Source organism: Hippocampus bargibanti, linkage group LG18, assembly GCF_051943395.1.
Source record: "Hippocampus bargibanti isolate YZ-2025 linkage group LG18, ASM5194339v1, whole genome shotgun sequence".
NCBI classification, from domain to species: Eukaryota; Metazoa; Chordata; class Actinopteri; order Syngnathiformes; family Syngnathidae; genus Hippocampus; species Hippocampus bargibanti.
In genome coordinates, this window is record NC_142751.1 from 5409059 (window position 1) to 5475008 (window position 65950).

Genomic DNA, 65950 nt, shown 5'->3' on the forward strand with positions numbered 1-65950 from the left:
GAACATACAAACATTCTGAACCGGCAAACTGAAATTAACCAGCAAACGGCTAACATGTCAAAGTAACAGTTAACCCTACTGCAACATTTTGGATTGTTAAAATGGATTGTCTGTCTGTCTGTCTGCCTCTGTCCGTCTGTCTGTCTCTGCCTGCCCGTCTGTCTCTGTCTGTCCGTCCATCCGCCCGCCTGTCCGTCCGCCTGCCTGCTCATTTGGTTGGTGTTTCATGTTTGTTCAATGTCTATTTTCCTCTTGTGTTGCACCAGCTTTACAGTGAACTACGACTTGGAGTTTATTTTTCGTAATAATATACATGGTCAATTGTGGCTTTTCATCCATTGCTGATGGATCTGGCTCATATCCACTGCGATAAATGGGATTCACAAGCAAGTAAATTGTGAGGGGTTGTGTGTCTCAGCTTGACTGTGGAGGTCCAGCGAGCTAAAGGACCGAACCCGGCAGAGGACCGAGATCCCATCTTTGAGCGCGGATCCACTACCACTTACTCCAGTTTTAGGGCATCCACCTACTGCAAGCCCTGGACTAGGGAAGGTTCGTTCAACAACACTGTCTCGCCAAGCCAAAAATGCATCTCATATCTTGCTTTTCCATGGCTCCTTTTTCTTGCAGAAACGGACATGTTCTTCCTGGCGATCAGCATGGTGGGGACGGACTTCTCCATGATAGGCCAGCTTTTTCACAACAGAACTCGAGCCGAGATACGGGTCTGTGAAGGAGAGCAAAGTTGTGATTATTTCTGGAGTTACTTAATAAGCAATGTGGTTTTATTGTTTTTGTGTGTGTGTGTGTGTGTGTGTGTGTGTGTGTGTGTGTGTGTGTGTTTGCACTCGTGCATGTGCATTTGTGTATGTGTGCACTTATACTTACAGAACAAATTTAAAAAAGAGGAGCGGCAGAACTCCTGGAGGATCGACAAAGCTTTCCGTTAGTATGCCATCTGTGGTGTTTTTTGACATAGCGCACATTCTATTTGAAAATCCCAAGTTGACTGACTGTCACTGTTTTCCTTGCAGGAGAGAGACGCAAGTTGGACATTGAGTATTTCTCGAAGCTGTTGGAGAAGATTCTAGAAGTGCAAGCCAATAGGAAGAAGCTCAAGTCGCTTGTGGTGAAGAACACCTTCAAAAAGCACAAGAAGAGCTCAAAGTGTGCCAAGAGTGAGTGCTTCCGAAGATTATGTCCAGTGAATACCTATTCTCTGTGATCTGGGATACTTTCCAGACCCAACTTTACTTGGTCAAAATATAGTCTGACCATATTTTAAAAAATAAATCTAGTGATGCATTTTAACCCCTTTTCTTATGGTTTAAACGCATTTAAACGTTTAAAAATGCACTTAAACTTATCCATCCACAGTTTAAACTCCCTTTGTTCCTGTTTTCACTCACAAGAAACTGGTGACTTGTACAACATTGCTTTGATGAAAAAAGAAATATTCTAAATAAGGCCCAAGTGATTTAAACATATTAACACAAAATTGATTAACCAAACCATTAAGATCATCTTGATGAAGTTTTGCGAACTTAATGCTAACAGATGTAAAATACCATAGGTGGGCGAGTAGAAATGAGCATATTAATTGTCGTATTAAAAGTTTAAACGGCTACTTTATGCCAAGTGGAAACTGTGGCTATACAGTTGGGCACCCTTCTCTGCCATTTTTTTAAAATCTTGGTTTAGCTTCATTTAGTGGCATTACACTGAAGGCATGCCTCTCTAAATTCAAACTTGCATTTGTTCTGTAAAATCCCATCATAACGCTTGCTTAAATTTTTGTAATATAACAGTAAAGACTGATTGCCTTACAGTTAATTATATGATGCATCAGAATTGCATCATGAATGATTCATGTTGACTTTTTACTCTTGGACATTTGGTTCTCCCCGATAGGAAAAGACAGCGTGGACGGGCAAGAAGAAGAAGAAGAGGATGAGTTTGATGTTTTCTTAAGCTCAGACACGGATGATGGCGAGAAAGAGAATGACAATATCTGCAAGGATGGAAAAGGCCCCGCCTCAAAGGCGAGGAAGAAACGCAAAGGGCAGAGCGTGGAGCACGACTCGGCTGCAGCACTGATGAAGCCCAAAAGCAAAGCAGGTGAGAAGAGCGGTGTAGAGGTTATTAGTGTGTCAGTGCAAGCTCTTTTCCGTTGATCCACACATTTTGTTTGATTGGTTGCTGTTGTCTCCTTAGATGATGTCTGCACACCAGAAGACACAGGGACATCCTTTCCTCAGGATCAACCCAATTCACAAGTGTAAGGAAGTGTAAAATATATTTTAATCTGACATCAAAACGTGCCACTTCTTCCGGGTGACAAAAGACTGAGTAGTTGTGAAAATGTGAGGTAAACGGAAGCAAAGGGAAATGGATAGCTGGCTGCAATTTACATTTCATCACGTAAAGACATTAAAATGTAGTTGAGTAGGCAATTACTGTATGTCTAAGGACATTTTAAAGGACAACCGACGTCACAGGACAAGTTGTGTCCATAATTTGTAAAATGGCTTCAAATGACTTCTACTGAGCGTATTTTAAAAAGATTCCACCGCATATAGCTATATTTTACGTTTTAAGACTCCCGCTGAATATTCAGGAAGTCTTGTTTTTGAGTTGATGACAAGTCCGTACGTGACGTCACTAAAGGAATGCCCCCTGACAGAAAAAAAGACGGATTGTAGCAGTCCTTCCATCACGTCAATGTATTTTGCTTTATTGTTTGGTCTGAAAACCTTGTGTTGCACCCAAAAGCTGCCAGAAGAGGGTGTCCAAGCTCCATATAAGGAATGTATCCGCCTGTGGAAATGGAGGTGGCCACAGGAGGTCGCCATTTTGTGCCTCTTTTCTGGTGATCGTTTCTCCCCAATGTTGCCTCAAAATGGCATGGAATAAATTCTGTAATCGATTGCAAACATGTATGCTTTCCTCTTCAGAACTATTTGAATCATATTTATAACTGGAGGTGTAACAAGAAAGCATATTCTCCGAACCTGAAGCCATTGTTTTGATTCTCAAGCAATGCAAGACGTCTTGGTGTGACGTCACAAACTGGGGGCGGGACTTTCTGAAAATGCCCAATTCGCACCTCAATTTTTTGTAGATTTTGGACACCTTAAGTCATTTGTATTGGCATTTTGCATTTGAATAAAAATATCATACTACATGTTTTGGGTATTTTAGATGCTATAAAACGGTTTTCTGATGTCAGTTAAGAAACAAAAAAGTGACGTTGGTTGTCCTTTAAATATATGGTGGTGCAATCCCAAATCCAATAATTTTTTTTAGTTGTCATTTCAATTCAGGTCAGGATTAGTCATTTGCTCAGTGCCCCTCAAAAAGTACATTGGTGCCTCATGTTTAAAACATGAAATGTTCAATTTAATCTCACATCTCCAATGAAATATATTCTTCAAAATGACCAGGTGCGAAAGTATGGAGACGGACAAATCATCCGAGCCCACATCAATTCAGCCCGCCAAGCTCTCGAGAGGCAGAGCAAGCAAACCAGTCCTGCCTCAGGGCCGAAAGTGCAGTAAGAAGCTTCCACCTGGTTCAACCACTGCGAAGGCTGATAACAATGCGTCTGCTACAGAAGATGTCAATGTGGCGAGTGAAGCCTCGAAAGAGCAGGTAATGCGACAAGAGCCTCCCAGAGTACCCGTTTCAACCAGCTTCCTCCAGATTTTGCTTTTCAGAAGTTGCTGCTAACTTCTTTGCAGATGAACAACACAACAACACCACCGAGACTAGTCAGTGAAGAAGAAAATGTTAGTGGTGATGGTAGTGAAGGTGATCTTTCTTCTGCTGAAGAGGATTTCTCTGCCAAACCACCAAAACCCACAAGGTACACTTCTCAAGCCGGCTCAATTCAGAAGCTGCACACTCGGGAGGTTGAATGTTTGTGGGCATTTTGGAAACCCTCATCCTTGCTTGTTCTTATGCCATGGTACAACTTTTTCATAGGTATGGGAGAGTTCCCAAGCCTCGCAGCGTCTTAAATTACCCACCCAAGGAAGAAAGTCCCACTAGTAAATCCGAGCGAAAGTGCACCTCCAAGAGGACCAGATCGACCATGGCACCGTCCGCTGCTCCAATGTCTAAAAAGTCCAAACTTATTACCCTGCGGGCATCGCAGTCTGAATCCAGTGAGGATGAGGAGGAGCAGGTCCAGCAGAGGGAGGATGGGGTTTTTGTGCCCGCCTGCCTACGCTCTCCCTCGATTGTCATCCCTCAGGTGGATGAGACAATGGAGGAGGTGCCAAACTTTTTTGATCACAAATAAGTTTAATCTTTACCTCATTTGCATTGTCTTTGCATGCTTTTCCATAATTCACCCCCCACCTTTTCTTTCTCCTGTCCCATGTAGCTTGATATCTTGGGAAACATGTCTACTGTGTTGGACATTTCCCAAGATACACTTTGCTCCGATTCCCTCTGTGTGGGAGATGCAAGTGAGACAGGGGCACCCGAACCGTCTGTGCATCAGTTGGACCTCCTCGTTGTAAGTGTCTCCTGATTAGTGTATCAGCAAAAATAAAAAAGGAGCACCATTTTTTTTCTTTCATTCTCAACATTGCCATCATCCATCTGTTTTTATTTTTATTTTTTATATATTTATGTATGTATGTATGTATGTATGTATGTATGTATGTATGTATGTATGTATGTATGTATGTATGTATGTATGTATGTATGTATGTATGCATGCACGCATGCATGCATGCATGCACGTATGTATTTTATTTTTGTAGTTTTCACTTAAGTCTTCTTGTGTGTGTGACAGAGAAATGGATTTGAACTTTGACACACCCTGATAAATGTCCCTTTTCTTTCAGGATGTTATTGACTTGCTGTCTTCTGAGCACACTGAAGGTATGTTGAGTTTTTTTTTCCACAGGATTTCAAAGAGAATGTTGGAATTAAACATTAAGTTGTTTCTCAGTTTCCGAGGTGGAAAGCTACAACGAGGCTGCTCAGACATTGCTGGCCATTGGCAACATGTCTCAACTCTCTCAGTCGGAGACCATGCCTGATCGGAAAACAGGTAGAAATACTTCACTTGTGCTAGTTCTGCTGCAAGCGGTCTAGCGTCACAATCAAATTGTGTCTAATTGCAGAGACAGACTCTGAGAGTGTGACTGAGACCAACAAATTATTGGAAGAAGAAATAGACAAATTCATCAACGAAAATGGTTCCAGCCAAATCTCAGACCATAGAGTCAGAGAGACGATTGAAGCTCCCACGACAACACTGTCACACCAGAGAACTGTTTCAGGTCCTGACTCGAATCCACCTGCCCATTCAAGCCCACCGATGAGCAGAAGTTCCTCATCCAAAGTGAAACCAAAACCTAACCTTACAACTGAATCAAGGACTGCACATGACAAATCTCATCCAGACAATTCCCCGTGCGGCAGTCCCGGTACCATACTTTCTAAAGACACAAACTGTATTGGAGGAGAGTTTGATCAGGCATCAAAAAAGCAAACTTGTGACTTTACAGAATCCCAATTTGAATCAGTCGCCACCGAAGCCAAGTTTACAGATGCTGAAAGTGGTCATAATTATGAGGCTACATCATATGTTGCAGTCACGGAACCACAAACTGATAAGTCAAACGCACTTTTGCCACGAGGAAGTGGAGATTATGACAGTACCAGGCATGGTATACTTAAATGTGAGAAACCGAGTGACGCTCAAGAGACCAGGTGTCGATTGCCGAAATTCAAACCAAAACCGAACCTTTCACAACTATCAAGACGTACACGTTGTATACCTCAGACTGCAGAAGAAACAAGCATGTGGTCAAATCTGGAATCTACCTCAAAAACAACAGATGAACTGACTTCTAATGAGGAGAAAGTGGTAAGTGTTGGACATGCAGCGGGTGACACAATGTCGACAGATGCTGATGTCGTTGAAAGAGGTCAAAATACCAAGGCAACTCCTCAACCCGAAGCCGAAATGTTGGTCCAGGAAGGCGGAGCATTTCACACTGCTATGTGGGAAGAATCAAAACGTCAGAAGACAAGAGAGGTCTTGTCTCTCCAGCAGACCAGGAATAGTCTTTTCACAACGATGAAACCAGAACTTTCACAAATAACAAGAACTGCACAATCCAAACCTCAAACCACAAAAGAAACTAGTCTGTCTGAAGTAGAACCACAGCCAGCTTGTCCCCTCGCTTCTGTGACAAGCACTCAGAGCAGCACGACGGCTTTGAATGCACCTTCAAGCATGAATGTAAGCTTGGTCATGATACATTTAGAAGAACTGACCTCTGGAGAGGATAATAAATTAGGTGATGGACTTGCTATGGGAGAAACGAAGTCCACAGATGATGGTCATACCGAGAAAGAAGAAGTGACAGAACTAGAGACTGAAGAGTCAAAGAATGCTTTGGAGCAAGAATCTAGAAATTACGACAAGAATCTAACACATGAACACCAGAAAGTGAGTGAAGTTGTTTTCGCTCAGCAGACCAGAAGGAGTCGATTCCCAAAGGTCCAACCAAACTTCCAGACATCAAGAAATGCACAGGGTAAACGCCAAACAGTAAAGGAATCGCCTTGCGAAAAAGCAACTGATATACAACCACAGCCAACTGGTCAAATCAACCCTTCTGCTTCAACTGTGACTGCAACCGCGAGTGATACTGGTGTGACACCTTCAGAGGAGCTGACTCCTAGTGAACAGAAAAAGTCAGGTTTTATCCCTGGAAACACAAAGCCGACAGATTTTGAAACAATTGAAAAAGGTCGTAATAATGAGACAAGCTCTCATGCAGGAGTCACAGACCCACTAGCCGAAACGTTAAATAAACCCGTGGACCAAAAAGATGGAGGTCATGGCAGTCGAAAATCTTCATCAAATCAGGGATACTCTGAGGCATCAAACCAGACTCAAGAAGCAATTCAAAGACGCCGACGCCTCCCCATGGTCAAACCTAACTTGAGGTCAACCACTAGAGCCACAAAGCTAACGTCGGAGTCAAAGGATGGACTGGACAAATTCTCCAATGTAACATCGGACCGTCAGTCAGTTTCAGCAAGTTCAGTGAGTCCACAGTGTGAAAACAGTGAGGTTGGCTCCACGGATACGTCCAAATTGTCCATTATTGAGGGTGCGAGCTGTGAAACTCCAGCAATGGGTGAGGAAACAGCCTGCAATGTTGCTCCTCAAGTGGAAAGGGGGATAGCGACTGGTATTTGTTTAAATCCCAAAACTGACCATCCCTCCTTAAACATCACACCACCGGATTCACTCTGTGAAACTTGTGACACCACTGAAGTCAAGGCTGAAACCCCCAAATGGTGAGCTTCATATTTTTACTGTTTTCAGTGGTCCCTCACCACCAAGTTGCGGCAAGCTCATTGAAAACATCAGAATCAGAAAGCCTTTAATACTGCCACAATGAGGAAATTTGCAATCTACAGCAGCAAAATTGATAGGAGGCAAAAAAAAACAACAAAGTGTTGCATGTCAAAAAAACCTACACTACTTCAGGTTTAACTATTGTTCTAGTCGCAACAATATTTTATTTTGAAAAGCGAGCATCGTTCTCTCTGTTCCATGTGAATGGACATGCGTAGAACATGCCGTTCCAGTTTTGCCCTACGAGCAATCTGTTTTTCATGGACGTCCCTGCTTATTTCAGTTATGAAGCATAAAATAAGCTATGGCTGTTGAACAATTAAAACTCGATACCAAGCAAGAAAGGGACAGAATTCCACTTAACAATGCTGAAACAATCAAGTGTCCTCAGGTCTCAAATGTTCATTAAATGCTAGAAGAAAAGGTGATGGAGCAGTGGTAAACAACCCTATCCCAGCTTTTATCAAACATGTTGAAGCCATAACATTTTGAGTTAATGATCATTTGCTAACAACAGTGACCAGTTTTCACGTTAAAAATCGGGGTTTAGTCATGTTTTAAATTAAATATAGGCTGAAAATGATTACCAAATAAATGCATTATTATTTTTTTAATTGAAGTTAAACACATTTCAATTTTATTAGAATTTGGTTTTATAATCATTATACATTTCAAAACTCTCAAGGACACTTTACAGTCACATTTAATGGACGAATGATTCCCATGCACACAGCCTGCTTTGACATGTGGCGAACAGCTCTTCAGTTGGCATTATGGTCAATTACTCAATAACTGAAATGGCCTTGACTCATTTCAGAAGAAGCTGCCAGTATATTGGCACAAAAAAGTGACTTCTACCCAATACAATACATATTGATTTATATAACAATGAATTGGAATTGATTTTGGCATTTTATGAATCATCCATTCCTAAAATCAAGATTGTTTCATTTCATTTGCTGCAGTAAAGTTCAGTGAACCTCTTCTGAAAACGGTAGTACATGACATTGCTCTCTTGTCCAATAATGTACTGTATATCAATACTATAATCTGGCTGAAAACATTTTTTAAGTATTGACAAAAAACTCAGATGGAACTCATATGGAATTCATATTTCTCCAATTGTATAAAGGTTAGATATTTTTAAAAGTTTGCATTCTAATGTAAATTCTTTCTTTATATTGAAAGCACCGAGGATATTTTGTTGCCCTCAACCTCTACAATGAAACAACGCAGGCCAGTGAAACCCCAGCCCAACGTTGGACGCGGAGGTCGCCAGTCCCGAAAAGTGGCGGCCAAAACGGGATCAGGTATGACACTCTCCGTCGGACAAACCTAACTTCCCATAGTACAGTATTGTTCTTCGAGATCACAAATTCTGGTTCTTGCCGAGAAGCCACCTCTGGTCCTCAAGAGCAAACAACTGTCCTGTTGACGCCAGTAGAGGGAGCCAATGAGCAAGTTAAAGCTATCTCTTATGCATCCTCAAGTGAACAACCCGAGTGCCCCATCCAGGTAGCATGTTCATTTCAGTCTGTTTTGCCTGTTTTTTCATCAACCATAACTTTCTATTATATTTTCTGTGGTTAAATGTGCATTTGAATCTGAAATGGAGCACTGTATAGCATGTGTAGGGGCCGTGATTCTTAATCCGGCGTATTAATCCTTCTCACTTAATGTTCATAGGATGACTCCTCCTCAGTCAGCAGAGCAAACCAAACTTCCGCACATCCCTCAATATTTCCTACCAGTAAGTCAGTAACTTTGTGCTACACTGGACATTGCAACATTAGTGGATTTAAAAAAAATGCGGATGCTATGACAGTTTATTGGCGGACCCTTAAAAATGTGATTTTTACAATATGAAATTATTTAATTAGGTTAAGAGAGAAAGTTAAGTTAAAGATTTACCACTTGCTGTTGACTGAAAATAGATCATATAATAATAATAATAATAATAATAATAATACGTCTGTGTAAGCTCTCAGTCATACAGGAGTGGTCCATCGATGAGAAGGTTTCTTCAGCCGTCATCTGTACAAATTTGTACAGATGACGGCTGAAGAAACCTTCTCATCAATAATAATAATAATAATAATACATTTCATTTATAAGCGCCTTTCAAAAATCAAGGTCACTTTACAGGTCATCATGGCTTGCTTGTTGTCTGTAATTGATCATGTGACCTTCGCAAGCTGAGCCCTGCAGCGCTATGGTGCCATTCTCAGTCGACAGGAAGTGACTTGACAAGGCTAAATAGTTGGCCCCTCAAATTAAAAAAAAACATTTGCATTTACTTCTTGATTCATATCCCACAAAATGTAGTATCCATCAGCTTAATTGTGTGTGCCGTCAGTCTGTCAAAAAAGGTGCAATCAATAAATTTTGTCTTGTAATTTAATCTATCTTTTTTTTAATTTCAACTAAAATTTCAAAAAAAAAAATCTAGATTCATTTGATTTCAAATCAATTACATGATTGGGGCAGAACAAAAGATAAAAGAAATTGTGGCATTAAAATGTACTTCATTGTTTTTTTTTTTTCAGTCAACTTGGACAGATGCACTACAGTACTTAGTCATTTACTTTCTGCTGTATTTGAGACGAGTCAAAGTCCTACCTGCAGCCTTTAGTTTCGACCACAAGGGGCAATATCACTGTTGTGGTTGTTTTTGAGTGCCCTCCTAGTGGCTCGCAATTGGTTCAGGGTGTCCCCCACCTACTAACAGCGTGGTTAGGTTAGACTACAGCAGAGCTCGGGAACCTTTTTGACTAAGAGAGCCATCAAAGTAAAATATTTAGATTTTTTTTTTCAGTGAGAGCCGCACACACACGCGCACGCACACACACACACACACACACACACACACACACACGCATGCACGTGATTTCAACAAAATATCAGAATGTGTTATTTAAAATAACTTTGTGATAATACTGACCATTAATATGAATAGTTTTACGTTCCTCATGATTGGTAAAAATCCAGCCAAACGATCGGAATGAAAGTCAACTTGCCGGGTCCATACTCGAAGCTACTGCTAGCTAGCCCGCACACTGCTCATTAGCTTGCACCCTTGCTTTCTGATGTCTCTCGCAGAAGTATATTGATGCTAACGTCAGCATGGGGCTTGTTAAAGTGCCAATGATATTCAACTGTTTAATTCATGGTATTGTTTACGTATTTGCAAATTAGAATCACGGCAGAAGCTTTTCTCTCCACAAAGGCGAATCCTTCGTTCATCAAAAGAGCCATATGTGGCTCGCGAGCCATAGGTTCCCGACCGCTGGGCTACCACAAGCATCACAACCCTAGTGAGGATAAAGCGGTCCGGACAATGAATGAATCACTGTTTGTAAATCTCCAAAGAATGATTAGAGATTTCTATTTTGGCTTTGAAAGGTCTGAGAAAGTGTTAAATTTACCTCGTTGATTGACATGAACTCATTCGCTTTCGACATTTTAAATCTGTCCTATCATGCAAAAGCCAGCCGCGTTTTCCCACAGTATTTATGATGACACAATTACTGAATAAAAGGACAGACTGGGCGACACCCAATTTTGAGTAGTTGTGTGGAGCTCGCTTTTGTTCTTTTGTGTTCTACAGTAATTGACGCGGAGAAATAATTATGTACTGAATGAATGTCAATGTAATGCGGTGTTCCAAGTTTGAAACTCGTTCTCTCACCTCAACGCTGTCAGTGTCGTCGGATGCTGAGGAGCCGTTCTTCATCCTGTCCTTGATGGAAGTCCCGCTGGACGAGTCTTCCCATCAGCCCCCTCGGGCAGATCTAACGGTCCAACACAGGTTAGAATATAGCCCAAATACACTGAGGGGATTATCCTGCTTGTTGTCTCACGGTACCTCTGCATCCCTGCAGCCTTCCTGCGGATAGTGCACTTGCAGCGACGGGCTGTTACGCACCTGCCGTTCTATCAGGAGAGATGGGTGTCGCTAAGGTGACAATGAAGCACTGACACTGAAAGATTTGGGAGTTTTTGTGGGACCGGGATTCTGTTATGCTATGCTATGTTAAGGGGCAGGGCAGGCATTCCAGAGGTCCTACTTTTTATATATAGACCATTAAAGGACAACCGACATCACTTTTTTGTTTTTTTAACTGACATCAGAAAAACGTTTTATAGCATCTAAAATACCCAAAACACGCAGGCTGATATTTTTAGTCAAATGCAAAACACCAATAAAAATGACTTAAAGTGTCCAAAATCTGCAAAAAAATTTGAGCTGCGAATTGGGCATTTTCAGAAAGTCCCGCCCCCAGTTCGTGACGTCACGCCAAGACATCTTGCATTGCTGGAGAATCAAAACAATGGCTTCAGATTCGGAGAATATGCTTTCTTGTTACCCATCCAGTTATGAATATGATTCAAATAGTTCTGAAGAGAAAAGCATACATGTTTTCAATCGATTAAAGAATTTATTTCATGCCATTTTGAGGCAACATTGGGGGGAACTGTCTCACCCAAAAAAAGAGGCACAAAATGCCGACCTCCTGTGGCGACCTCCGTTTCCACAGGCTGATAAATTCTTTATATGGAGCTTGGACGCCTTCTTCTGGCGGCTTTTGGGTGCAACACGAGGTTGTCAGACCAAACAAGTGCAGCAAAATGCATTGACGTGATGGAAGGACTGCTACAATGTGTCTTTTTCCGGTCAGGGGCGTTCCTTTAGTGACGTCACGTACGGACTCGTCACCAACTAGACTAGACAACAAGACTTCCTGAATATTCAGCGCGAGTCTTAAAACGTAAAATATAGCTATATGCGGTGCAATCTTATTAAAATACGCTCAGTAGAAGTCATTTGAAGCCATTTTACAAATTATGGACACAACTTGTCCGGAGACGTCGGTTGTCCTCTTTAAGAAGAGAGTTTTCCATAATATGTGTCCTTTTTTTTAACCCTCAGAGTGCACTCACGGCACATCCAGTCCTACCAGTGCTACCAGCTGGAAGTGAAGATACAACTGCTTCAACTATTTTAAGATCCCCCCAAAGGTGATGAAATGCATCAATGACCTCATGTCGGCTTACATTTCGATTTAAGACTTCAGTATTTCAATATTTTTTTATTTTATCATTAGCGGGGTTTGATAACTGTTGAACATTTTGAACAACCACCAGTAGTAGTAGTAGTAGTTTGAAACAATTTATAACAATAATTGTCATTCATGTAATTTCCAGTATTTCAGGCACACCCAAAAGCCTTCATTGTCTTCAAAAGATGATCCTGCGCCTAATACGCTGTTCGCCTTTTATGTGCAGTAATACTGAGCCACAACAGATCTCGCAATACTGTCAGCAGCCACCGACTCTGTGACTCTATTTCCCACTGTAAAAGAAGTAGTGCACAGTCCATGCTGGGATATAAAAAACGTAACCCCAGCCTCTGCTGTCGCGCCTTATAATGTGGTGTCCCTATTACAGTACAGTGATACCTCGGGTTACGAACCCCTTGGCTTACGAACCTTTCGGTTTACGAACGTTAAATTTATGAAAATTTTGCCTTGGCATACAAACTATTTTTCGGCATACACACGGGGCTGCCACAATGTGTGATGTGTCGTTCACAAACGAGCCCGTTTTCCTGACAAGAAAATGACAGCCTGCTTGTTTTGGTCCTCTATTCCCCACCCCCAGTCATCGGTTAAAGCCATGTGATTGGTCAAGAGCGCAGCAATGAGGGGGTGGGTGTTACAGACAGAGAGAGAGTGAAGCCATTCTCCAAAAAAGAAAATGGCAGCCGACATTTTTTAATCCTCTATTCCTCGCCCCCAGTCTTCGTTTAAAGCCACATGATTGGTCAAGAACGCAGCAGTGAGGGGAGGTGGTTTAAACATTAAAGAGACAGGCAGACGACAGAGAGAGAGAGTTTCAACTTTGATAGTTCAAAGGCAGAGTGTAGTCTGCAAGGTTAAAATTCCCATCAATCAGGCTCCACAAATAACCCGCACAAGCCATCTGTACACTTGATGCAAAAAGCTACCAACCCAGCTAAACAGAATACAATTGATGAGGAACTAGATACAATTATCGCAGAGAAAGCACCTACAAGGATCATTCGTCAAGATGGTGAAAGAAGGCTACGTTCCTCATCAAGTGTTTAATGCTGATGAAACCGGCGACTCCATTCCATCAAGTCATCAACGATCATCACAAAGGTAAATAAAATAATAATACATTAAATTTTAAGCACCTTTTATTATACTGTACGTTTTATTTCTTTAATTATAATACCATAGCACATTTATTATACATAAAATAAGGTATATTTTGTTTAGTTTTAAGGCTTAGTGAATTAGAAAGTAGAAAATTATGTTTTATGGGGACCTGGGAACGGATTATTCTCATTTTAATGGTTTCCTATGGGAAATTAAATTTGGGGATAGACACTTTTTTCTTTACACGTTGTCTGGGAACCAATTAAGTTCGTAAGCCAAGGTATCACTGGATATGGATTCTTTTATTAAACATGTTATTGATTGAAGGTGCGCCATATATATGGTAAAAGTTTGAAAATACCCAATTTATTGGGATTGCACTTTATAGTCCTGTGCACCTTATACACCGGCAAATAAGGTACTCAATTAGAGTTATTACTGCTATTTTTCTTCATTGAAAAAGCTGCTTAATCCTCCCCCGTGATAGGAGACCCAAAGGCTTCCTCTCCTTCCTGACTAAAACGAGCGGTACTGCCCAGTCCGACTCGTCTCGTGGCAAAGCTGCTTCCCGCCGCCCGAACGTTAGTAAAACTCTGCCCAGGAAGCGACCGACGGCAGCTACTGCGCCCCCCCAACCCGAGAGGACAGATAAAACAGTGGAGTCCAACCCACTAGCACCCTGTACAATAGCATCACAACCATCACCTCATACCCCTGGCTCTTCAAACGAAGTAAGTACTGCTTAAGAGTGCCAGTTACAAATTTTGGAAAAGGCGTGTCAGCATTTGTTGCATATCCTTGCTAAGTAACTGAAAGTCCATCAACCTTTTTCAGGATAGCAGGGATATGGAATGAATGCTAAAACAACTATTTTTTTAAACCTTTAACCCGGTAAGGCACATGTGTCAAAGTCTAAGCCCCTCCACATCATTTTTTTCGGCCCGCGAAAGAAGTCAAACTTGTGAAATTACATGATGCTTGCTGAAATCCTAACCAAAATTTCATATTTTTGGCTGTAAACCACAATAACAGTCATTATTCTTGACTTCAGATTTAAAAACTAGGTATTCATCAATTTGTTGTGCGCTCTATATGTAATTTGTGGAAGGCATGGCAGGCAGATTGACCACTCCAAATTGTCCCTAGGTGTGAGAGTGACTGTTGTACGTCTTTGTGTGCCCTGCGATTGGCTAGCAACCAATTCAGGGTGTGCCCCGCCTCGTACCTGAAGACAGCTGAGATAGGCTGCAGCACCGCCCACGACCCTAATGAGGAATAAGTGGTACGGAAAATGGATGGATGGATGGATGGATGGATTAAACATTCTAATGGCTTCCCCAAATTCATAACGACCCTCGAGAGGAAACCATAACTACAATGTGGCCCGCGGCAAAAAATGACTTTGACACCCCCGCGGTAAGGAAAAAAGAATAGCATAAAAAAACTGTTTTTGAATTGAAATTAAATTGAAACTACATTTTCCATCCATCCATTTTCCATCGATTTATACTCTCATGGGTCCTGTTGCTGGAGCCGATCCCAGCTGTCTTCAGGCACGAGGTGGGGGAGGACAGCACACATAGACAAACCCCATCCACTCTCACCTTGGGACAAACATTAACCTGCTGTGCATATTTTTTGGAATGTGGGAGGAAATCGGAGTATCCAGAAAAAAAACCCCAGCTGGCTCAGGGAGATCATGCCAGCTCCATACACGAAGGCCTGATTTGGAATCGAACCCTGCACTCTGCACCATCAATCTGCCGTGTTAAAACTAAATTAACAAAATTTAATCAACACTGTGTGTTTGTGTGTGTGTGTGTTTGTTTGTGTTATAGGTTTCTGCGTGTCAACAAGGCATCAGCGATTTGGTCCAAGAGCAGCCCACCAACGTTTCCCAGTACTTCATCAGTGATATTTTCACTGAAGTTAATGAAACATGATAAGTACTCATTACCCCCCCCCCCCCTTTTTCTACCTTTGATTTTCTAACATGAAAGTAAGCTATGAATAATGTGAAGCATCAGAAACTTCTTTTTGCGTATTGTTTTTTTACAGGCCTTTATTCCACTCCGTACAAAAAACCCCATCAAGGCTTTTCAATGAGCTCACTCACTCACATGATGTTGTTTTGTGTCTCCTGTAATGACTTAAAACATGTGACAAAATAGTTTTCTTTACGATCCAAATAAACGCATTCCTGCCACAAAACAGTGGTGTGGAGGCATTTTCACCTCGATGCAACTTTTCACAATTACACATATTACTGTTCATGACCCCTACAAACATGACCACTTAATTCGCTTTGAACTGCTCTTAATATTAACCCTCGTGCAATATTGTACATTATTTGATCATTTTTGGAATTTGGGACAGTTTGATATCACAGCCCACAGTGAAAATCACCCCAAAATGCGAAAATTTAGCACAGGCCGTCAAGACGGGTCAAAATTGAAAATGCCAACTTGCTGGATATTTTTGAACATTCCAGTTGGTACATCTTATATCATTTTTTTTAGCGACCATGATAGTATAAAGCCAAAATTTGTCAGATTGACTTCCATTCTAAATGCCAGTTTTCAATGGACTGCAAACCTGGTGTTTTATCATGCATTTCTCATAATTTTTTTACAAAAATCCCTTATCCGCCCTGCGTATTTTGTGCAGAAAGACGCGAGTTTGGCACGTCGCGTGCTCGTGCAACTCATGCCTGACTGGGCCGTTTTTTTAAGTGTTATTATTTGAAAATTGAGTTTTTGATTGGTCAAGCTTTTTTTGCAATGGACAGTCAGGCTTTGTGGTCAGGTAATGCTCGTGAACGTGTGAGTGCACGCGCTTTCCAAGTCTTACAAGTGTCAGTACGTCCATTTGAATTGATGCCCTCATTAGCCTTTTTTCAATCTGCACAATAATATAATAAATAAGTATATACAAATATGTATGACAATACCTGATTCCACTGCACATTATAAGGGGGTGAAAGTGAAAAAAAATCCTCAAAAATGACTGTTATCACACCTCAAAAGCACAGCCATTATTTGAACAAATATCCTCTGCGTCGGATTTTATCAAAAAACGGCAATTGCATAAAAAAGAAGTCATGAAAAAAAAATCTGCACCTTTGGTTTGTTGACATATTCAAGGCTGTATTCATGTCATATGCAATATTTGGTCTGTATTTTTTTAAACATAGCATAATTACTTGCATTATTGACACACTCCCGCTCCTGTGGCTAATAAAGGCTGCCAAAAATAAATAAATACGTAATGTGTATGGAGAGGCATGATTCCACTCAGCATTGTGAGGGATTGAAAGTCAAACAAACATAAAAAATGATTTACTAATCACACCTCAAAGCGCAGCCATTATTTTGACAAACACTCTGAATAGCACTTTGCTGGAATACTGCACAAGGGTTTATTAAGCTAGTCGCAGAGCTTTGGGAAAATTGTATGCGGTACTACAGTGGAGGTGCGCAACAAATGAATTTCAGCTTGTCTGGAAACTGAAAAAAAAAACATAAAATGACTATATCTGTGATATCAAGGTGGCGCAAAGGATGAACCTTGACTAAGTAATGATTAATTGATATATTGTAAACTATAGTTGGTGTGGTGCCAACTTATTTTTCGAAGTAGATTAACATCCTGTGAACATGCTGCCCACATTTGTTTTTGGATGGCCCCAAAATTGAGTGATAAAAGTATTTGATCGAGCAGGATGCCATTTGACACATTGCCCTGACTTTGAAAGAGTCTTATTTGACGCAAGGTAATTACATATTGGCATCAAAGACCTGTTGGTTCAGTTTCCCAAGATTGGTTTCTGTGAAGCAACTCACAATTAAGGCAATTAAATAAGGTACAAGTCGTTCTTTCAAACAATCGTTGATGCCAAAAAGCGGCCTAATTGTAACTTTTCTTAAATTCCACACATTATCACGGTGTCATTGTGACGCACCCCGCCATGGGTGCAGTTAATTCTGTCATCCAATGCAGTATTTGTTTCCCAACATCTATTGAGCAAGGCAACCTACAAACTTGGCTCATTTGCATGAGTTTTGTTTTGAGGAATGGCCGAAATTGCTGTCAACCTTTGTGTATCCAGAACGGTTAGATGAAAGGTGTAACAACTGTGGTACCAAATAAAACAGAAATGTTTGTTTATTTATTCATGTATTTATTTATTTGTCATTACTCTGCCGTCGAATTCTCATTAACGCAGCACAAGAAACGTTAAGTCTGTACGGACAGTCAGGCAGTGAGAAAAGAAAATCATGCCACACAATGCCGGATTTTCTCTTTCAATGCCACAGAACACAATTTAAATAAGTTACACTTTAAAAGATATCAAATTTCCCATGACGCAAATGTTGAGCAATGGTGACCATGCCAAAACCATCCAAATCGCAGTGATCTAAGCTTTTTTTCGCCTTTATATCCTCATACCAGCGTAATTATCTCTCTTTATGTATGTACGTGTGGGAAAGATGGTAACGGCACTATATTTATTCCGATACAGGTGGATCTCGTTGCAGCTTCCTGCTTGCTTGTTTACGTGTTTCGCATCGCAGCTTATAAAAAAGAAGGAGCGTATTGTGACAGCACTTGGCAGTCATTCAGCTATCAGTTAATTGCTAAACCTTTATGAGTCCCGCATTCTCTTATATGCAAATTATTTGCTGGCAGGTGTGGTGCACAATTGCTTGGATGCTGCTGAGTAACGCCGAGAACCCTATAAGGACAAATCTTCACCACCTGTGAATATTCTCAGACATTCAGCTCATTTGATTCTCACGACACTGAATTGATTGAGGTTGGATTGCTCCCATTGTTCAAATGCATTTTAACTGAGCTTTGTAAATAGTATATTGTTAACAATGTATGAAATTGTTTCATTTGTTTCCGTTGTCTGTTTTAGCATCCCACGGTCCATACCTTGTCTGCATATATTTTTACCCGTTAACTTTTGGTAAATGTTTGACATAAAAAGAACACTCTTTTCAGTGTGATAGAGCCAATGTGGGATTCTACCTTCATGCCCACTGCAGCTCGGGGCTCCATATGGATGCGTAGATGCAAAAGCAATACATTCGTGTAGAACTGCCAATTGCATTTCGAATCTCAACCATGTAATACCATAGATACCATTTTCACGACATATTCAAAGATGCCTTTCTGAGTAAGGTGATACCTCAGCTCACGAACTTATTTGGCTCCCAAAAATTGTGTCTGAGGCGAAAAGTTTGTCTGCCGAACATTTATTTCCCATAAGAAACCATTACAATGAGAATAATCCATTCCCAGGTCCCCATAAAATATCAATTTCTACTAAATAAGCCGTAAAACTACACAAAGTATAACTTATTTAATGTATAATAAATGTGCTATTGTATTGTAATTAAAGAAATTCGCTGTACTGTATAATAAAGTCGTTTTATTTACCTTTGCGATGGTCGTTGATGTAGTTGATGTCCGAGTGAAGTTGATGTGCTTTCTCGGCGATAATACTCACACTGTCCCCTGCTTGCTGCTTTTCGTTAATCCAAATCAACAGAAGTTTTTCAACCTCTTTGCCTGAGACCGTTGCTTAGACGACACAGAAACACCCTTAGCCACACACGCACCCTTAATAGCTTCGTAGTTCTTAAGGATGGTAGCAATGGTCGACTTAGCGTACTGGGACGTTAAGTCACACAAGCAGACACCTCGTCCATGTTTCTCGATGATCGCCTTCTTCTGCTCAACTGTAATTTTCTTTTGTCTTCTTCGGCTTAACCCAAGCCTGTGGTGGGGTCTTTTTCGGTCCCATAATAGAAAAAGTACTACACTTGATAACAAACCACGTCCTCACTCAAAGAAAGGGGGTGACATGAACTAGTCCGCCAGCCACCGTGGCGCCGTGTGGTTTTTTTCGTCTGCTGAAAAATAGTTCGGCAGACGAGACTATGTGCTCGCGAATTAAATGTTCGTGAGGCGAAAAGTTTGTGGGTTCGTGGGCCTCCGGGTAATGTTTTCTATGATTTGTGTGCATCACTTCTCTTGACATTTGAAATCACCAGTAGTTATTAACTTAGTTCTTAATTTATGCTAATATACATTAACCCACCAATCTGGTTTTGCAATACAATATGTTCAGATAAAAATTATTTTGGTTTAATGTTCACACCTAATGACTGACAGTAAAGCAGAGGTGTCAAGAGGTGACTGCTTCTTTCAGAGGGCCGATGCAAAATCTCAATGTTATTTATTAGCCATGACAAGTTGACATTTCGGTACAGAATTCAGGAAGGATCATGAAAATTGACACACATGATTTGCTCCCGTGGGCTAAATAAAATGATATGTGGCGAGCCAGATCTGGCCCCCGGGCAAGCTCCTTGACACGTGACTTAAAGCAAGCACATTGCCTCTTCTTTGGAGAATTGTGCCAGAGACAGTGTTTAGTCCCCGTGGTCCTTTTACATCCCATCCTGTAGAATCCCCCCCCCCCCAACTCCTTATTTTAAGCCAACAGTTGGAAACTTCAACTGGACAATGATCTTAAATTGGACCATCAAATAGGTGCCGCTGTTAAATCCGGCTTCTTTCATCTCAAGTCAAGCCTCTCCTTTCCTATGAACATTTTGAAATAGTCAATTATGCCTTCATCGCATCCAGGCTAGCTAACTGCAATGTACTTTAATATGGAGTCAACCAATCCTTCATGAAGCGTCTCCAGTTGGTCCAGGATGCTGTTGCTCTCCTCTTGACTAGTACTGGTAAGCGGTAGCACACAACTCAGACTCTGGCATTCCTTCAATGGCTCATTATACATTTTAGAGTTCTTTTTAAGATTTCATTTCAAGTTTTCAAATCTTCAAATGGCCTCGCTCCACCTTACATCTCCGAGCTCCTCCACCCCTACGCTTGCCTCGGTTCTGCGGACCAGACATTATTAGATGGACTGAGAATGACACGGGGGCTTAAAGGAGATCAAGTATTTCTATTGCTGGTCCTTCAACTAGGAATGAACTCCCACTGAATGTTTGGCAAGCCCCCTGGGTCCCCATCTTTAAAGCTCAATTGTATTCTTTGGCTTTCAACTTGGCATGAGACTTGATTTTTAGTTTTACTGTTTTTGGGCTGGGCGGCCCAGTAGGCTAGTGCTTAGCACTCCGGCTTCACAGTGCAGAGGTCGTGAGTTTGAATCCTGCACCGGCCTCACTGGATGGAGTTTGCATGTTCTCCCCAGACCCATGTGGGTTTTCTCCGGGTCCTCCAGTTTCCTCCCACATTAAAAAAAACATGCATGACAGGCTGATTGAACACTCCAAATTGTCCCTATGTGTTAGTGTGGCCGCAAATGGTTGTTTGTCTTTGTGTGGTCTGCGATTGTCAGGCAACCGGTTCAGGGTGTCCCCCGCCTAGTGCCCGATGATGACCCCCTCGGAACCCTATTGAGGAGTAAGCCATTCAGAAGGTATATATTTTTGTGCTTTCTACTGTCTTCATTAATAATTTATTGTTTTATTGTTTGTTGGAAATAAGGTATTTGCTCCATGTAAAACTTTGTATCCAGCGGTGGCTGTTTAAGGTGCTCTATAAATACAGTTGAGTTTCTTCAGTCATAGGAAAGTGATTTTCTTGACAGTGACTGAGGCAAGTGTGAAAGAATACTTGAAAGTATGTTTAATTTGTTTCAATGTGTGTCATAGGGTTAAAAAAAAAACAAGTATTACGTTTATGGCTTCTTGTATCCCCCGTGATCAACGGGTTTTTGTCAGTTCTATATTTACACAGTCGTCCCATTTATGTGAGTGTCACGTGGAGTTGGAGATGATTTTCTTGAGCTTCATCACCTCCTCGCTGGTGAGCTGCAGCATCGAAGCCGCCGAGCCGGAATTCATCAGCAACAAAGACGAATCTATTTCCGAAGGCTTACACCTGGGCTCTGTATCTCTTTGATGGCTCGTTGTCAACGTGAGATCATGTGGAACTGTACCGGGGCTCTCGGGCGATAGCCTGTCCTTTGAGGAGGCCTGCCAGTAAGACGCAGGTTTGGGGCTGCTGGATGACGTCCTTTCTGACGTCCTTTCTGTCTGGCCACACTGGGTAGCGTCCTGACCGCTGCAGGGTTTCTGAGTGCTGCTGGAAGAACAAAGTGCTGTGTAGCTGGTGAAATGATTCTGGATAGGGACGTGGTGCATACTGGAGATTTGGATGGTTGCGTTTGGACTTGGCGATTTTGCAATAGGCACCCTGAGGTCTTCGATGCCGGTGCTAGGTTGAGGGGAGATGGGGTGAAATGGTAACTGTCCCGAGGAAATGACTTTGCTCCTTTGGACCGCCTCTTGCAAGAGGCGAGGTAGCTGCTTGGAGTCATAGGTCGCGCCTGGGGGGCCATACATCCGCAGCCAATTGTGGAACAGCGACAGGGGTATCTCAATCTCCATTTTGCCGTCGTTTTCGGGAGGTGAGCAAAGTGGGATGTGACTGATATTTCGCCTCTTCGCTGCTGGACCATCCTCTTGCACTTCAGCCTGAGTCGGGTTTCCCTTTGCTACGCAGGTCTGACTGTCGGTCTTCATTGCAAAGGCGGCGTCAAACTCTGGACTACTGCTGGAGGTGAGGTCAGCCACAGAATCCCCCCTGTCCCTGGCGAGGTATTGCGTCGCTCCCACTGTGGCCGCCTCTACCGGCTTCTTGGTGCCATCCTTCCTCACTACCTGTGAGTACAGCCGCGTGTACAGCGAAGACGGCATGTTCAAAAACTTTGGATTCTTGTTGGCCAAGGGTGGGGAGAATGAGGATTTTGGATTCTTCTCCACCCTCTGACTCTCCGCTTTAATGCTCAGGTTAAGAGGTTCACCCAATCCGGAAGACGACTTGTACTGCTCGGCCAGGAAGCGCAAGTGCTCCAGAGGCCTCACTCGTTCGGTCAGGCCCGGACTACATGGGGGTAAGGTGAATTTGGGTGGCGGAGCTGTCTGCGGGCTGTGTGAAGTCATCATGGAAGCCGACGTGGGGACATAAGGTGGCAGAATGGCGTGGCCGGAGTGATAGTAGAAGGGTTGTTGGAGTTGGAGAGGATAGACGGAGCAAAGGGGGCCTGCCTGGAGGTTGGGATGATTCTGTTGGCGATAAAGGTGGTTAGTTGGGTGGGCTTTGAGCCCCTTTAACACATCATCATCCTCTGATTGGATCAAACAGGAACTATAAACCCATCCACAAACATTCTCAACGGTCGTTAGTATGAAGCATGTGGGTATGACCAGTTCTGGTTGTTAAAATGTCAGACACGAGACATGCCCCCTTTCCCACAGGTCCATTTGTTCTTTGTCTGATCAATTCCCAGACAACTACCAGCACTCCAGAACTACATTTGAAACCCGCAAATGAGAGTGAGTCGTGAAAAAGATGCCTTTGATGGCTAGTGTAGATGGCGCTTAAAAGGGATACCAGTCAATCATGTCCTCTCCCTGTCCTGACAGGAAATTGGTACTCAAAACCTGTAAGCAAGCTTTCAACATCTTTTGTCTCACGAGAAAGGCACAACGTGACCAACCTGGTGGTGCAGCGGCAGTGACATCATCTTGCGTTTGACTGATCGTGGACCGTCCATGTCCTCCACGCCGTAGCCACGATAGCGGTAGTGCTCGACCACATGCGGCGACACCACATTCATCGGCATTCCCTTCAGGTGGCACTCGTATGGCAGCAGCAGCCTTGGCAGGATGTCAATATGTTGGTGTCGTGTTAGTCTGACACATAATCGCCAACCCCTCATTACCCATCTCCCCGGTGACTCACTTCTCGTAATGGCGGCGGGTACAGGTGGCTGCGCTCGTGCTGCGAGGGTTCCCTCCCAACGAGTTGTAGACCTGCTTCCAGAGCTGCTGAGCTGTCACCTGTCCAGAAAAAAAAGCTCCATCAATCGTCTCTAGGCCACAATGCTTTTATTTGCAAAATGTCTAGAGGTGTCAATCCCAGAGAGGAGTTAGTTCTCGCTGACATTTTTGAAAGAGGAGCTTTGGAAAACAGCCCAGGTTGGCCTGTGCAATCGCATTTGGATAAAGGTGCAGTATTTAAATGCTACAATAATAAAATTTGGCCCTGAGGCAGAACACATTCATCAAGTGCTTACCTGGTGGTAACCCCCCAAGTCTCTGACTGTCTTGAACATCACAAATAGATCAACTGTAAGTAAAGAACAATGACATTTGAATTTTCTTGGAAAAACTGTCACCAGATTGATGTCAGCAGACTAAAGCAGTGGCAGCAAGTGTCAACCTCTGTTTGCCCAAACACTATCAGACGACAGACCACAGGTGTCAAAGTCAAGGCTCCAGGGGCCAGGTCTGGCCCATCACACCCTTTTATGTGTATATATCAAGTATCAAGTTTCATGATGCTTGCCAAAGTGTGAAACACATTTTCAAATTGTCATACGTAATCAACAATAACAGTCATTGGTGTTGACCTCTGAATTTAAAACTCGTTATTCATTATTTGTTTATTTATTTATTTATTTAATCATTCATTTATTCACTCAGGCACTCAATCAGACCCTCAGTCACTCACTCACTCACTCACTGTCAGTCAGTCAGTCACTCACTCACTCACTCAGTAACTCACTCAGTAACTCACTCACTCACTCACTCAGTCACTCATTCACTCAGTAACTCAGTCAGTCACTCACTAAGTCACTCCCTCAGTCAGTCACTCAGTCAGTCACTCACTCCCTCTGTCAGTCACTCACTCAGTCTTGACCTCTGGCTTTTTTTACAAAATCTCTCGAGCTGTCACTCACTCACTCACTCACTCACTCACTCACTCACTCACTCACTCACTCACTCACTCACTCACTCACTCAGTCAGTCACTCACTCAGTCTTGACCTCTGGCTTTTTTTGCAAAATCTCTCGAGGTGTCACTCACTCACTCACTCACTCACTCACTCACTCACTCACTCACTCACTCACTCACTCACTCACCCAGTCACTCCCTCAGTCAGTCACTCACTCAGTCTTGACCTCTGGCTTTTTTTACAAAATCTCTCGAGGTGTCACTCACTCACTCACTCACTCACTCACTCACTCACTCACTCACTCAGTTTCGTCCAAATAATATTCCGCCTCTGAGTTCTCAGATCAATCTCGTGAGAATTCCAAAACCACTCACGTACTTTGTTTGAAGCCCAGATGAGGGATCCTCTCAATGGGAGTATCTCGCTTCTTCATGAAAAGGTAGAGATTCGTCAGGAAGGCCTCCTCACTCATGCCCATCAACTCCTTACGATGCTCCTCTCGGACGCCTGGGACACCTAGGTGAACCTTTGCCGCGTGTGCCTTGGAACGCCAAGAACGACAACAAGCGTCACATTGATAAAGGTTTCCCTGTTCTTGTTTCTGATTGATGAATGGGCGTCAAACACGTAAATCTAATATGAGGCAACCATTGTGACATCAATGCATCCTTTTGGGAAATTATCTGTTCACTTAACCTCTTCTTTGAGTGCAATTTACCAATGCCTGTTCTCAACCCACAAGCTTCCCCTTCATCCGAAATGGATCCTAACCTCACCCCAACTGCAGCTTCAATGCCAACATGTAACCTTCATCACTAACTTCACACCCTGATCGTATTTTAACCTGAACCCCAACCGCATGCTTCAATGACCTGCCGCACCCCAAGTGACACGGTGGAGTATGACCGAACAGGACAGTCGTCAACAAATTCCAGTTGACTCACAAAGAACTCACAGCTCGTAAATGACCATCGTAGTTATATAATATCAGTGACAGGTTCCCCATGATTGGATTTTTGTAGTCTGAGTATCTGAGGTTATGTTATTGAAAAAGTAATAGGGCCCCACGTGGTACAGAATTCAAGCTCCTTTTCCCAAAATCCCAAGCCTGAACCTGCAGCCGTGCTTCCCCAAAATCTGTGCCCCAATCTGCAATTTTTGCTCTAATCCTAAACCTAGCCCCAAACTCTCACCCATCTCCAAATCGTAATCCCAAACCCAAATCCTAAAATGCAAGTCTATATCTACTGTAACCACAATTATTATACCAAATTCTTGACCCAAATTTAGATTGACGAAAGTAGTTCCCCCAATTCAATTTTGTTGTGAATTGCCATCACCTCGTTTAAAAAAAAATAAACATCTGGCAAACACATTGGTCTTGTTTTAAACTAAAATTGTGACAGTAAAGTGAAAAATAATGAAATCATCACTTTAATCTGCGAGCCTATCCCTCATCTATCCTTTCTAACTATATAAATACAGTATTCCATGTTCATCAGACACACTATTTCCTGTACTCACCACTTCCATCATGAGGGCAAATGATGATGCTGATCAGTACACACCAGGCGCCATCCAAAACCGCCGTCGCACAATATCACCCACAAGCTTGCACACACAAGCTCGTCCCGGCAGCTGTTTGCAAATATTTGACAGCACGACAGAGGCCGCCTTTTTCAACGTCTCGATGATGAGATTTGGACGGTCCGACTGGTCTGACCAGCTCTCGACCAACTGCAACACCGAAATCAACCGCACGGTGCAATTTGGAATGAGAAGTCACCCGACTGGCTCCAGTCATGTCTTGTGTCTTGTTCAACAGGTCACCTTATGATAAGATTCCCACAGAGACGTGTGTGGATTTGATGAAATGTGAAGATAGCTCGCTGAGCAAAAAAAATGTAGATTACCACGCTAATATGTAAGCACTACATGTCATGTCATGTCATGTCATGTCGTCATATTAACAATGACAATTATCTGCACGTGAACAGGAAATGTAACATTTCAATGGCTTCCCATCTATTTTTGGCTCTCGGAGGTTAGATTCTATGCAAAGTTTCTCTTTCAAGTTTTATTGTTTCATTTATTCCAGAATTGTCTTTGCAAACCTTCTTTTTTTGTTGTTTAAAAAAAAACTTCATCCGTTTTTGGGTAGCTCTATTCCAATGTGAAGTTGATGCCATATTTAAAAGTTCTGCAGATTGCTAAAATATGCTTTGTAAATGAAGAGGGTTTATTTTTTGTATATGTAAGAGATGTAAATTACTTAAGATGAAAATATCTACATTATTGAGGACAAGGGGCAAAGGAACATTCACGCAGTCACACACTTAAATACAACTAATGAGACCAAATTCAATGAAAACATTTCAAAAAACAATCAGTGAAAAGAACTTTCAAAAAAGGGAACATTATTTTTGTGTGGCTTTTCCCTTCGGAAGTCGCCGCAGCTAATCAGTTGCTTCTATTTCACCCTGAAAATGGAAATACAAAATTGAAAAATGAAAATGAGGAATAAACTGAAAACAAGGAACGTTTCAAAAGTTTATAAAAAATAATTGAAAAATAGAAAACAATAGAACCAAACCACTAAAAGCTGTCTTGATTTCATAGCTATTTTCGGGCACACTCTGAATTGGTCGCCAGCCAATCACTCAGAGAAACAAACAACCATTCGCGCTTACACTACACCCAAGGACAATTTGGAGTGTCCAATCAGCCTGCCATGCATGTTGATGCCCTGGGAGATCGTGAAAACTGCACACAAGGAAGCTGCAATTGAACCCGGAACCCTTGCACTGTGAATGCAACGTGCTAACCATCCGATACTGGGCTGCCACAACTAAAATATAAATTAAATAAAACAAATGAAATATTAACTTTTACCATTCTTTTTGGGCTCGATTAAATTCGGCTGAAGCTGAACTAAGTCCCACAGACACTACAGGGAGTTATTTGAGTCAAAGTCGCCAAATATCAACAGACATCTATTTTTGTGAGAATAGTTGGACAGCTCAAACTTGCTTTACTGGATGACGGATGAGCTGAATGTTCCCTGATATGGATCTATCGTCAGATGAAGATTTTGAGATGCAATTTCATTTCAGGCCGCCCAGCTGGTTTGACAGGAAGCGTCAATCCGATACAATGCAAAGATGCTCATTCGACTGACATGATAATTACAAAGGCATGCTCCAACTTGGAATAAATAGACATTCATTCAGTGTCGCTTCATGGGAAAGAGTCATATAAAATACAGTATATACAAAAATGAAAAGAAAGAAAAAGGAAGATGAAAGTCCAAGATGGAGGTCAAACTGTGAACATTTACAAATTATATATGTAAAAAAAATGTGTATAACAATTTACGGTGAAAGAGAAAACAGAACAATAATAAATAAAAAAAGAAAAAGTAGAAACAAAAAAGTGCATGGATAGAACAAAAACGAGGAAAAGGTTTCTTCATCTGGATATATATATATACTGTATATACAGTAAAGTCTCGTTATATCGATATTCAAGGGAGTCCGAAAAAATATCGATATAACCGGGACTATCGATATATCCGACCCCGTTTGCATGTAATTTTCTCCGTGCGTGCATAGAAATAGTATCGATATAACCGGGACTATCGATATATCCGATATCGATATAACGAGACTTTACTATACTGTCAATACTATAGTAGATATAACCGGGACTATCGATATATCCGATATCGATATAACGAGACTTTACTGTACTGTCAATACTATAGTAGATATAACCGGGACTATCGATATATCCGATATCGATATAACGAGACTTTACTGTACTGTCAATACTATAGTAAAGTCTCGTTATATCGATATCGGATATATCGATAGTCCCGGTTATATCGATACTATTTCTATGCACGCACGGAGAAAATTACATGCAAACGGGGTCGGATATATCGATAGTCCCGGTTATATCGATATTTTTTCGGACTCCCTTGAATATTGATATAACGAGACTTTACTGTATATCCAAGTTTTCCTTAGGGGTGAGTGTGTTCGTAGATGGTTGTTCGTCTCTGTCTGGCATATGATTGGCTGGCAACAGGTTCAGGGTTTCCCCCTCCAACTGCCTGATAACAGCTGGGATAGGCTCAAGCACCCAACGTGTAACTTGTAAGGATGAAGCAGATCGGAAAATGAATGGATGAATGAATGAATTCTGAAAGTTAAAACATACAGAATTTCAAATATAAGTATTTTTAAGTGAATTACTTCACATCAAAACCATGTAAAAAAAAGAAACAAAATATGAGTGGTATACTGTATAAAAATTATTTTACAAATTCAAATTTACAACGCACTGAAGTTGAAAATGAAACAAAAAAATGTAACCTTTGTCACGGCATGTCATTTACACAATTGAAATTTAGGGCCAATCGGGGCTACTTTGCTATCTCAAAATTCCTTTCACGAAATTTTGAGGTCAAATTTCTGTCACCAGTTTTTGGCAGAATGACTTTGGGTTATGCAAGCGTATCTTTGTTGACTGTAACCGCCTCTCAGCAAAAACAAAGGCCACATTGGTACAGAAGGAAGTCCCAACGTAAAAATCACGCTTCAGCATTGGATGGCGCAGGAATTTTATTTTAGGAATATCGACGGCATACTTCTCGCTGTCACTCACCACCTATTTTTATGATAAAACACCCTCACAAAAAGCTTGGAATATTAGGCATGCGGGTGACATTTTTAGCTCAAATGAACTGTAACCTTGACGGATGACCTTTACAATCACCTTCTGTGAACTCTTGAATGTTCCGTGCTTTTGGCGCAACATAGCTCTTCTCAAACAAGGTTCTCAGTGGCAAAATTCACAAATCATTTGTCAACCAATACATTACTAAGCGGAAATGACAAATCCCAATGGCCTTCATGCTGATAGAATAAGAAGAAAAAGAATAAGAATAAGAATAAATTTCCTTTTTAAGCGCCTTTCAAAACTCTCAAGTTCACTTAACAGTCACTGTTAGATGTTTTTCTGCGGGTGAGCAGCGGCAGCCACACGCGCCAGCGTTCGCTCAACCCGGCAGTAACTCAAATAGATAGCAAGCTAGCTAGGTAGCGAATAGCAAGCTAGCTAGCTAGCGATTTCATTTGTAGTGTTTTTTTCCTTGCCTTAAACTGCCATTGTTATCAATTTTGCTCATATGTTACCTAGCTAGCTATTTGCTATCTATTAGCTATCTGGCTGGCTGGGTGGCTCCTCGCTAGCTATCTAGCTAGCTATCCATTAGCTGTCTGGCTATCTAGCTGTCTGTCTGGCTAGCTATCTATTAGCTCTCTATTAGCTATGTATTAGCTCGCTAGCTAGATAGCTGTCCATTAGCTGTCTGGCTATCTGGCTATATCTAGCTACCTATCTATTAGCGATGTGTTAGCTTGCTAGCTAGCTTGCTATCTATTTGAGTTACTTCCGGGTTGAGTGAACGTCGGCGCGTGTGGCTGCCGCTGCTCACCCGCAGAAAAACATCGAACTGTGACTGTTAAGTGACCTTGAGAGTTTTGAAAGGCACTTAAAAATGAAATGTATTATTATTATTATTATTATTATTAACTGAATATAAAAAGTCTACATACCCATGTTCAAATGCCAGTTGTTGTGACTTCTCTCCAACATATCAGATTCAAAGTGGGCAGCCATGTACAACACAAGTGGGGGGGGGGGAATCTTCAGCAGAAATTATGTGGTTGCAGAAGTATGCACACCCGAACTACAATACTGTAGTGACTGTGTTCAGAGTTCCCCAATTCCCTTCATGTTCATGTTATTTGGGAATGAAGGACATTGAATAAAATTCATATTTTCAAGCGTGTGCTTGATTTTGGCAGGAGCTTGAAATTTTGGGAATAATTCCCTTAACCTTGTAGAAGTGTGATCCCTCCAACATCATGTCGGCAAACACACCTCATGGGGAAACAAATGGTCATGACGGTCAGTCACACTCACGCAGTCACACGCATAATGTGTAGTGAATTGCGAATTATTGCCATTATTACAATTTTCCAAGAATTCTTTCACTTCCAAGCATTTTCAACAATTGTATACTATAATGTCCGAGGCTTTTTTTTGTTTGTTTGTTTGCTTGTGGTAAAACTACTGTGTGAATTAGAATGCTGAACTTCAGACTAATATTGTATGTTGTGCGCTTGCTAGTACTTTATTTTCATGTTCGAAACAAACCCAATAATTAGTTTATGCTAATGAATAGCATCGGTGTCTCGGAATTATAATCCTTAACCTACGGTTGGGTTTGTTGCGACCCAAACTTGGGGCAACAAAGAAAGAGAGATTGCTAAACGCACGCTAAAAGTCTCATCTTGCGATATTTTAAAACAGCTCAGAGCCCCGAGCATCAAATCCGGATACGGAATGCCAAGGCGACAGCAAATACGACATTCATAACCCAAGTGGAATAGCTGGCTTCAGTGTACAAAAGCTCTCGCGTCGTCTGGGTGCTGACAATGTCAAGAATGATGTCGGCCTGCGTGCTGATTTCTCATGGTGAAGATTCATGTCACCGCGCCATTATCAACATGTGTGGCACCTCTTTGAATTCTTTGTCAAGGGCGTGTATTTAATTGTTCCATAAGTCTCACCCACTTTAGTAGTCCCCTTGTTTTTTTTCTTGATTTTTTAAGCCAACGGTTGTGCCTTGGAACAGTTTGAAAGTTAATAGAGAGAATGCATATGCACAGACACTCCACGATATCACAGAAAAAGTCCAAAATGTAAAATTGAAATGCAAAATCGAATGTAATAAATAAATAAATGTCCAAAACTAGACACCCGAAAAGCATAAAAAGTAATAACAATTCAAAAAGTCAAAAGATTTAAGCATCACAAAAATGAATAGTTGAACCGCTAAAGGCAAGTTGAAAATGAGTGAAAGCGAAACTTTGAGATAGAAAAAATGAAAGACCAAAAAGAGAAATACATTCAGAAAAGGAAAAATAATAAAAATAAAATCAAATGAGTTTTTTTCTTTATAGCTGCATTGAAATTGTTCCCACAGAGATGTTTTGTTTGTTAAAAAATACAATAAAAATAAAACAAAAACAAGCAAAAAACACTCAAGGAAGCTGTCAAGACATATATTTTGAAGAAGATGACATAAAGCTGTCACAAGATGACTACCGTGTAGAAAACAAGGAAAATGAAAGACTGATAAACAAAAAAAAAAAACTGAAAGCCATCAATCACGGGGCCCACATCGGCTAACAAACACACCCACGCTGATTGACAATTTTTGAACTCTTCCTTTAGCCTATCACACACATTTTTGGAATGTAGGATGATACCGCAAGAAAAGCCAAGCATGCAACACCCACAAAGTAAGGCGCAGGACTAGAATCAAACGCACAGCCCCTGCATTGTGAGGCGGATGTGCTAACCAGTCGAACACTATGCTGCCAAATGGAAACATAGAATCATGAAAAAATATAAAGCAAAGGAAAGAATACTTAAAAACACAACAAAAACATGAGCATTCAAAAGAAAACTAAGTTCAAAGGACGGCACAAAATATTTAAAAAAATCGTATTTAAGGGAATTGAAGCCATTTTACAAATTGTGGACACAACTTGTCCGGAGACGTCGGTTGTCCTTTAAAATGACACAAAATATACCTTACATTATGTATAATGAATGTTCCATTGTATTCTAATTAAAGACATAAACTGTTCTATGTAATAAAGTTGTTTTATATACCTTTGTGATGGTCGTTGATTTAGTTGCCTCTTGATGATATTTGAGTGAAGTTGCTGTGCTTTCTCTGTGATAATACCCTCACACACTGTCCCTTGCTTGCTGCTTTTCGTTCATCAAAATCAACAGAAATTTTTCAACCTCTTCTATTGCCTGAGACCGTTTTTTGATGATCTTTTTCTTCTACTCAATCGTAATTTTCTTTTGTGTCCTCTTCGGCTGAACACTAGCCTGTGGTGGGGTCCTTTTCGGTCCCAAAAAAGCAAAAATATGCACTCGATAAGAAACAACGTCTGCACTGAGTGCACTCACAGAAAGTGGGTGGAGAAAAATAGTCCGGCAGCCATTTTGGCGCTCAGTGTGTTTCCTGAAACCTAGTTTGTGTGCCAAGATTATATTCTCGCGAATTTAATGTTCGTAAGGTGAAAAGTTCTTTAGCTAAAGCGTTTGTAAGCCGAGGTATCACTGTAGTCGTTTGTCTCTATGTGCCCTGCGATTGGCTGACAACCAGTTCAGGGTGTCCAGTGCCTCGTACCCGCAGACGGGTGGGATAGGCTCCAAATGGATGGATGGATGGATGGATGGATGGATGGATGGATGGATGGATGGATGGATGGATGGATGGACCAAGGTGTACAGGTAGATTTCTGACCCTTGTAACACATGATGGCTGAAATGTGATTGGTTAAATACAGTGAGACCTCAACTTACAAACACCTTATCTTACAAACTTTTCGTCTTACAAACGTCAAATTTATGAAAATTAAACCTTATGATAAGCCCTATTTTCATAATACACACCCACCCATCGTCGGCGGAAGCACACGACCGAACAGCACCAGAGGTTAAGTTACCAACAGTACTTATGGAAGGTGACTGTCCTTCCATAAGCATCAACGACCATCAAAAAAGTCAATAAAACTTTATTTTACAGCACAGTTTATTTCTTTAATTACAGTCCTCATGTAATGCGCCTCTCTTTCCAAACAGCAATTCCCTTTGACCTTCGACCTCCAACGCCATTCCATCAAGCCATAAATGATGTAAATAAAGTGACTTTATGATACAATGCAGTGTATTTATTTCATTACAATACAATAGCACATTTATTATACATAGAATAAGGTATGTTGTGTGTAGTTTTAAGGCTTATTTAGTTGAAAAGTATATTTTATGGAGACCCGGGAACGGATTATTCCCATTTTAATGGTTTCCTATGGGAAACTTATTTTTGAGATACACACTTTTCGCCTTACACACTCTGTCTGGGAACCAATTAAGTTCGTAAGTTGAGGTCTCACTGTACTTAAATACGAAAACACACACCTGGGAGCAGTGCAACAGGTGAAAAGTAATGAAAGGAAACTGAAAGACAATTTGGAATTATTTAATAAGAATTCATGGACAAAATATAATTAACATCAGTCCGTGATTCAGATATTTTTAGGCCAGTAGAGAAGTCTTTGCCATTGGATACAAAAAAAGGCCAAATGCAAGGGCTGAAAATAATTTCACCACAAAAAAAATGTATTTATATGCCACTTTTACGACCACTGCAAAACTGTAAACCGTTCATCAAATATAAGCAATGAAACTAAATTGCAAAACAAAAAAAGCTGAAATTAAGAAGAAAACTGCAATTTCCTGATGAAAAGTGCAGCCCCCTCAACCCCCCTTGACTCCCTTCCTACGTGATAAGCTAATACTGTTTTAACTCTCAGTTGGTTCGGATCAACCGCTGAATGTTGGCCACACCTATGAACAAACTAATAACAACGCTGTCTTTTCACTATGCCTTTTGTATGGGGCTCACATCAAACCCGCAGGTGTGACAGGTTGTAAAGTATCTTATTTCGTATTTTGGTTACATTCGCGCAACACAGGCGCTGCAGAACAAGCCTCACTGAGCCAAATGTGACGATGCGACTGTTGATTTCATGGAATATGGTGATTGGGTTTTCTGATCCCTGTTGTATGTGCAGTTCTTGCTTTCCTTGTGATGCAGTTGATTGGTATTTTTGGGAGGGGGTTTACTCACAAGGAGGACAAATTGCTCAGTGACGAATAGCAAATCACCATGTAATTGATGATTTGCTAAATTACATATCTGACAAAAAGACGCCGTCAAGCCACATTCTTGGGATGGTAAATTAAGGCGTCGGGAGTGGAGTCATTACATTGGCCCATTTCTGCCCGCAGGGGCAATCGGTGAATTATGTTTAGGGTGGAGCCTTCCTCCCACGAAGAGAAAGAGTGAACGCCCATTGATTGTGCTGGTCACGTTCTACAACAGATCCACAATAACTGAACATTTGTGTTTATAGAAATTAACCACGCGTGGGGCGGTGGTTGTCTTTTCAGTTCTGTTTTATTGTCGAGTTTTTTTTGTTGGTCTACTTATAAGAGACATTTACTGAATTATACGTTACATTACTCCACGTAACTGGCTTTGGTGGCTACACCCACTCCAAAAGACTTACAAAGGAAACTATTTACTTATTTTGAATGTAGGTGGAACACATACTTTGAACCAAATGTCAGACCTACTGTTTGTGTTCAGGCATGGGCGGCAGCCGATTACATGAGATATTATTATTATTATTATTATATAATAATAATAATAATAATAATAATAATAATAATAATAATAATAATAATAATAATAATAATAATAATAATAATAATAATAAGCCAGCAAGATAGCCAGCCAGCTAGATAGCGAATAAAACCAATGAACAATATTGACTTTAAGGACTACATAAATATTCAATACAGCGTTAGAAACCTTAGACTCTCTTCTTTCATCAGAAAAAAATATGTACGTACTTCTTAAGTTATATGGGTCTGGAGTTATCTGAGCTTGAAATGGGGGTACAATATAAAATATAATACATATTGATTTATAACGCTTTAACAACAGCTGAAGCTGGAACAAAGCACTAACATGGACAAAAGGCAAATGCTGCCCCCTCGTGGAAGTGAAAATATTGACAGAGGTCTGACCGGCACCAATATCATCATGAGCGAAAAAAATAAAATACAGTTACTGCAGTTTTTGACTCGCCGGGGGTCTCCCTAAGATTGACCTCTTGGGCAGTTTTTTACTCCAAATGACATTCCTGAAGAAAGCCACCAAATTTGTTGCGATAATATTGGCTATGATGCCACCAAGTACATTTGTTCAGCTGCGGTAACTGAGGTGAGTTACATCTTGATCTAATGACAGTCATAACTGCTGAAGGTGTGACCACAGATCCTCTTTCAAAAAACAACAACCCAAAAACAAGTTTTAATTACTCTCTTGTAATAAGTACAGCCTTTTGTCATAATAGCTGTGTGCTACATTCAGGCTCATTTGATGTCATTACACCGCTCCCAATTCCAAAGATGTATAACTGCCGCAGCCAAGATAGCATGTCCCACGTGGGCTTTGACCACTCTTGCAAATGCTATTACTGTACTTCCTTCATGTATTTAAGTACTGTCAAATCTAGAATAAAAAGAAATTAATTAAAATAAATTGCTGGGGAGGTACTGCAGCACGCATGCACTGTTTTGAAAGTGATTTGAGCAGGTGTCGGTTTAAGGAGGGAAGCATGGCGAGAGAGCGTGACTGCGGGAGTATTATGCGGCGCAGTGTGTGACGCGATAGGATGTGACGTATGTAAATGCGACATCATGTAACCCAAGGCAGGATATGACGTATCAGGAAGTCCAAAATGTAAACAAAGATTACAGAGCGATGTTTAGAGATGTGTGTATGGCGAATTACCCCAACAATTTGCTTCTACTGTATTTTTTTTACATGAATAATCCGCTCTCTGAAAAGACCCGGATATCTGTTGAGTGTACGTGCGTAAATGTGTGTGAGGCAAAGACATGTTTGGGGAAATTTCACTGATTAATGGCACCTGCGAAACGAGCTGATCATGTGATACCCGGAAATTGTAAAGCCTTTTTAAGAGCACGTGCAGAATAAAGTTTTTGTCGAGTTCCCAGACCAATGACTGACACGGCTGTGCATCATTCTCGTGAGTACTTTCAATTGCTACGATAAACTACCATTTTGGTTACTGTTAAAACGCTACGACTGCTGACAGAATGACTAGCGCTACATACCACTACGTGTATTTTAATTTGGCTAAGAAACCTCGCACCTCGATTGTCAAGATGGACTTTTACAAAGTGCTGAAGCAGCTGCACCACAAGACCGGAATCTGCTCGACGCAACTAGCAAAATCAATGTCTTGTTTTATATATATATATATATATATATATATATATATATACACACATATATATATATCAGCCGTCACACACACACACACACACAAGACACACACACACACACACACACACACACACACACACACACACACACACACACACACACACACACACACACACACACACACACACACACACACACACACACACACACACACACACACACACACACACACACACACACACACACACACACACACACACACACACACACACACACACACACACACACACTTCACTTTGCGGTCAAATGCTATTCTCAAATAGGGTTGCCTTCCGTAACAACCTTTTCTATCGAATGCTTGAATGAATACAGTACTCATATCACTAACGAGAAAATGTTCTCTTTGAATGAGTGAGTGGCCCTTAAAAGGACCTTTAGTTTGGATCAACAATTGGATGCAAGCATTTAACCGCCGAAGCCATAAAGAGTGCGTCCTTGTCTCTTGAGAGCGTACACCACATCCATGGCAGTCACGGTCTTCCTTTTAGCGTGCTCAGTGTAGGTGACGGCGTCACGGATGACATTCTCCAGGAAAACTTTGAGCACACCCCGCGTCTCCTCGTAGATCAGCCCGGAGATTCGCTTGACGCCACCACGGCGAGCCAGACGGCGGATAGCCGGTTTGGTGATACCCTGGATGTTGTCGCGGAGAACTTTGCGGTGACGCTTAGCTCCTCCTTTTCCGAGACCTTTTCCTCCCTTTCCTCTGCCAGACATTTTGCTCAGTCGTTCAAAGGCAATGAATGTTCACACTTGCATTTTGCGTCGTGAACTTTGTATTGTAAGACTGCGGACCTGAAAGAAGACGGCGCACACACTGTATCAAGTGGGTAGGGGGGGGGGTGTACGGGGGCATCACTCAGCAGCGGTGCCTCCTGCACGTCAGTAAGCATCCTCCGACGTCCTCGTTTAACATTTGCATGAATTAGAGCATCATATGTTACATTATAAACAGTTGTACTTTTCATCGTTTGAGGGCACGGTAAAGATCGATCAACATTGCTTTTCCTTGGTGGCTGGTGCTCGGTGATGTCTGTGATTGGCCATCTGAAACGGGAAAACGGTTGACCAGTCAGCGAATAGGTATTAACAGCATACAATACCGTACTGTACTCCGCTTTTGCGGAGTGTGATCATTGTTTTGTAATCTTATGCGTTTCATTTTCGATTTTGATTAATGAAAGTCTTCGCATGGTCGTTGGCTTCGTGTGGTTGTTGGCTGTACGAACCGTTTTTGTGAAAGGATCCGGGTTACAAATTCACAGTTCGCTGAAGGAAGAAAACAGCTATGGCTTCAGGCCATCAATCGAAAGAAATGGGAACCCCAACATCGCGGAGAACGAGTATGTGTATCATTATTAAAATGAAAAGCAAATTAGTGACAGCTGATATCATCAGACCAGAGTAACCACTGGGAAAGTGGATGCTCTCTGTACACATAAATAAATCCATATACATAATATTTGAAAAAAAATTGAGCCATAAGAGCCGGACCTTTTTAGTGAGCCGAGCCAAAAGAACCGGCTCTCTGAAAAGAGCCGGAACTCCCATCACGACCGCAAATACCGTAATAGCTTCTGACTAAATCATAAAGGACGGTAGGCCATGTGCACCGTCAGCATACAATCACAATTTAAGGACAAGGCTCTTTACGGAAGAAATGGGTGGCTCTGAAAAGAGCCGATTTAGTGGTTGGCTTTCACTTGGACTTGGCTGCCTTCTCGGTCTTCTTCGGCAAAAGCACAGCCTGGATGTTGGGAAGTACACCACCCTGGGCGATGGTGACGCCGCCGAGAAGTTTGTTGAGTTCTTCGTCGTTGCGGACCGCCAACTGCAGGTGGCGCGGGATAATTCTGGTTTTCTTGTTATCACGAGCCGCGTTGCCAGCCAACTCCAAGATTTCAGCAGTCAAGTACTCGAGCACGGCGGCCAAATACACCGGAGCACCAGCACCAATACGCTCGGCATAATTGCCTTTACGGAGAAGCCTGTGAACACGTCCGACTGGGAATTGAAGCCCAGCACGCGAAGATCGAGTCTTCGCCTTTGCTCGGGCTTTACCACCGGTTTTTCCACGACCTGACATTATTAAACTATTTGATGACAGATATGATTCAAACGCTGTATTCAGGATTAGTAATGCTCAAGTCCTTATATATAGAAACCATTGCGGCTCATTGATTGGTCGGTTGAAGCAGGGAATTGGTTGTCCAATCACCATGGAGGTGGAACCCCGCTTTCTAAAGGTCTGACGTCATGGTTCATGTGGTCACTGAATGACGAACGAACGTCTTCAACGCCATAAAAAGGACATCGTTAATGTTGTACCGTCACGTTTAAAAATCTATTGCGTTATACGCATGACCTAAATTCAAGGCCATTAAAATTCACATTAAAAGCATGTTTATTAAAAGCAATGATGCAAACACGATTAAACGTGAAAATATGATGCATAAAAGACGTTAAGGTTCAGGTCATTTACAGTCTTTGCCCAAATGTTTATTGATACGTACTTCTGTGTAAGATCTCAGTCGTACAGGTGCAGAAAAAGAATTGAGACAACCTATAGACAAGATTGAGCGTAGAATATTTTTACACTCCATTCAAAGTAGTCTGGACATAAAGAAACCATCACAAGCAAATGAACATGGGACTCTATGACACCTGTACTTGATTCTCAAATAGTATTTTTCACAGGGATCGCAGCCAAGGGAAATTAAAATAGCGGAAATGAATGCACCAGATCTCAGCCAATTTATCAGCCTGTGGAAGCGGAGGTGGCCACTGGAGGTCGCCATTTTGTGCCTGTTTCTTTTGGGTGAGAGATTAATAATAATACATTTAATTTCTAAGCGCCTTTCATTTTCCCCCAATGTTTCCTCAAAATGGCACATTATGTAATCGATTGCAAACATGTATGCTTTCTCCTTCAGAACTATTTGAATCATATTCATAACTGGATGAGTAACAAGAAAGCATTTTGTCCGAATCGGAAGCCATTGGTTTGATTCTCCAGCAATGCAGGACGTCTTGGCGTGACGTCACAAACTGTGGGCGGGACTTTCGCAGCTCATTTTCTTTGCAGATTTTGGACACTTTAAGTGACTTTTATTGGTGTTTTGCATTTGACTAAAAACATCATACTGCGTGTTTTGGGTATTTTAGATGTTACAAAACTTTTTTTTGTGTCAGGAAACCAAAAAGTGACGGGTCATCCTTTAAGTACGGCAAGCCTAGTTACTATACCTGGTTTCTGAAACAGTTATCGCACATCTCTATCGGAATACGTAGGTGGCTCTGAACTGCACCACCAGAAACGTTGACTCTTAGGCGGAGTTGCGTGGCTCTGAAAAGAGCCTTTGGGATGTTATTGATAGTGATGACGGAACAGCGCCGTTACTTTGAACTGGTGTACTTGGTGACCGCCTTGGTGCCCTCAGACACGGCGTGCTTGGCCAGCTCACCGGGCAGAAGGAGGCGCACGGCGGTCTGAATCTCCCTCGAGGTGATGGTAGAGCGTTTGTTATAATGAGCCAGACGCGACGCCTCCGAAGCGATTCTCTCGAAGATGTCGTTGACGAAGGAATTCATGATACTCATCGCCTTGGATGAGATACCGGTGTCGGGATGGACTTGCTTCAGCACCTTGTACACATAGATGGCGTAGCTCTCTTTCCTTGTCCTCTTTCTCTTCTTACCAGGCTTGCTAGCGGACTTTGTGACAGCTTTCTTTGAGCCCTTCTTGGGCGCGGTCTTGGCAGGTTCGGGCATTGCGGACGAACAGCCGGACAACTGTGTATGGATACCACTTAGTTCATTTGGTGTATTTATAGACGCGCGATGCAAATATAGTGGTGAAATCGCCTCTCGCCGATTGGCTGACACAATCTACAGACCTCGCTCGAATGCGTCGTTGTGTTTTCTTTGGTTGAACGCATGCGGACCTGAAAGAGGAACAGTTAATGCAATTTGTCGACGAACTCGTTGACCCTTCCGTATGCGTTCATGAAGCAAAAATATTTGTTCATATACTATATAGGTAGTTATATTATTTTTTTTGAAAGAAATTGAACCGATAAATAAGCAAAAAAATGTAGACATTAAATTAACGTTATTGTAATTGTATAAAATCACGTTACAAGTGTATGCGTTTTTACGCACATGTCTTGAATAAGAAGTTGTGACATTAAATGTGTTTTTTTCGTTTATTTGTAAATTAACGAATGAATGAATGAATGCCCGCTAATTAATTAAGTAGGCAGATTCCTAACTAGCTAGTGTATAATGGCTCTGTTCTGTCAAATCAGTGGAAGTCCCAATTAGCTAATGTTCAGAGGTTAAGACACAGCATGTATTAATTGACTGTGGCAAAGATGGAGGTTTGGGAAACAATGCAAAACATCAGATGAAATATGAAGCTACATTACAAAGGCTTGTACAAATTGCATTGCCTTTTCTCCAAAATAACAGATTCAAATGATTTTCGTGTTACTTGTGTAAAACTGTTGAATTCCAGACGTTCCATATCCACTCAAAAGACTACTGTTGACAATAAAACTGTAGTCATAAAAAAATCTCTGTTCTCAGAACTTTGGCCAGGTGGTGCTTTTTAAAGACTTCTCTAATTGTGTTTGTGTGAACATTTGCTCTGTATATATTTATGTTCAAATAAAGCTGTTTAACAAGGAAACAGTTGCGAAAATATTTATTGTGTTATCACTTCACAGGGATGTAAATGCATTGCATTTTCTGAGGCTTTTATTTTTAACATCTTGCCTCTGTGATGTTTATTTTTTCTTACTTGCATTTCTTAACAGGTTGTATATACATATTCAATTCATGCAATATTATGATTGACCCATTCTGAATGTTTTGGTCTTTATTCCGAGATGCTTATTGGGATGTTTGGGAGAACGCTGGTCCAAAAATGTACATAACGCATCCTCATCTTCTGTCTTACATAGTTCTTGTCCATCTTATTATTGATCTCCAGATATTGGTCTCCATTGGTAAATTTAGGCCAGGTGGCAGGTACGCTCAAGTCTCCATTGTTGGGATCTCTGTGGACATAAAGAAACCATTACGAGCAAATGAACAGGGGACTCGATTACGTGATTTTTTTTTTTTCTTCGTGAGTTGTTTTTGGTCACAAAAAGTACCCAGTTTTTGCAAAGTTGGTCCAGTAGGCAATCATGTAGCGAGCAAGATCACGGTGGCGAGGCCAGTATCCCAGGGGTGTCGTGAGAGGTTTTCCAAAGACATACTGGAGGTCATCCGCATGGTCGGCACCCACCCAGCTCGGATATGGCCTTCCGATTCCAGCCATACGGTTGGGCTCAGTGAAGAGATAAGAATAGGTGCGACCAGATCTTTTTCGAGAAAAAAAGAGAAAACGTAGAATAAGCACTAAATTGTTATTAAAGTGCATTTAAATTGTAATTGTAACTCAAATTGAAGCTCGAGTAAAATTAACAAACTGATAAATTTCTTTCTACTATTTACATCCACAGTGATGACTTTAAATAAGGACAACATGATTTACAAGTTTTGTGGTGATACAAACATTTCTCTGGACGATTCATTTCCTTTTGACATGCAAAGAAAATGTGCGATGCACTTCATAACATAGTGATTTGGCATTTTTTTTTACACAAGAGTGCTTAAAATGTGTATGAAACTCAGAGTTTCAGTTTACTGTTGAACAAAACAGACAATTCTACTTTGGGCATAAAAACAAACAATATTTTACCTTAATAAATCAATTTAGTTTCTTGTTAACACAAAAACGCAAAACGGAAGGTAAGAGCATCATTGTTGCTATATAGACAGACAATGTGGAAATGTGCGCACACTCTTTATCCTTAGCAAAAAAAAAAGACTGATACTACTGCTCCATGTGGATTCACTTATTAATTACTCTGTTATATCTTTTGTATGTCTTATTCTACATTGCCCCCAGTTTGCAAGATATGCACACATGAAGGCGCAGCACAATCTTTAAGAATGTAACCATCCCATGTTTTATAAAGTACGTACACTATTATGGAGTAATATTTTTCTTTTTAAAATGTACCCTCCAATTTTTCTTAGGTTGGAATGAATTGTCAACAGATATAAGATATCATTGAGAAGAACAAGTGAAAGCAAAACTGTACGCTTACTTGGCATTAGCGGCATGAAGGTAAAGGGCAGCCTGCGTAGGAACCAAAAAGATGTAATCTGTTCCAATATCCACAACTGTTCTCTTAATGTCTTCCTTGCTGGGATTGGATCCCCATGGTGAAGTGTACAAGGAGAATGCTTCATCCAGACCAGCCTTGCCCTTCTCTCGAGTATATGCACCCAGGAGCCGCTTTACGTCATCACTGGCAATAGGAGGGTGCAAGAAGGAAAGTCAGATTAGACGATATGATGTCAATAGCAGAAAAAACCCCAGACAGAGGTTCTGAAATACAGTGATACCTCAGCTCACGAACTTAATTGGTTCCCAGAAAGTGTGTAAGGTGAAAAGTTTGTCTGCCGAACATTTATTTCCCATGAGAAACCATTAAAAATGAGAATAATCCGTTCCCAGGTCCCCATAAAACATAATTTTCTTCTAAATAAGCCTTAAAACTACACAAAATATACCTTATTTTACGTATAATAAATGTGCTATTGGATTGTAATTAAACAAAATAAACTGTCGTTTTATTTACCTTTGTGATGGTCATTGATGTACTTGCCTCTTGATGATATCCGAGTGAAGTTGCCGAGCTTTCTCTGCGATAATACCCTCGCAAACACTGTCCCCTGCTAGCTGCTTTTCATGAATCCAAATCAACATAAATTTTTCAACCTCTTCTATTTCCTGAGACCGTTGCTTAGACAACACAGAAACACCCTCAGCTACACGTAGCAATGGTTGACTTAGCATACTGGTACTGGGACGCTAAGTCACACAAACGCACACCTTGTTGGTGTTTTTCGATGATCTCCTTCTTCTGCTCAACTGTAATTTTGTTTTGTGTCCTCTTCGGCTGAACACTAGCCTGTGGTGGGGTCTTTTTGGTCCATTAATAGCAAAAGTACGACACTTGATAACAAACCACGTCTGCACTCAAAGAAAGAGGGGGGGGAAGGGGTAAAAACCTTGTCTGCCAGCCACCGTGGCGCAGTTTGACCCAGTGGTTTGGTGTTCATCCGCCCAAAACTAGTCCGCCAGCTACCGTGGGGCTGTGTGGTTTAGTTCGTCCGCCAAAAACTAGTTCGTCAGCCAAGACTATATGCTCGCAAATTTAATGTTCGTGAGGCGAAAAGTTCGTGAGCTGAAGCGTTTGTAAGCCGATGTATCACTGTATGTGGAAAGTGAGACTTTGGATGCACTACACCCCACCATCATGGATTTGAAATAAAGATGCAGAAAATATAAAGTCACTTCATCAATAAGGAATTATAATCATCAGCCCACGGAAAAATAACCGCAGCAAATCCTTACATGGGGGTGTCGACAAGGTGAGAGTTGATTGAAGGGATGTCTATTGCAGTGAAGACATGTCCATCCATGTCATTGACTCCTGCAATGTAATCGATATCGGCGGCATTTTGGAACAACTTGGAAGGTGCATCGGGCAGGAAATCCCCATCAATTACAGCTGATAGGACCAAGTTGTTTACGAGGGGGGCTGAAGAAAAGAGAAACACTTAAAACATGTTTCCTCGTGTGCAGTTCAAAGTACGTACATAACTCTAAATTGCAATACAGAGTATGTGGTTTAAAAATATTATTTCTGATCAATGATTCTAATTCATTTCAAAACAATTTTCTTCACAGATGTCATGATGCTAAAAGAAATGTTAAATAATTTTGTGTGTTCTGGATTTTGGATGGGAGAAAGGTGCACATTCCTCCCCATCCAAAACAGAGTTGGGCGACCACTAATTGATTGAGACTGATTGAGAAGGTGATTGCAACCACCTGGGAATGGCCAATTGCCGCTGGGATCTGATTGGCCAGAAGCTCAGGTGAAGCACCTTTAAAACTAGACTGAGCCAGTCACTTCGAGGAGGAGGAGGAGGAGGAGGAGGAAGAAGAGGGACAAAGGACAAGCTGGAGAGCAGTGTTACCTGGGGCCTGCCGAAAACTGATATCAACTTCAAATAAAGAAAACTCACAATACCCTTCCTGCATCTGGCTGAGTGAACTTTTATCAACTTTCCACCTGCTTGCTGTATCGCCGCACGACAACAACATTGAAATAATCAGAATCATTCCTGTCATTTGTTGATCCAATGACTTTGTATGATTGACTGACTGATTTTGAACAGTTAGTTTTCTGGATCTTTGCTGCAAGAGTGGAATGCGCCATAGAATACTAAGTGACCCTACTGGGATTTTGCAAATGTGGGTTTTAATTCACTCGTCCGTGTACCCTGTAACTTGATAACACGATAAACTGTCCACTGTTGTAACCTCCGTCCCTGAAAGGGTTAATTGTGTTAAAAGCTTGTGACTTTAACTTACATCTGGGGCAGCATTAAAATAAATAAAAACATAACAAAATAGAGGTTCTTTAAATTACACGTGTGTGTTCTGTGACTTTAGGAATAAAATACATTTGGATTAAATTCAGCTTCCTTGTTTATCCACTTATTAAGTAAAACCCATCAATATACAGTATGGATATTCATGTATAAATAACATTTTTTTGGAAGAGATTGGATGTTCCAAAATTGAAGAACTTTAATGTTTACCATCTAATAAATGACAGAGAGAATAGACTTAGCACAATATTTCTTACTAATGTCTACATAAACAAAAGTCAAAGTTAAATAACAAATAATATGACAACATTAATTGTCTGGCTGTCTGGCTAGCTATCTTGCTGGCTAGCTATTAGCTATCTATTGGCTTGCTAGCTAGCTTTCTATTTGTCTTACTATTCTATTTGAGTTACTTTCGGGTTGAGTGAACGCTGGCACGTGTGGCTGCCACTGCTCACCTACAGAAAAACTTATCCTGTGACTGTAAAGTGACCTTGCTAATTTTGAAAGGCGCTTGTAAATGAAATGTATTATTATTATTATTATTATTAATATGGCCACTATTAGTGAATCAGCAGTAAAGTGAGCTGGGTTCTTTACCATCAGGCGAGCTGTCCAAATTGAGCGGGCCAGCTTTTGTGAGGAGCACGGGATCGGTCATTTTCAAACAAGCCGCCATCCGGTCATCAATGGGACAGTTGACCTTAAGAGCAACCTGGGGAGAAGGGCGAAAATCATTCTGTCACTATTTTACAGGCATCAAAACAAAAATGACATCAAAGGGTTACACAGTGAAGCACAAAAACAGTCAGAGAAATGTTATGTGCACCTCCTCTGCGATCTTGCGGGGGTTCTTGATGATCCCCCAGGGGCAAAGAGCAACACCACTCTGGGAGATGGCCCTTTTGATGATGCCTTTGTTGTGGGGAGTGAGGGTCTGTGAATGGACAAATGTCAAAATAACTTTAAATGTATTATTTTCCGGGTAGGAATCCGTATGATGAATAATGAATATGTTTGGGCTGCGTGGTGATGAGGTTCTGCCACCGTGAGTGGAAAATATGATGCCGATACAAGCTGTTCAAGACTGTAAAGACAGACTTTAATTTCTTCAGACACGAGCTGCTGCTTGAGTACAAGTGCTCACAAGCAAGTCGCCTATTTTGTCATGGTAACATGAATCATACTTGAATCACAGCAGTGGCGGGCGGAGTTTGTACTGGCTCATTTGCATTAGACTGGACCGCTAATATTTCAATAGCGCATGGGTGTCAAACTCATTGTTTTGCGGCGGGCCACATTGTAGTTACAGTTTCCTCTCGGGGTGCATTATGAATTTGGAGAAGCCATTCGAATGTTTAATCCCTCCACTTATTACATCTAGAGCGCACAACAACTTAATGAATAACTAGTTTTCAAATTTCAAGGCAAAAATAATGACTGTTAGTCTGGTTTACATGGGACAATTTGAAATTTTTGGTTTGGACTTTAGCAAGCGTCATGGAATTTCACAAGTATGATTTGCTTTCGCGGGCCGTATAAAATGATGCGGTGGGCCATATCTGGCCCCCGGGGCTTGACTTTGACACCGGTGCAATAGACCTTTCAAAAAAAGTGCTATGGAGTTACAGTAAAGTCTCGTTATATCGGATATATCGATAGTCCCGGTTATATCGATACTATTTCTATGCACGCACGGAGAAAATTACATGCAAACAGGGTCGGATATATCGATAGTCCCGGTTATATCGATATTTTTTCGGACTCCCTTGAATATCGATATAACGAGACATGGAACTGTATAGTGCCACTTAGCAGGTTTTTTTTGACAACGATACTAGTGCAGCGTGTTCTACCGGAAACAAATTCCTTGTGTGTTCTACATACTTGGCAATAAAGATGATTCTGATTCTGATTCTGATTCTGATTCTTTACTGTAATTCGTTGTCTTTGGGGTATTTTCACGAAAGATTGCCACGCACTTTGACATCAGGGAACGGTGTTCATCGAAAAGTTATTCTGTAACATGGAAAATATGCTACAGTAAAAGTTACACAAAGCAGAATTGACACAATACAGGTAACATGCGAGTTACGACCGGGTTCCATTCCGACAAAACGGTTGTAAGTCGAAATCCATTCAAAATGGCCGACGTGAGGTTCACACGACAGGATAGTATACAATGTTAATCTGTTGTTTTTAAGCAACATTTTCTATTGAATACTACTATATTCCAAACTGTTTACAGTTCATTTATAAATGTTATAACTTTTAGTGTCATTTGTATCCCACCTCCACCTTGAATTTCTCCGTCCCACCGACAGCACACCTCACAACTGTCTTACAGTCATGATACATGTCTTGCACCGCTCTGACATACTTTTCTGTCACTCCAGACTTCCTCATGCAATACCACAGCTCTTCTTTGGGCACCCTGTCATACGCTTTCTCCAGATCTACAAAGACACAATGCAATTCCTTCTGACCTTCTCTCTACTTCTCTATCAGCATTCTTAAAGCAAACACTGCATCTGTCGTACTCTTTTTTTTTTTGCATGAAGCCATACTGCTGCTCACAAATGTTCACTTCTGCTCTTAGTCTAGCTTCAACTACTCTTTCCCATTGTTTCATTGTATGGCTCATCAACTGTATTCCTCTGTAGTTAGTACAAATCTGCACATCTCCTTTGTTCTTAAATATTGGCACGAGTACACTTTGTCTCCATTCTTCAGGCATCTGTTCACCATCTAAGATATTGTTAAAACAAATCAATATAAAATAAAATGTTTTTCTACTTCTTTCTTTCCTTTCCTCTTCCTTTCATAACTTTGCTGCTGTGTTACTTCCGGGGAGAGATTTGATTTGTTGCTGGCGTGAATGGCTGGCGTTGCTCACCCGCACAAAAAAAAAGTTCTTATCCCGTGACTGTAAAGTGTCCTGAGAGTTTTGAAAGGCGCTTAGAAATGAAATGTATTATTATTATTATTATTATTATTATTAATTTTATAAGCATCCCACCTGGAAGCTCACGCTAGCGCCACCTGCAGACTCTCCAAAGAGAGTGATGTTGTCTGGGTCTCCTCCAAATGAACGGATGTTTCTGTGGACCCAGGCGATGGCAGCCTGCTGATCCCAGAGACCATAGTTCCCTGTCAAAAGACAAAGAAAAAGGAAATCGTCAAATTCCAACTTTGTGACCAAACTGTAGCATTGGGAAAGACAAGCTAACAATTGCAATGGCGATGAAATCATGTCCTGGTCAATAATTTACTAGCCTGGTAGCACTTTGCATAAATCTGCATCCAAGCAAGATTTCGTTTCACAAAATGGTTGGTGACCCAGTTGTCATGCCTCCACAAGAAGAAGAAGAATCACCAACTAGTACCTGGTAAACTAGAGTCTCCAGTGCTGAGGAAGCCCAAAGTACCCACTCGGTATCCCAGGGTGACTACTATGACATTTCCTCTATCTGCAATCTCCTGACCGTCGTACAGATAATTATTCAGGAAGTTAGCACCCATCGACCCCCCAGCCAGGAAGCCGCCTCCATAGATCCAGACCATGACTGGAAGATTCGTTGACACTAGGAAGTAAAGATAATTAGAATTCACTTATGGCTCATTAGGCTTTGGGCAGAATTGTTGCTGAGCACGGGCTTCTCTTATGACTTACCCGATCGGCCATGAGGAACCCAGACGTTAAGGTAGAGACAATCCTCACTTCCCCTCGTGTCAGACATGAGTAAGTTCAACTGAAGGCACCGCTTCCGGTATTCAGTGGCCTTCAGAACACCTGATCATCAGCATGTTAAAGTTATAATACTGAACTTCTGTGGGGTCAAAACATATGAAGTCGCGGGGAGTGCTGGAACCTACCCCAGCTGTCTTTGGGTAATAGGCAGGGGACACCCTGATTCGGTTGCCAGCCAATCACAGGGCACACAGAAACGAACAACCATTTGCACCCACACTCCCATCTAGGGACTATTTGGAGTATTCAATCAGCCTGGCATGCATGTATTAGGAAGGAGGGAGGAGACCGGAGGACCTTTAGATAATCCCCGCAGGCATGAGGAAAAACATGCAAATTCCATACAAGAAGGCCAGAGCGGGGATGAAACTCACAACCTCTGCACTGTGAGGTGAACGCGCTAAGCGCTCACTTATCGGGCCTTTCATATATACAGTGATTACTTGCTACTTCGCGGTTCACTTATCGCAGTTTCAGTGCGAATAACTGACTGGGAGGTTTTGTACATGGCTGTAGTTTGATTAGTTCTCAGCGCTGACATCACTCAAATGACAGCACGGTATCTCGTGGTTTACAGCCATGTGGATTGGCGGTGCATCTTCTAGGCCCACTTAGAACCCCCCACTGTCTTATCATGTGGGTTATTATTATATAACTATACTTCACATATTTTTGTCTTTTGCGGGTTGTCTTGGTCCCCATTAAGTGTAAAAAAATGACTGATTATTGTAATGACTTTTTTCTCTCTCTTTTTTTTTTAGTTTAGTTGAATGAACTCACCGTCCCAACCAGGATGACGCTGTGGTTTCTCAAACCTTCCGGGAATGTCGGCAAATGGAATCCCTTTAAAGATGTCCATATGGTGACGGAACCCTAGACGGATGTTCTCGCCCTCCACCATGCCGCCCTCGGTGTACACCACCCCAAGCTAAAGAAGCAAATGACCATCAGACATTGATGCATTTTGGGAGTTTGCAAACAGTTAAATGATGTCTTGATATGGTTCTGATTTTGGTCAAAAGGCAGGAAACATCCATTGTCTCACAGTTGTTCCTTAGTGGTACCATGCACATACATTTAGGAATACAGTATATACAGGTATATATTTTTTTATGATGATCAGAATCAGAATCATCTTCATTGCCAATTATGTAGAACACACAAGGAATGTGTTTCCGGTCGAAAATGCTGCACTAGTATCATCAGCAAAAAAATTGCAAAGAGGCATGATGATATTGGAGCAGCGTGTTCTACTGGAGACAAATTCCTTGTGTGTTCTACACACTCGGCCAATAAAGATGATTCTGATTCTAAATCAGTTGCAGGTCACATCAAGACATTCCACTTTCTTTCGCAACTGCTGCCTCCAATAACTTTTAAACATACTGTATTCTGCAAAAAAAACATATGTGTGTGTGTGTGTGTGTGTGTTTGTGCATTTTGTCACTTACAGAAGTGGCAGACACCATCTCCAGAAAAACAGCAACGATGACCAAGATCCCCAGCTTCTCCATCATGACCCAACTGAGATACTCGATGATTGGGCACTGTGCTTTTATAATGTTGACACTCCCCCAGACCCACCTATGAACGTGTGATTTGATTTTTTTTCTGCATTAATAGTGATGTGGAGCAAGGGAAGTTGACACAGCTGTGTTTTTAACTCAAAGTCACATTGCGTAGTTAATCATCACACCTCTAGTTTTAAGAGAGATTAACAGCATCTCTGCCAACCTATATATTTTGATGACACGCCCGCCTCACAGTGCAGAAGTGCAGGGTTTGATTCCGACGCTGGCTTTCCAGTAAGGAGTTTTCATGTTCTCCCCCAGCCTGTCTGGGTTTTCTCTGTTTCCAAAAACATGCATGGCAGGTTAAGGCTAAATTGTCCCAAAATGGGAGTATGAGCATGAATGGTTGTTTGTCAATGTGTGCCCTGCGATTGGCTGACAACCAGTTCAGGGTGTGGCCGGCCTGCTGGTTGATGACAACTGGCATCTGAACCAGAACACCTGCAAACCTTGTGAGGGTAAGCGAAATAGAAAATGGATGGATGTGGTTCTTAATCTTGTTGGAGGCACCGAACCCCACCAGTTTCATATGTTCATTCACCGAACCCTTCTTTCATAAAAAAATAAAATGTTTTTTTTTTTTACTGGTGCCCAAAATTAATTGTGAATTAATATCACTTTGTTCAAATCACAAAACCAACACAGTGCATGAACTTGTGCTGTGTTTTTGTATTCCTATCTCCATGCAACTTAAAGTAGTGTTCCTTCATTTTTCAGGTGCGAGACTAGAGTTGCTGAACTTGGCATCATTGCAAATCATGCAGATGGGACGCTGATTCCCGTCACGTTCCGTGATACATGGAAATCCATGTTTTACATATTCCTCCGACCACTTTCTTTTTTTGCCCGACATAGTAAGCATGGATTAAAATATTCGGGAGTCTCACTAGTCTCACTCAGAATCATATACAGCCATTTTCAAGCGGTTGATAGGGGGTCTCACTCTGCTGCATAAACCAGTGACATGAAAGCGGCCCGGTAGGAAATCTCAGGGCAGAACGCTTTCAATTACTATGCCCGCTAACCGTAGACTAGACTGACGGGTAGACCTCTGCGGCGGAGGATCCACCAAACCCTTGAGACCGACTCACCGAACCTCGAGGGTTCGATCGAACCCAGAATTACAAATGAAAAACGTAAAAAATGAAGATTGTAAGGACACGAAACAAATACAGTACTCACAAAAAGACTTTATCAACATCGCAGGGATAATGCTAGTGGGCCTCAATCTGCAGTACTTATGCACCTAAAAGCTAGCAACCACTCATTTAACGACAGTGAGGTTAACATCTTACCGAAAGAAAATAGATGGTTTGAAAGGGGAGTAAAAGAAGCTATTTTTATAAAACAACAAAACCCTTCACTAAATCACCAAGTTGGTGTGAGGTTCAATTAGGATTGTGCTTACAACAGAATTCTTAGATCGTTACCATAGGCTGTCATGCTAATGAGAAGATACCGGGGCGAATGGGGCAATCAGGGCCAGTCAGAGACCACAATCAGTCAGTACAGACGAAGTAATCAGTTTAGCCTCAGGGAATCAATAGTCCTCTGCTCCCCCCGACCTTAGAACAGGGACCTATCCAAGCGGAGGTCTGGCAACGCATTAGGGATATACAGTAAAGTCTCGTTATATCGATATCGGATATATCGATAGTCCCGGTTATATCGATACTATTTCTATGCACGCACGGAGAAAATTACATGCAAACAGGGTCGGATATATCGATATTTTTTCGGACTCCCTTGAATATCGATATAACGAGACTTTACTGTACGTATATATCAGGCCAGAGCTACAAGCAAATTTTAGTTCACTGACGAAGCTTCTCGGATCATAAGCAAAACAACCAACAAATTTTAAAGCACCTTATAGCGTCTTCTTTTTCAATGTATGGATAGAAGGATTCATTTATGGATTACAGTTTTTGTGTTGGTTAATTAAGACTTTAGAATAAATAAAAAATATCTAAGCTATGACCGAAAAAAAAAACCCTGAAAGAATTTGGAATGTGGTCCACAATGAATGTGATACAAAACACATTACATTTGTTTTGTTTTAGTCTCGGAAAAATAAGACAATTGGTATTGGTATATTCTGTTATATGTAATCCAGTATTTCTGTTTCCATCTCATTTTCGCTTCCCTCCGATGGCTGATATTCATCCTCCTCTTCTTCTTCATCCTCATAATCATCGTCTTCATCATCCTCGCCATCAACTTTTGAACTGCTGCCCATTTGTGTCGGTTGCATGGAGCTCTTTTGCAACACTAGGGGGAGAAACACTCTTCAACAAAGGGCTACAAATGCGCCTTTTCAAAATACAGAGGTGTACTTATGGAAACACATTTAAAAAAGTTCATCACAGGTTTCCTTAGCTTTTGACTCATCTTTTGTTTTCAATATTTATTAGGTTTTATACCCGTGTGACATACGATATATCTTACACTGGTGTTAATTTTGTGGAGTGTTCACACATCTAAAGCTGTTTATCAGACATTGATTATAAAACCTTATTCCATGAATTAAAATTAATCCGAATTGCCTTCTAAGAGAGGTGAACAGAGACTTTGTTGTGGCGTAGAAGGCAGCCCTCACTTTACTCTCTTATGCTGTAGTGTAGTCGCTTCCAGCTGGCTCCTGACCAGCTCTCCCCGCACAGCCGCGTTTATGAAAAGACAATTAAGAGAGAATATTGCTTGCTAGACACAAGGGAAGGTGCTGGGTGGGGCTTTTAGAGTTTTTGTGGTTTAGAGTTTTACTCCTATTCTCTTGCTCCATATTGTAAATATCCACCATGTTCAATGTAATTACTGCAATGCACCTTGGGTAAATGAATATTCGATTATCTCTTTTGGCAGTTTCCGGCCGATCATGCAAAAGTCCGAAATATCCTCTACCACGACTTTGGAACGCAGCAAAATAAATGAAGGTGATTATGGCAAGATATCGGTAAGGCAAGATGGCAGACGACGAAAGTTAAAATCTCTGATGGAATACGAACAGTTTTCAATTGCTGTTTAACTACATTTCTTTCTTTAGCTATTGTAACAGAAGCATGTCATATGTGGCGAGGATCATGTAGCATATGCGCTAATCTAATGGACTTGCGCCGGTGCTGATGCAGTGGAGTTACAAAGTTGCACCCGTGGCTGTCAAAATGCATAAATGGCAAGGGCGCGGCCCAGATGCACCCCCCTGTATCATTCATTGGTTGACATTGCGCCGGGAACCCATCATGCGCCTTGGATTAGTGCCCGTTGCATATAATTTACAGGCATGTACAAATCCTCTGAGTCAATTGCTATTTTTTTCCTGAATACAGTATTCTGGAGGCAAGCAAAAAAAAAAAGCGATGTAATGCCGCTGCGATAAATAAAGCGAAATTTAGCAAAGGATTTCTGTACACTGTTTGCGTTCAATTTCACTAATTCCCTTACGTGTTTTTTGTGCTCTGATAACCTTTTTGACCATGGCTGAAATGATGTCCCTCAGCTTGTCTGTGGTCCCCACAGAACACCAGCCATCGCGCTCATCACACATTTGCTCTGTACCGCTGTTTTGCTTGATAACTTCCTGGATACTGGACACAGATGGGAACCATCATCCAGTGAATGAATGCAATTAAGGTTTACGGCAAAAACAGCGCTGGTGTCTACCTTGGCACATGCAGGTCACACAGCTGGTAAAACATCTGCCGGTGAAGAGGCAGCATGCCCTCTCTGAAAATATAGGATGAATCCTAGGGGTGTCAAATAAAGAAGACATTACAATGAACATTTCACTCCACATCTCATGGTGAGCATCTTAACCACCAAAATTATAAACGTTTTTTTAATGTCACAGTAAATAATATGGATTTACATTCAAATCAAAACACCCCCTTTCACATCAGGAAATGATCCCATCCTATAATGATCCCTAACCTTCAACTGATAAGAGATTGGAACCGGATCTCTACTGGTGCTTGAAGACTCCTGAGTTCGAAGTTCGGACACACTGGCTGGAGGTGGACCTGGGCGCCGGCGTGAAAAATAACATCAAAAAGGCGCACATAAAATGTTTCGTTAATAACTTGCTGGGAAGGTTATTTTGGATAACCCCCAATAAAGGAATGCACACTCGCATGTCCATACTCGCCTGTCCATTTGATGGATGCTTCTTACCTACAACTACAGTAGGTAAGAACCTGCTATCTCTGCACAACTATTTCATTGAATCAATGCATCCACTGACCGGTTTTGTTGATCGATATTGGTAGGGTGTAGTTCAGGGTGCTCCTCTTGGGTTTCACCAGCAGATCAGATATTTTATAAGCTTAACAAGCAAGAGAGGGAAAAAACAAGTCAATATATAATATTTGACAGCGTGCACATTTTCAGAGTGGGTAAAACATAAGTCTGTAATCTACACCATCATTGAAGCATCTCGATCTGCTTCTTTCCTTAATACTGGAGTGCAATGTACAGTGATACCTCAGGTTACGCACTTAATTGGTTCCCAGAAAGTGTGTGTAAGGCGAAAGGTTTGTCTGCCAAACATTTATTTCCCATAAGAAACTATTAAAAACGAGAATAATCTGTTTCCAGGTCCCCATAAAACATAATTTTCTACTAAATAAGACTTAAAACTACATAAAATATACCTTATTTTGTGTATAACAAATGTGCTATTGTATGGTAATTAAAGAAATAAACTGTACAGTATAATAAAGTCATTTTATATACCTTTGTGATGGTCATTGATGTAGTTGCCTCTTGATATCCGAGTGAAGTTGCCGTGCTTTCTCGACAATAATACCCTCACTCACACTGTCACACTTCTAATCAACAGTAGTTTTTCAACCTCTTCTATAGCCTGAAATTGTTGCTTAGACAACACAGAAACACCCTCAGCCACACGTAGCAATGGTCGACTTAGCATACTTAGCATACTGGTACTGGGACGCTAAGTCACACAAACGCACACCTCGTTCATGTTTTTCGATGATCTCCTTCTTTTGCTCGACTGTCATTTTCCTTTGTGTCCTCTTCGGCTTAACACTAGCCTGTGGTGGGGTCTTCTTCGGTCCCAAAAAAGAAAAAGTACACACTGGATAACAAACCACGTCTGCACTGAGTGCACTCAAAGAAAGTGGGTGTGGAAAAGAAGTCCGCCAGCCACCGTGGTGATGTTTGACCATGTGGTTTGGTGTTCTTCCGCCGAAAACTACTCCACCAGCCATTGTGGCGCTCCGTGTGTTTCCCGAAAGCTAGTTCATATGCCAGGATCATATTCTCGCGAATTTAATGTTCGTAAGGCTAAAAGTTTGTTAGCTAAAGCGTTCGTAAGATGATGTATCACTGTATTAGATATTGTGGTGCCTAGAGATGACAGTTAATTTTCTGCAAGACAATGTTCGTAACTCATTCATGTTGAATATCATCTATCCTGATTGAAATGAACGGAAATGTCAATAATCTTTTACAGCACCCTGTTGTGTTTTTTAAATTAGGAAAAACAGCACCCTACAATATTGTACTTTGTTAAAAAAAAGAGTGACAACTTTATTCAACGGTTTGTGTGACATGTTTTAATGCTGCAATCTAATGCTGCTCCTTCGGCTTTTTCCACCCTGGCTGCCAGTAGGCAGTATTATAATTTACAGTCATGCAGAAACAAACAAAGTGGAGTATACTTCTATGACCACTCGTGTATTTTATTTTTTTGTTAAGGATTAGGCCTTTGAGAATTGTATTATTTGTCTAAACATGGTGTTCCGTGTTTTGTGTTCTAAAACTGCCAAGTACTGTTGCTAACCATTGTTGGCAGTATTTTGCATTATTTGTTAGCATTTGGTCTAGCAGACTTTCCTTGGGCAAAATGATGTTCTAAAGTACATCGGATGTACCGTATTTTTCGGTGTATTAGGCACAGGCTCAATGGATGATGTATAACTTTTTACATTTATAAGGTAGACCGGACTATAAGGCGCACCTTCAATAAATTACATGTTTAAAAAAGTTTTCCGAATATAAGGCCCACCACATTCTAAGGCGCTACTGTAGAGGCTGGGGTGGTGTTTTATATATCCCAGCATGGACCGCGCACTACTTCTTCTCTGGGGGTGGAGTCGTTGGCTGCTGACAGTAGTTGTGAGACCTGTTGTGGCTCAATACTAATTCACATGAAAGGCGCACCTGCGTATAAAGCGCAGGGTCACCTTTTGAAGAAAACTAAGGCTTTTGGGTTCGCCTTATATACTGGAAAATACAGTAATTCTTTTTTTATTTGTAGTGTGATTGTAAACAGAATAAAGGAAAACTCTTTTTGGATAGATTGCTCAATGCTTGTTTACCACATTCCCGCTTAATGTGAATCAACATGAAGTTTGCTCTAGCAAGTCAAACTAAAAACAAACAAAAAAAAACACACACACACATACACACACACAATTGCAAAGGACGGCTTTCATCTCAAGACACCCCTGTATTCCCCATTTTAATATGACACCAGTCTACCACATTGCAGTGTTTCAAAACTCCAAAAGCTTTTCCTGCACAGATCAGCACGATTTCCAATTGCAACCCTTTTCTGACCTCTTTTGGTGCTACAGCGCATCCTGTAGTCAAGAATCTGGTAAATCTTGGCCTCGGCTCTCTTTCGAGGGTCGTAACCAAACTTCACCCATAGAGTTCTCCATGGTCCTGTTACCTAGATAGAGGAATGGTCTGAGATGTTTTATTTGATCATACTACTCGTTAAGCACTTAACTTGACAGATAACAGAGAGAAACACATGAAAACTACCGCAATCTAAACATTGCACGAATACGATTGAATTTACTTGGTTTGCACTTCTAAATTGAACAGAGATAACATATTGTTCCAGAGATAACATATTGCATTTGGAATGGTTTGAATCATCAGTCAAGAAAAGATTTTTGAGGAAAATATTATTTGACTCATTCACATTTTTGAATGACTGAAAAGTTTTAGAGTCCTTCAAAATCTATTAAAGAGCAAGCAAAACAGTGTTTAAAAAAACAATTATAAGAATACCCCTAAATTAGCAACACTATATGATAATCCATAAATGCTTTTATTTTAATGTGTTTTTTGTGGTGTTGAAGACTGCATAAAAATCCATAAAAATTTTGAATAAGGAATGCATTTGTGGATATTGCTGATTATCAAAAGACTTAAACACAACATAGTGCTATTTGTCTTTTTCCTGAGGTTGATTTTGTGTTAAAAAAAGGTGTACAATATTCTGTATCAAGCACACAGTGTTCTTTAAACTCACCATGTAATATGCCAAGACAGGCAGGAGCATTTTGAGTTTGTCCGGGTGGATATTAAGGTTGGCCTTGACAGCATTTCGTGACCATATGGGCCGGCTCTCAAACATCTAAAAACAAAAATTGGTTCAGAGATAAGATAAAAGCCTAACAGAATAATGGAAAGTTATGCCTGCTTGCCATTATATAATATATCAAAAAAACAAGGACACCAATGGTACACTAGCTTGACTTTCGATACTGTATAGACACACACACACACACACACACACACACACACACACACACACACACACACACACACACACACACACACACACATATCCATCCAATTTTCAATCCACTTATGCTCACAAACGTAAACGGCGTGCTGCAGCCTAACCCAGCTGTCTTCGGGCAGTAGGCGTGGACACCCTGAATCAGTTGCTAGCCAACTGCAGACTTCCATTTTATGTATTTCAAAACCTGAAAGATGTTTTATTGTGGAAAAAAAATACAGGATTCTCTGCTACGTCTGTCGACAGTATGCCTCTCGTGCTGCAGGTCACGTACATCTGACCGCTAAAATAAAACCCAGAGGCAAGCAAAATGTGTTTAAAAAAACGGGGGGAAAAAAGATTTTGGAAAGGGGAAAAGGCCCAGTCGGGAGACAACAGAGAAGCCGACGCCGTTGAAGAAAAAGAAAGCTACATTTAATAAGACATTATCAGGACCCCTTCTTAAAATATGGATTTATCTCAATGGGATATTCCCACGTACCAAGCCCACTCTGCATAATGTGCGGCCATGGTAAGAGGCATTTATCATACACTTTAAACAGGTATGTGCGGCATCACACACACAGTATTTGTATTGAAAAAACCCATGTAATGTTGTTGTGGCTCTCCTGTGGGATATATACTGTATAATGACACAATTTCTCACAGGACGGTGTAAATTGTCAATCAGTGGGCAGATGGTTAACATAATTAAAAAATACCGCAAGGAGTTTTTCCTCAGCCTGCTTATCATGTTCCCTTGAGCCGATTTTTTTCCAATGAATCTCAGCTGCCTCCAGAGCTTTGGTTGGAACAACAGGATCGGTGTAAGTGACGAAAATGGCATTGTGGGGCCGACGGGGTCTGTTCAAACCAATAAAGCAATTCTTGCTCGGATCCGCTTGTCTGTATAAAGACAAAAGTAGAAAGAGAATAATTTCTGATTCCTTTTGTTCATGAATGTCGAATCTAGACAGCACTCAGTCAGAAAACAATAAAAATGTGTACAAATTTAAATTATTTAGATGAGCAATAGATGTGGCATTGAAGAGGTGTGTTTGGCCATACAAGATACTTACTGTTTTTGAGGAACATCAGCTCGGTAGAAATAATCAACTGGACTGTCAAGACGTGAAAATATGGCCGGGGGAAGGAAATACGGCATGGGCTGCTTAAAAAAATCTTGCTTCTCTGTTTTCCGAAGGATGATTTTGTCATACAAAGATGTGTGCTTTCCATCTTGACAATGCACAGCAAGGCTCTGATAGTCTGCCATCCCTGGAAAAGACAAAGATAACTTCCTGAATGTCAAGTATAGGCATGAGTAGTAATTTTGACTGGCATTGTCCAAGATGGTTTTATGTTATGTTTATTGCTCTCAGTGCAGGTTGTAGTGATGTAGAAGTTTACTGTGAATAATTGGTCCAAAGTGTGTAGGTGGCAAACCTCATGCATACATTCAAATGTATGAAGACATCTTCACAATAGCGTTGTTAAAAATGTAATTTAAAAGTTAGCAATATGACCTTTTAACCTCTAGATGTTAATACAGCTCTTTTACTAGATTTTACTCATCGGTAGAAGCAAGTACAGTGTTTATTAAAAATAAACAGGCAAGGAGTGACAATCATACCTTGAAATTTGTACGTTGTCCCAATAACACCGAGTATTTCCATCTGGATCTCAGCAACTTTGGGGTCTCTTTTTCTAAATCTTCTTCGCACACGGAGGAGAAGGTTGCTAGACGAGAAGCGGTTTCCGCACAGAGAATGACAAAAAGGGTCCTGGGGTCGGTAGCGCAGCTCTAGCCGCAGATTCGGTTGAGTGAAGGTCTGATGAAATTGAGGGGGAAAATAAGAATGATGAAACTGACAACATTTGTTTGTTTTAAGATTCTAATTGAATATCAGTTATCACGACCAATGGCATCCAAATAAAGATGTTTTCAAACTTCAGTATTGAGACCATCCAAACAAGGGTCACATCAGACATTCGGGAGAGGGGAGCTTATTTACAGACATTCGGGAGTTTTAGATAAAATAAGAAAAACACATCACCATGGAGAGATTACCAACTTACAGCAACATAATGAAAAGAAGTAGTAGAATTGCATATAAACAAACGAAAAATATAAAACCTTAAGTGATGTGTTTACATTTCGTTTAGTAAATATGCACCCCATTAGAATCAATGGAAACTTCAATTGTCAACAATGTAACAAATGTGTTGTGGTCATTTCTGTTTGCTTCGCAAACAACTTCTTTACCTTTCGGCTTTTCCCTTCGGGGGTCGCCACAGTGAATCAGTGTCCTCCATCTAACCCGGTTTTGTGCATCCTCCACATTCACAAACAACTACTGTACTTAATAATAATAAATTTCATTTATAATACACGGGAGATGCATCTCGCGTTTTCATTCGTTCTAATTTACTTACGTCAGACACTGTTTTTTCACCGCCAAGAGTCTCGAGCATCTTGTCCACTCTGGAAATGAGTGCTGGATACTCCACGCATACCAGTTTATTTTCCCGCAGCTCAAGCGTCGACGAGTTGGCAGTCACAGTATCTCGTTCGTTGGGACCTGAGAACGTCAATTCTTTCAACGTGAAGCCCAAATTCAAATCTTTTGGATCACCCATCGTTAATAATCAATAATACATATTTACAATATAACCAGAAAAGTTGGAACAAGAAAATAAAGCAAAACGTGCGGTAATATTTTCTCGAGTTTCCAGCTCAGTTGCATGTCGGGAGGCAGCAAAACATTCCCGACTAGAAACGATTGAAATGGTATATTGTTCCGTGCCCGACGTTGTTACGATAAACCACGATCGATATTATTTGAGGTGGACTTGAACCAACATTATTTTATTGATGTATTTATCTGTTATTGACATCTATATATAGAAAATATTGACATACGGCACAGTAAAATCCAGAATTGTATCAAAATTAAGAGGAAAATATAACCCCCTTTTTGTACACCGAATCATTGCAGTGTATTATCTATACTATAGAGACATAATTAATTAACATTGAAACCTGACTACTTTTCGCTTCACGTGAAAAGAAAATATCGACCTGAAAGTGGCATCATCGCGATATCACGTCTGGCCACAAGGTGGCAACGCAAACCTTTAAAAAACGAAATAAGAAAAGAAAAAAATAATGGCCGTGCAATGACATGGACTGGACTCTTGGAGTGTCTCTCGTGATTATTTTACAATGTATTGAATGAAACTGTCAACAAGTTATACATTTTATGGTTTTTCACAATTATGTGACATCCAAAATAATACAAAGATAAAGAAAAGACTGTATTCGAGACAAATGAATGAATACGTAATCATCCACGTTAGCTTTGAGCAAGGAAAATAAAGACATTGAACAACCAAGAGTCTTCTTCTTTTCCTTTCGGCTTTTCCCTTCAAGGGGTCGCCACAGCAAATCAGTGTCCTCCACTTTTAGAGGTTTGATCCTCAACCAAGAGTAAAGAATATAAATAAATCATCTGGACGGGTTAATTTCACTCACTACACTTCTGGCGTTTCTCAAAGACATTGAATGTTTTCTGCACTGTTGTCTACGAGGTGCCATCCCATATTGACAAAAGAACTTCAGAAAAGTGCATTTGCAAGCTGTGCCTCCTGGAATCTCTTAACACGCTCACATCCCCCAAAAGAAGAAAGGAAACAGTTGTGTCTGTGTTGACCAAGTGATTAAATGTTCTTTATATATACATGTATAGGCATTTATGTAGTGGAACATAAGAGTTTGCTTTCACTCCAGTTTGACTTCTTTTCACTGCCTGGGGTTTGGTAAAGCATAAAACCTTGACATTTCTATCTTCCCTTTTTTGTTCCCATCCCGCATGATGTTGATAAAGTCTGGACTCGCGCAAAAGCCCCAGTGTCAAACTGAAGCACTGGGATTTTATGATTTTATGTGGCCTGCTCAAGTAAATCATTCTAATCTACGTCACTTGCTTGCGAAAAAGCCAGAGTAGTTTTTGGTGTAATGATGTTAATATCTGTCCATCCATTTTCCGCACCGCTTATTCCTCATTAGGGTCGGCACTGGGCAGGGGACACTCTGAATTGGTTGATAATAATAATAATAAAAATAATAAAAATAATAAAATAATAATAATAATAATAATAATAATAATAATACATTTTATTTCTAAGTTACTTTTCAAAACTCTCAAGGACACTTTACAGTCACGGGATAAGAACTTTTTTTTTTTTGCGGGTGAGCAGCGGCAACCATGTGCGCCAGCGTTCACTCAACCCGCGGAATTTACAGTGTATGCATTTATATGATGCGGCCCATGCCGAAAATTAACTTGGCACAAAATGTGTTGCTTTGTAGTTTTTTACATTAACGACCATCATTTCAACATTTAAATGGCATAAATTAACTTAAATATGAAGTTTGTATGTTACTCATCAAAGCTCAGAAAAGTGTTTAACATTGACCTTTAAATAACATTGCAATTCAGTGCATGAGTTGGCAGATTGGTGTAAGAAAGGTCAAAAGGCACTGACTGACAATCAGTTGCGTGCTGTGGTGACATGTTGACATCACGAGCTACACTTTTAGTTTAGTTTAGAAGGAAATGTTTGACACTCCTATGTCTTTTGGTGCTATCTCTTTCAAAGCCTTGTCCGCTCCTCCCTGCCTCTTGGCTGGCCCTGTCCAACCGTTAAAATGTGTGCAAGCCATGATAGCTTTATCAGACACACTTTTCTGTCTTGCATTAACTGGAAGGGCCTGTGGCACTCAAATTTCATGGTTTTTTTTTTCTTTTTTTTTCTTACTCTTGCTTTTCATGCGGCACACTCCCCTATGACTTGTCGAAGTTTTTACACAGCCAGCTTCTAAACTTGCAGCTGGCTGTTTGACAGTTGAGAAGATAAAGTGAGGTAAATCTGCCCATATTTGGTAGGTGATGATGTTCATGTGTAAGGTCACACTGCAAAATTTTGATAACTTAAGCAGAGTTTCTCAACCTGTATTGAGCTGAATCACCCATTGCACATACATTCGAATCTTATGGCAACCCGTCAGACAAAAATGTTATTAAAACATTATGCACGAAAACACAAACAAAGGATATTTTTGACTCAATTCATTCCCAAATTGAATTAATAATAATAATAATAATAATCTTCTTCTTTTCCTTTCGGCTTTTCCTTTCAGGGGTCGCCACAGCGAATCAATGTCCTCCATCTAACCCGGTTTTGTGCATCCTCTTCTCTCACACCAGCTACCTTCATGTCCTCTTTGACAACATCCATAAACCTCCTATTTGGTATAATAACAATACTAATAATAATAATAATAATAATAATAATAATAATAATAATAATAATAATAATAATAATAATACATTTTATTTGAAAGCACTTGTCATCATACTCAATATATATATATATATATATATATATATATATATATATATATATATATATATATATATATATATATATATATATATATATATATATATATATATATATATATATATATATATATATATATATATATATATTCTGATTCTGATTATTATGTAATACGCTATATAATCTTGCATGTCTGCTGTGACTAAACAGGAAGCTTGGATGTTTCCTTGCCGTCACTCACTGCAGGAGTGTCCTACAGCCATGTCATTGTTACACTTATCTGTGGACATGCTGGGCCACAACATAGTGAGGCTTGCAATCAAACAGTATCACATCTGTGCATTACTGCAACTACAGCAGAGACAATCATACGGCCTCTTCCCTTGTCGAGTCATTTGGAGGAAATCTGATGACAGTTTGTCTTCTATTTGTATGGACGAACATTGATGAATACAAATAAATACTTGACCACAAAAATGTAAAAGTGACATCCAATGTGTGTTTTTGCGGGCAATATCGAGGAACATTGCATATTTGTTATGACTTCCGTCTTTGTTGAGTTAATCTTTTTTTCTCGGATTTCTTGCTGTGCGTTCCATGAATTTGCCATCCCTCAGGCACATACCACAAACCAGGTACAGCTAGCTCATTTGCATGGAGTACATTTGCAAGACAAATTTCCATCTAAGATCCATCTCCTTGACTGATACGGGTGTCTTGTGTTACTGAAGGAGATCGGAGGCACAACAGTTACATGCATGTTGGACGAATGTGTCACTATTATAAAATAGCATAGACTACAAATCTTTGCATTTCTTGTCATTGCAATAATCTTTACCTTTTCAAAGTTTACTTTTAAAAACCTTTTAGGGCCAATGATTGCTCCAGTGGACATATTATCTGGTTATTAGGATACAGATTATAATTAATCATGTGTGAAAGGGGGACAATTATCAACCAGCATCCCCAAAAGAATGACACTTTTATCCTTATCAGCAACGTCACAACTGAACCTTTTTCTAGCACGCAGCTGCACAGTTAGAAAGCAAATCAAGCTCAATACATTTGCAACTTTTACAACACCTGGAGCAACATTCAAATGTGAAGCAGTGTAACATCTATGAACAGAGTTTAAATGTAGCAACACCTTCTGCTGTGTACAGCAGCAATAAAATAAAATATAATTTTATACAAAACGGATTTATTTCAGGAATAATCTCGTTAAATGCCCCATGCCTTTATGGCGTTTTTTTTCTCCCGTTTTTTTCCCTCTTCCCAACCTGTGTCGCGTTTGCAAGTACTGTACCTCCCACAATTATCCTCCTTCTCCACCCCCTCAGCATCATCCTCATCTCCTTTCTGTTAATTACATGTGTTGGCTTTTGATGAGCTCGGTCCCACTCCGAGCAGGACGTTGCCGAGGCCATGTGACTGTTGCACAGACACAGGGGGGCCTTGTTTCCTCTGATATCCACAAAATTTGCATAAAGACCTCAGATTTGTTTGCCAGACAGTAAGCCTCCACATTTGCTCTGACGCCCACACGACACTGATTTCTGCCACAAAAAAAGTCCTACACATGTTCCAAGACTTTTCGGGAAACAGTTTTTTTGTTTCACTACCATGGTTTATTCTTGAGCCGTGCCTGCAACCACGCCGAATACCGTTTTAGACCATATTGATAACGCTGACTTTATCATCATTTGGCAGCAGCGGTGCCGAATTTCGGATTCCCATCTGACCCCATCACTAACTGGGCATATGCAGAGCGGCTTTGATTTTTAGTCCGAGTTTAATGCATTGAAGAATGCACGCATAGAAATTACTGTAGTGGTTGGTCGCAAAGTCTGCAAGGATGCCTCCTCCTGTTTCTTCGAGTAAACAAACCCTGGTGATGATCACATTTGCCTGAAGCATCTTAAAAGTATGAACTGGTTTGCTGTTTGAGGAAGGTGGTGAATTTTCCTTCGAGACTGTTTGCAAAAGTAAATCCAATGGGCTGGCTGGGTGTGGCGACAGTTGGCTGAGCAATCAATCCCTTTTTCACAGCCCATGAGATAATCCATGTATCCCAGTCACCTTAGTGCACTCTTCAGACCAAGCAACAACAGTGGACATGTGCAGGTGTGGGTGGCCAAACTTTAATAAAGACTCATCTGATGGTTTGTGTAATTCTGATTTATATCCGCGATTAGAGTTCAACTTGTCATTATAAGACCACGAAGGAATGGAATTTTTTTCAGATTTTTCCGGGCTCGGTATTTGTGTGTCATTTGAATGAAAGATTTCATCTTTTTTTTCAATTCAAGTTAGAGCAGGTTCATTAAAAAAAAGGAAATCCCTTAAGAAATATTGTCTAGTGATTTTTTTTCACCGTGTTTATTATTTTGGCTTTTGTGTTTCCATTGTTTCGTATTGTTTGCAACAGTTTGCTACAGATCACAATTGTGAACAACTTCATAGGATGTGATGCAAAACTGCAAAACAGATTGCTCAATAGAAACAATTTATGACAGAGTGAGACCTCCAAAATAAATACTCAAAATACATTTTAATCCAGTCATGACAGTGAAAATACTTTTTTTTTCCCATTTTCCTGGATGGGCGTGCGTGACCGTTTCCAGGTGTAATGAGTGAGCTCAAACGCTTTGAAACAAACCAGAATGAGCTGGAAGAGATGTGTTGACAGAGTTTATCACATCATTTTACTAGACCAACAGTCGACATGTATTTTACCCTGGAGGGAACAGGACAGA

General features: G+C 40.8%; 7 protein-coding genes across 9 annotated transcripts in view; 1 reads left to right on the forward strand and 6 right to left on the reverse strand.

Annotated features, from left to right (window-relative positions):
* LOC148884371 (uncharacterized) overlaps nucleotides 1–17749 on the forward strand; it is a 22139-nt gene extending 4390 nt beyond the window's left edge. The window contains exons 7-27 of one of the 3 annotated variants that reach the window (XR_016118256.1): nucleotides 419–552; nucleotides 631–945; nucleotides 1035–1178; nucleotides 1912–2118; nucleotides 2215–2278; nucleotides 3444–3651; nucleotides 3741–3865; nucleotides 3985–4276; nucleotides 4388–4522; nucleotides 4857–4893; nucleotides 4964–5065; nucleotides 5139–7335; nucleotides 8585–8706; nucleotides 8793–8911; nucleotides 9083–9146; nucleotides 11099–11204; nucleotides 11278–11356; nucleotides 12327–12415; nucleotides 14066–14309; nucleotides 15417–16702; nucleotides 16772–17749. Coding sequence is in view for 2 of the 3 variants with exons in the window: in XM_089020268.1 (XP_088876394.1) it covers nucleotides 419–552; nucleotides 631–945; nucleotides 1035–1178; nucleotides 1912–2118; nucleotides 2215–2278; nucleotides 3444–3651; nucleotides 3741–3865; nucleotides 3985–4276; nucleotides 4388–4522; nucleotides 4857–4893; nucleotides 4964–5065; nucleotides 5139–7335; nucleotides 8585–8706; nucleotides 8793–8911; nucleotides 9083–9146; nucleotides 11099–11204; nucleotides 11278–11356; nucleotides 12327–12415; nucleotides 14066–14309; nucleotides 15417–15521 (4888 nt within the window). In the remaining variant the exon portion in view is untranslated. Of the gene's footprint in view, nucleotides 1–418; nucleotides 553–630; nucleotides 946–1034; nucleotides 1179–1911; nucleotides 2119–2214; nucleotides 2279–3443; nucleotides 3652–3740; nucleotides 3866–3984; nucleotides 4277–4387; nucleotides 4523–4856; nucleotides 4894–4963; nucleotides 5066–5138; nucleotides 7336–8584; nucleotides 8707–8792; nucleotides 8912–9082; nucleotides 9147–11098; nucleotides 11205–11277; nucleotides 11357–12326; nucleotides 12416–14065; nucleotides 14310–15416 lie in introns of all 3 variants that reach the window. The other 2 variants (XM_089020269.1, XM_089020268.1) reach the window with 2 other exon arrangements.
* Nucleotides 17750–17883: 134 nt separating this feature from the next.
* On the reverse strand, nucleotides 17884–26030 carry arid6 (AT-rich interaction domain 6). The gene is made up of 6 exons (XM_089020271.1): nucleotides 25891–26030; nucleotides 24745–24907; nucleotides 23705–23757; nucleotides 23371–23468; nucleotides 23126–23285; nucleotides 17884–22691 (listed from the first exon to the last, which is right to left on the reverse strand). The coding sequence occupies exons 1-6, from the start codon at nucleotides 25900–25902 to the stop codon at nucleotides 21381–21383; spliced, it is 1797 nt and encodes a 598-aa protein (XP_088876397.1). The 5' UTR covers nucleotides 25903–26030; the 3' UTR covers nucleotides 17884–21380.
* Nucleotides 26031–36454: 10424 nt separating this feature from the next.
* Nucleotides 36455–37810, reverse strand: LOC148884373 (histone H4). The gene has a single exon (XM_089020512.1). The coding sequence runs from the start codon at nucleotides 37121–37123 to the stop codon at nucleotides 36812–36814; it is 312 nt and encodes a 103-aa protein (XP_088876638.1). The 5' UTR covers nucleotides 37124–37810; the 3' UTR covers nucleotides 36455–36811.
* A 33-nt stretch (nucleotides 37811–37843) lies between these two features.
* Nucleotides 37844–39465, reverse strand: LOC148884374 (histone H2A). The gene has a single exon (XM_089021258.1). The coding sequence runs from the start codon at nucleotides 38490–38492 to the stop codon at nucleotides 38106–38108; it is 387 nt and encodes a 128-aa protein (XP_088877384.1). The 5' UTR covers nucleotides 38493–39465; the 3' UTR covers nucleotides 37844–38105.
* A 9-nt stretch (nucleotides 39466–39474) lies between these two features.
* On the reverse strand, nucleotides 39475–40943 carry LOC148884375 (histone H2B 1/2). The gene has a single exon (XM_089021259.1). The coding sequence runs from the start codon at nucleotides 40175–40177 to the stop codon at nucleotides 39803–39805; it is 375 nt and encodes a 124-aa protein (XP_088877385.1). The 5' UTR covers nucleotides 40178–40943; the 3' UTR covers nucleotides 39475–39802.
* A 151-nt stretch (nucleotides 40944–41094) lies between these two features.
* Nucleotides 41095–50286, reverse strand: LOC148884376 (bile salt-activated lipase-like). Its single transcript, XM_089021256.1, has 11 exons — nucleotides 50132–50286; nucleotides 49461–49608; nucleotides 48603–48722; nucleotides 48316–48513; nucleotides 47949–48079; nucleotides 45759–45866; nucleotides 45530–45644; nucleotides 43884–44070; nucleotides 42568–42771; nucleotides 41566–41775; nucleotides 41095–41466 (listed from the first exon to the last, which is right to left on the reverse strand). The coding sequence occupies exons 1-11, from the start codon at nucleotides 50195–50197 to the stop codon at nucleotides 41286–41288; spliced, it is 1668 nt and encodes a 555-aa protein (XP_088877382.1). The 5' UTR covers nucleotides 50198–50286; the 3' UTR covers nucleotides 41095–41285.
* A 1140-nt stretch (nucleotides 50287–51426) lies between these two features.
* gtf3c5 (general transcription factor IIIC, polypeptide 5) lies at nucleotides 51427–60547 on the reverse strand. The gene is made up of 11 exons (XM_089021257.1): nucleotides 60225–60547; nucleotides 59422–59620; nucleotides 58868–59066; nucleotides 58511–58694; nucleotides 57537–57641; nucleotides 56831–56945; nucleotides 54489–54569; nucleotides 54179–54267; nucleotides 53912–53994; nucleotides 53693–53835; nucleotides 51427–52522 (listed from the first exon to the last, which is right to left on the reverse strand). The coding sequence occupies exons 1-11, from the start codon at nucleotides 60426–60428 to the stop codon at nucleotides 52353–52355; spliced, it is 1572 nt and encodes a 523-aa protein (XP_088877383.1). The 5' UTR covers nucleotides 60429–60547; the 3' UTR covers nucleotides 51427–52352.
* Nucleotides 60548–65950: the final 5403 nt, after the last annotated feature.

Coding starts and splice junctions, on each gene's coding strand:
- arid6 (XM_089020271.1), bottom strand. Junction 23,286..23,370: donor ACCCGCCGCCATTACGAGAA/GTGAGTCACCGG, acceptor CATCCTGCCAAG/GCTGCTGCTGCCATACGAGT. Junction 22,692..23,125: donor CACTGCCGCTGCACCACCAG/GTTGGTCACGTT, acceptor TATCGCCAACAG/AATCATCCCAACCTCCAGGC.
- LOC148884373 (XM_089020512.1), bottom strand. CDS start 37,123: ATGTCTGGCAGAGGAAAGGGAGGAAAAGGTCTCGGAAAAGGAGGAGCT.
- LOC148884374 (XM_089021258.1), bottom strand. CDS start 38,492: ATGTCAGGTCGTGGAAAAACCGGTGGTAAAGCCCGAGCAAAGGCGAAG.
- LOC148884375 (XM_089021259.1), bottom strand. CDS start 40,177: ATGCCCGAACCTGCCAAGACCGCGCCCAAGAAGGGCTCAAAGAAAGCT.
- LOC148884376 (XM_089021256.1), bottom strand. CDS start 50,197: ATGATGGAGAAGCTGGGGATCTTGGTCATCGTTGCTGTTTTTCTGGAG. Junction 49,609..50,131: donor AGATGGTGTCTGCCACTTCT/GTAAGTGACAAA, acceptor TTGCTTCTTTAG/CTTGGGGTGGTGTACACCGA. Junction 48,514..48,602: donor GGTTCCTCATGGCCGATCGG/GTAAGTCATAAG, acceptor TTTACTTCCTAG/TGTCAACGAATCTTCCAGTC.
- gtf3c5 (XM_089021257.1), bottom strand. CDS start 60,428: ATGGGTGATCCAAAAGATTTGAATTTGGGCTTCACGTTGAAAGAATTG. Junction 59,621..60,224: donor GTGAAAAAACAGTGTCTGAC/GTAAGTAAATTA, acceptor CAATTTCATCAG/ACCTTCACTCAACCGAATCT. Junction 54,268..54,488: donor AATATCGATCAACAAAACCG/GTCAGTGGATGC, acceptor GCCGGCGCCCAG/GTCCACCTCCAGCCAGTGTG.